The 65488-nt window shown below is 41.2% G+C and overlaps 4 protein-coding genes across 4 annotated transcripts in view; 2 read left to right on the top strand and 2 right to left on the bottom strand.

Annotated features, from left to right (window-relative positions):
- The window catches only part of LOC116730270 (glutathione hydrolase 5 proenzyme-like), a 20971-nt gene extending 15773 nt beyond the window's left edge, over positions 1 to 5198 (top strand). Inside the window, exons 8-12 of the mRNA XM_032579347.1 lie at positions 1609 to 1769; positions 3110 to 3204; positions 4160 to 4266; positions 4398 to 4508; positions 4592 to 5198. Coding sequence (XP_032435238.1) covers positions 1609 to 1769; positions 3110 to 3204; positions 4160 to 4266; positions 4398 to 4508; positions 4592 to 4732 — 615 coding nt within the window. The 3' untranslated portion in view covers positions 4733 to 5198. The remainder of the gene's footprint in view (positions 1 to 1608; positions 1770 to 3109; positions 3205 to 4159; positions 4267 to 4397; positions 4509 to 4591) is intronic.
- A 1879-nt stretch (positions 5199 to 7077) lies between these two features.
- Positions 7078 to 29089, bottom strand: lrrc75ba (leucine rich repeat containing 75Ba). The gene is made up of 4 exons (XM_032579209.1): positions 28220 to 29089; positions 22944 to 23072; positions 16079 to 16191; positions 7078 to 10100 (listed from the first exon to the last, which is right to left on the bottom strand). The coding sequence occupies exons 1-4, from the start codon at positions 28490 to 28492 to the stop codon at positions 9503 to 9505; spliced, it is 1113 nt and encodes a 370-aa protein (XP_032435100.1). The 5' UTR covers positions 28493 to 29089; the 3' UTR covers positions 7078 to 9502.
- A 5753-nt stretch (positions 29090 to 34842) lies between these two features.
- ggt1a (gamma-glutamyltransferase 1a) lies at positions 34843 to 45348 on the top strand. The gene is made up of 12 exons (XM_032579128.1): positions 34843 to 35119; positions 35213 to 35343; positions 35429 to 35518; positions 35834 to 36026; positions 37390 to 37550; positions 38635 to 38784; positions 40253 to 40389; positions 40540 to 40727; positions 40818 to 40945; positions 42230 to 42342; positions 42429 to 42542; positions 43331 to 45348. Exons 1-12 carry the CDS (start codon positions 34926 to 34928, stop codon positions 43475 to 43477), a joined length of 1746 nt encoding a protein of 581 aa, XP_032435019.1. The 5' UTR covers positions 34843 to 34925; the 3' UTR covers positions 43478 to 45348.
- Positions 45349 to 47193: 1845 nt separating this feature from the next.
- anapc5 (anaphase promoting complex subunit 5) lies at positions 47194 to 64784 on the bottom strand. Its single transcript, XM_032579127.1, has 17 exons — positions 64298 to 64784; positions 64123 to 64202; positions 62354 to 62463; positions 62040 to 62283; positions 61078 to 61144; positions 60849 to 60950; positions 59614 to 59804; positions 59446 to 59527; positions 59272 to 59364; positions 57030 to 57211; positions 55892 to 56027; positions 55654 to 55728; positions 55388 to 55509; positions 54344 to 54451; positions 54058 to 54205; positions 48143 to 48305; positions 47194 to 48048 (listed from the first exon to the last, which is right to left on the bottom strand). The coding sequence occupies exons 1-17, from the start codon at positions 64493 to 64495 to the stop codon at positions 47828 to 47830; spliced, it is 2322 nt and encodes a 773-aa protein (XP_032435018.1). The 5' UTR covers positions 64496 to 64784; the 3' UTR covers positions 47194 to 47827.
- Between the last annotated feature and the right edge of the window lie 704 nt (positions 64785 to 65488).

Raw genomic sequence — 65488 nt, 5'->3', positions numbered from 1 at the left:
CGTTTTCATTGGCTGTCTGCTTAGACAGATGATCTCACATCCATCACTGTCCTTCAGACATTATGTCCTAATGTCTGTGCTTCTTTGTCTCGGGGTTGCTCAACCTCCTGTGTCTGCTGCCTGCACAACCTTTTACCTAAATAAGGCGTTGATCATCTCTGCTCTCCTGTTAGTTCCTTGCCTTTCACCTTTCACCTACTCTCTACCTCCAACATATCAGTGATGTTTAATTGCAGTTACACCTTTTACACCATTTCAAGTTCAATGTCAAAATCACATTTATATCACATTTATTTTCTTTAGCTTCTCTGATTTAGCATTCATTTATGATTTTATAACCATAACTTATTAATTATACTTATTATAATCTTAATGTGAGTTATTACAGATGTTCTTCTGAAAAGAAACCAAGAAATAATACATGATTCTAATTATTTGATACCAAAGTTACAGTTACTTGTTTTTCTTGTAAGTGTTCCCACAAATGTACGTGTAAATATTATTACAAGTAAACCAATATTAATATAAGTATTTTACTTTGAATCTTATCAAATTACTCAAAATGTTTAGATTTAATTCTTTAAACTTTCATGCTTTAAAATAAGAAATAGTCTCAGCTATTTTTATAAATCTGCAGGCTGGAAACTTCCTCTTTTTCCAGGAAACCTGCTTTTCCTGTTTCATGACTCTCTCTGTCTGACTATGATTTCTTATGATTAGATAGAAAAAAGTAGAATTAAAGCAAAGTTTGCATGAGACAAAAACAACACACACAACCAGATTTATTTTATTGACACCTAAGTCTACTGCTGGGCCTTGATGTCACTTGAGTGATTCATTTTAAAGATAACTTTATTTATTATTACTGTTAAACTAAATTTATTGACACTTAAGTCTACTGTTGGGCCTTGATGTCACTTGAGTGATTCATTTTAAAGATAACTTTATTTATTATTACTGTTAAACTAAAATCTCCAGCATGGGGAAGTGGGATGAGCTCGGATTTTCTTGACACCCTGTTTTTTGTTTCATTCTTTTTTAATTGCCATGTAGGCAGCAATTTATTCACATATATGTACATTTATTATTATTGATACTTTAATTAAAGATGAGTTGTACAAGTTTATGACATGGGGGCGGCGGGGGACATGCTAGCATACACCTCAGAAAGTATGTAGTTGCGCCCCTGACTAAGAGTAACATTAAAGAACAGACAGTGAAGTTCTAGAATAAGAATGTCTAAACAAATGAATAAAATCAGACAGCAAAAATAAATCCAAAACACCACAGCAAAGTTAAATGAAATCAAAGTAACACACAGGAAATGGGTGCAATGTGATGAAGGATACGTTCAAAAAACCTGACTGAAAGTGGACAAGTTTGCTGTACTGAACCAGAGCAGATCAGAACCTTCTCTATGATCTTAGCAGAGGAAGATTGGAGATGGGTCTGTAACTGCCAAAGAGAGAAAAATGTCTTCTTTTTTCAAAAGAGAATCGGTGAAAGAGTTTTGAAATTAGCGTTTGAAAACTGGTTACGAAATCCCTCTAAAAAAACCCATACTGACAATCTTATTTATTATTACTTTCTTTCCTTTAATTTTTGCAGAAGGCAGACAAAATGGCAAATGTTAACTCAGTTAAGAACATACTGGACAACTGTACACTCAGCAAAAACGACGCCTGTTATGAGAGTGTGGGTACCACACACGTGTCTGTGGTGGACCAATATGGAACATTTGTCGCCGTCACCAGCAGCATCAATGACATGTGAGTATCTGATTTGTTCTGCTTCAACATCTATAGACAGTTTTCAAAGTAACAACCAACTGAGACTCACTGATAATCTTGGGGAGGGAAGAGTTAGAGAAACATCTTCTGATCTAGAACTGGAGTTTATTTTACTCATTGATGATATAACAGGCTGTTTTCATCAAATCAGCTACTAAAGGGAGAACAACTGTGCTCTAAAAAATGTAAACAGTAATGATTTTGTTAACTATGATTTTAAAATGATTTAGGATTCACTGTTGCTCCCATAGAACCAGTTGTGGACAAAACAGTTCAAGCAGCATAATAATAATTCTTACCATCTGCTAGTCATACCTCAGCATGACTAGCATATCACAACTTTTTTTTATAACAGTATATGGCAAATCTCTCTCTCTCTCTCTATATATATATATATATATACAGTATATATACATATATATATATATACAGTATATATACATATATATATGTATATATATATATGTAACTTGTAACTCACTTTTCATTAACAAAAATCTCAAAGTGCTACTCACATGTAATCATGGAGAATAACAATCAAATGTAAAATGTAAAAACAATGTAAAAAAAAAACAGTAAGAAAAATTTTATAAAAAAGTTTTTAAAAAAATAGCGATGTACTAGGAAATAAGAAATAGGATGATTGGCTTATTTTTCTTGACTGGCGTTGAGCAGCTGGAACTCCAAAATTTAGTTTTCTTCCCATCAGTAAGTGAGCCATACTAAACACTACAGAAGCATTGTGGATGATAGAAGAAGACTTAAGCTGCAGTAAAATGTTTCAAATTAAATCAAAGTAACCACAGTGCTGTAAGAAGCAGTTCATTAATTCTCACTCACAGATAACAGGAAGGCTCAACAGATCCCAGCAAAGCTACTCTTTTTCAAATATCAAACTTTTGTCATGGAACTTGTTGAATTTGTAAAGGTTGGGGGGCTTTTAAAACTTTCAGTGTTAAAGGTTTAATGCTTCTTTTTTGAAGAAAGGTTCTGTGAGGTTATAATCAATAATACTTCCCCTATCACTGTGATTAAATAAATCCTCAGAGTGGTGAATTCTAGCGCCTAGTCAGATTTACACCACCTGTTTTAGCTAACCTGATCTATTTGAAACAACTCAAACTAACAATGTTATCATTGGAATAAAATGCTCTGTAAGTTGATATTGACAGTCCGCCGATTCATAACAGGCTGCTCCGTTTAGAGCTGCTGTTTTGTTCAGCCAAATAACATCCATGTTTCTAAATGCTAGCACAGTATTGCTAGCCATGCTAATCCCAAAATATGATACTAAAGTGAGTTAAACATCTTTTTAACAGATTTGGCTCCAAGGTTTACTCTCCAAACACCGGAATCCTCCTCAACAACCAGCTGCGGGACTTTTGTGGTAGAAATATTTCTAATATCGCTAAAGGTAATCACATTAATATGATGTCTTTTTATTAGTTAAGTTAAATCGATAATAATCCAAATACCATTTTTTGCAACAACTTTCAGCCTTGGAATTAAAGGCCTTAAACATTTTCTATAATTCGGCTTTATAACTGCAATGGTAAAGTAAACTTTCTGGCCCAAGTGAAAGTGTCATATTGACTTTTTATTATGTAGTATCAGGATTTCAATCAATTTCCAATGTTTTGGGATGGTTTCTACCCATCTTCAAACATGGGTCGCGCTAACCACTACGCCACCACAGCACGCCCTTGCAAGCATTTTTAATCATCACTTTCTTTGCTGCTGTGTGTTGGGGAAGCAGCATCAGAGCCAGCGACTCTAATAGACTAGACAAAATCATCAGGAAAGCTGGCTCTGTACTGGGACTAAGGCTGGAGTCCCTGGAAACTGTGGTGGAGAGGAGGACACTGAAGAAGGTTCTGTCTATTATGGACAATAAACAGCACCCTCTCCACCACATAGTGGACAGACAGCGGAGCACCTTCTCACATAGACTGCTCCAGCTCTGCTGTCGTAGGGACAGATACAGGAAATCCTTCCTGCCACATGCCATCTCACTGTACAATAAAAGCTAAATCATTGTTCTGCACTAATCAGTCCAATTTTGCACAACTGCACTGTGGCACACTTGCTGTACATATATTTACATATACATTCTGTTCTGCATTTTTTGAATCTTTGCAAGGACTGCTCTAAGCTGCTTTTTATATTGACAGCATGTTATATTTTATTTTTATTTTATCTTGTCTACAATTGCTACTCAGTGGTGGATGTTGTGTGTCTTGTCTCTATGCTGCTGTAACTGCGAAATAATTTCCCTGCTGGGATGAATAAAGTAATTCTATTCTATTCTATTCTATTAATATTGTTCTTGTGATCGGTCTGAACTGCAGTTGTTTGTGTTGTGTTTCTAGGGGAGCAGCCCCCCTCCTCCATGGCCCCTGCTGTGCTGAAGTCAAAGTCGAGGACGCTGGCGATTGGAGCGAGCGGTGGGAGCATGATCACGACTGGAATAGCCTCTGTACGTGTCCATGGCGATCCCACTAAGAGTAGTTAGCATTATCTGCTGCACACTGATGCTCACACCTCTGTGTTCATGATCATCTGTACTGTAACCCACATTCCCATCAGTGTGTTTTCTTTCTCTTCCAGGCTCTCATCAACCACCTTTGGTTTGGGAAGAGCCTCAAGGAGGCGATTGATACTCGCGTTGTCTATGTTGACTGTGAAAACAAAATGAAATTAGAACCCAGCTTTGACAGTGTAATGTATTTGTGACTCTTTCAGCATCAGATAAAACACTGCCTAGCTTTAAACTCATCCTGTTTTTCCTTCTTTCTCCTCAGGCTTTAATTAAAGAACTTGAGGAACGTGGACATAAACTAGGAAACAAATTCTACAATGTGGTTAACGCTGTGGAGAAAAAGGACGGCTACATCTGTGCTGTGTCTGACGACAGGAAACTTGGAAAAGCAGCTGGTTATTGACAAAACCAGTCAGTAATGCTGGTCATGGGGGTTGTTCTGAAAATGAGTGAGATCTTCCTGCAGCAGAAGTTGTTTGTTGTTCTTAAACGTCATTGAACAACAGGCGAAGAAACGGGTTTAGTTTTCTGAGTGTTTGCTGTAACCTGGCTTTATGTTACTGGAATGAGCTGACAGACTGTACCAAGATGTTATCAGGGGAAAAAAACATTTTTATGTAGGAGATGGTCTTAAATATTTTTGCCCTTTTATTAATGGTTTTTTAAAGATGGTGAAGAGAATGTACTAATCCAAATAATCTCCACAGTTACTTCATAAATTTACCTGTAAAGAGGATTCACTAATATATAACAGGGACGGTTTGGTGGAAATACTGCATTTTAAATATTAGCTGTAATTCCTTCTTTTAATTGTACTCCACAGTTTATTGAATTTCTTGTGTTTGTTGCAATAAAATATGAACATTATAGCAATTTTAGTAGGAAATATTTATTTTCACAGGCTTCATGATTTTAAGTTCCCTAAAAAGAGGCGCCAAGGTAGAAAATTATCTATAGAAGATGAACTGAAATTTATTAAGTAAGCAAACAAATCCTGCAAAAGACTTAAACCACATTTGAGATATATGTCCTTCATCTGATCCTCTGAAGGTTAGGATGTCATCTGGTATCTGAACAGTTACTAGCAGTGAATAAGTGGATACATTTCTTAGAACAAAAGTTTGGACTTGATGCATGGATGGGATCAGTGTGTATTAAAAACTATTTTGGTCTCATTCAAACATATAATTTGAATTTGTATCAAAGCCTTAAAAATCGTGTATCTGGGGTTAATTCTCTTTTTTGTCAAGAAACCGGAGCAGTCAATCACACACACACACACACACCCACACACACAGTCATGTTTTCAGGCCTACACCTAAATTTGACCTCTAATCTTAAAACGGCACGTCTTCATATGAAACCTGAGTTTTTAAGTATGGAGCAGTTGGTCTTTACAATATATTTGTTGGAAAAATGGGCCTTACAAGGTGAGAAATGCTAAAACACACACAGAGTTTGCCTGTTCTCCCTGTGCATGACAGATCTCTCACTGGATATTCCAGCTCCCTCTATGCACTGGCCACGGAAGTTAGTATGTGGGTTTGTTGCTGTTCAATATGTTTATCTCCGTGTTAGTAAAAGCAATTATAGACAAACAATGGATGAATATTAAGGGAATTACTCATCGACTGGCAAGGATGTAATAGCATGTTCTAAAGAGAGTTGAGGAGGTCATACACTACATCAGTGCTTCTCAATTCCGGTCCTCAGGCCCCCCTGCCCTGCATGTTTTAGGTGTTTCCCTGCTGCCACACACCTGGATTGAATATATGAGTGATTAACAGGCTTCTGCAGCACTTGGTGGTTGCAGAACAGGTAATGCAATCATTTGGATCAGCTGTTCTGAAATAGGGGTACAGCTAAAACATGCAGAGCAGGGGGGCCTTAGGACTGGACTGGAATTGAGAAGCACTGCACTACATCAACATTATATTCTCTCTTTAAAATAAGAAGCTTTAGCAATGAACTTCTGGAGAGTGATAAACTTTCTCAAGAATAAAGAGAACAATTAAGTTAACAATCTGGGAGCAAATGCTTTGCTAGAATCATGTTGTAAAATGAGTTTTCCACTACATATTGGAGGCTGGTCATACAGTATGGGGTCTTAGACTAAACTCTGAATTTGTTATTCTGGACATCCAGCGGCGGAGAAGTTTCCTCAGTGAATCCGTGAAGCTCCTTCTGTGTCAGCTTAAAGGTCTACAGCTTCAACAGTAGCGCTGAGGAAATTGATATTTCACCGGTAACACAGAAATAAACCAATCCTGCAAAGGAAAGGTCAAACAACACAAACCTGGTGATTTCTTGGGGCGGACTGTGTTGCCTTGTCACACGATATTTGGACCTGGGGAGGGGTTGTGACAGTCACACTGTGCCCTGACCTTATAGGAGCCACCTGTTGCAAATGCCACATTACCATGTCTGGCAGCACGAACAAAAGGTTGCCAGGAGAGGATCACGGTCTGGGCCTCACGCGCAGACCGCCGTGCTCTTCCCCGGCTAACGGCTGCAAGCTGAGGCGTTTCCTCGACAGCACAAACGCGTACAGCGTCCCGGCTGCCGGTCTGAAACAACACGGCCCAAACCCGGCTCCTTTAACAGGCTAATCTGGAGAAATCAATCAGATGCTTGTTATGCTTTTGCCTGTGACCCACTGCATGTTCTGACAGCAACCCAGCTGGTAAAAACAGATCAGTAAATCATTTTAACCTTACCAGAAAAAAAAAAATCACAACAAGACGTCACTTCTCGGTTTGGACAGGTTCTTTTATTGGCAGTCATTGAATGCATGAGACATATGTACACAGACCACAACTAGGAAAAGGTTTGACACTTACTGACACATGAACATAAACTGCAGAACGTTGCAAAATCATCCATATAACTTGAACCTTTTCGTATAATGTTACAACCACAAATTTCAATGCATCTTGCAGGGGTTTCAGGTAATAAACAGGAAGGAAAATTAGACATGGTCTTTCTATTTTAAAATGAAAATCTGACAAATGTGATGTGTGTTTGTATGTAGCTGCCAGTTCTCAATGAGCGATGTAGGAAATGTAGCAAACGTGTTGAGAATGGACAAAAAAATGGATGTGGACGGTCCTGAACACCTCCCTTTCACTGTGAAACATGGCAGTGGCAGTGTCATGATGTGGGAATGGTTTTCTTCTGCAGGAAAAGTGAAAGGAAGGACTTGAAACTGGTGGCAGTGGTTCATCCCTCTGCAGCCAGAGCTGCAATCGAATGGCTCAGATCAAAGCATATTGATGTGAAGTGGCTCAGTGAAAGTCCAGATCCAAATCTATTTCAGAGTCAGTGGGAAAAATTGAATATTGATGCTCATGAACACTCTTCTTCCAATCTGACTGAGTTTTAGCTATTTTGTAGAGAAAAACAGGTCGATGATAAAAGCTGGTGGAGGCACGTCACATCTCCAATGTTCTTGCCAGGTTTCTGTTGGTCTGACTCGCAAACTGAAACAAAATCTAATATAGTTTGTGGATTTAAAGTGACAATATAAGTGAAAAAGGATGAGCTGTATGAACACTTTTGCAAGGTGCTGCACGAACCAAGAGGAAACAAGAGTTTAGTCTGGGAGGATTTAATATTCCACATAAATATCCTCTGCTGGGTAACATTTACAGAGCAACTCTCCGTTTTATTGCATTATCCCATAAAACATCATCCGTTCAGTCCAACAGCAGGACTTCTTTGGGCTAAATGTTATTGTTCTTTGTCATTACGTACAATTAAATACGACTGCTGAATCAGACGAGAGACAAGACAACAGCATTTAGACGTGTTACGGACACAAATTACACAAAAATACACAAATAACACGTATTGAACATTTATTATATATCTGGTGAGCTTGTTTTGCTAACAATCATCAGCTGCGTAGCTCGTACTGTCTGAATGTGGGACACTTTCAACGTCTGCCTTGTAAATACTCAGGTACGAACTATGTGCACAGAGTATACGCTATGGAGGAGGTGAAACGTCGAATAAACGACTGGGCCTTAAAGTGCGCCGCAGTGTTCTGGTCAGCCTAGGTGATCATATAATGCTACTGCAGAAAGACTGGAACTGATAGATAACAGTCAAGGAAGTGCCTCACAACACAGGGCCACTGATATACGGCGACGTTAAGTGGAAAGGACGACACCTGTGGAGACGGACGGCAGTAGGAAGAGCGGCTTGGCCCTCCTTGCTCTGACTCAGAAGCCGCTTCGGCTTCAGGAGCCATAAATGTGTCGAAATACTGTGGCTATGACCCTAAAGAGCGCAGTGATGTCAGCTTTAATGCGAGCACAAAAACAACCAGAGACACCTCTCCGTTGTCGAGTCCTACCCGTTGTCTTCTGAGACCGCTTTGTCCGCTAAGGTGCACAAAAAAAAATATATAAAAATGACCCGTCGAAACGCAACAACTGTTTTGTCTTCTGTTCTCGTTTCCATCTGCACATGGGCTTTCACGGGTAGACACTGGGAAAGAACGTAAAAAGTCGACCAAGCAGTTTTGCCAGCGCCACGTGACGGGTCGCTGGCTGTATAGTCTGTTGAACTTGTGTCATAGCTTTTGTTGAGAGATTAACAGAGAACACAGAATGTGGAGCCTAGGCCCTGTCGGACAGAGAGAGTCTCAGTCCTGGCAGAGAACCCACGGTGGGCCGACGGTTTCCAAACCTCACTCCAGGTGTCCCCCCTCTCTCCTTCGGGATGCGGCCCCTTCGTCCAACCAACTGATTTAAGTCTCCTGGGGATTGGCTCTCGACAGAGACCGAGATGGAGCGATAGACGTGGATAAAAGGATAGAGAGAGAGAGAGAGAGAGAGAGAGAGAACTGGCACCTTGACTCCTCCAGCCACCCTCCAATGAAACCGCACCTTTTTCCCAAGAGCGCCATCCACCAACACAGTAAGTCTGCCATCCAGGCCGTCGGTTTCTTCCTCGCCATCTTACGTGGGTTAACTCAGAGATGGTAAAGATTAGCTTTAGTAGCTGTGTCGGGACAATTAGTTCTCAATGTGGGCACCGGGCTCCCTGATCGCCTGTAAAGGGTGACTTTGTCTCGTGGTGTGAGGGCAAGAGGGTGAAAGAAGTAACAGAGTGCTGCGGGGCGTCATCTCAACCGCAGCCGAAAGCTCTCCGGACGGGAAGCGGCCCATCACCTCTCACAGTAGTGTAGGGTAAAATGTTTAGAGAGCTGTTTCTCCCCCAAGCCCCACGACTCCAGCTCAAACCTATCCCCCATGTCTTCCTCCTCCTCTTCGACTTCCTCCTCCTCCTCCTCGTAGTGGCTGGGCTCCTCGATGGAGGTCTCCAGGTGGTAGGAGTACGGCTGGCCCTCCGTGTACTCGTAGATGGTGGGCAGGCTGCTCTTCAGGCTGCAGCGGCGGCGCAGCGCCACCAGCAGCGGCTGGGGCATGGTGAAAATGTCCACGTTGTTGCCCAGGTCGATCCAGGCCAGGCTGGAGAACATCTTGGGGTCCTTGAGCAGTTCGGTGAGGTCTTTGATGATGGCCAGCGTGAGGCGGTTGCCGTTGAGAGCCAGGGTGCTGAGTTTGGGCAGCAGGGCGAGGGGAGGCAGCAGCAGCCTCAGGTGGTCGTCCGTGAGCTCGGTGAAGCTGATGTCCACGGCCACCACGCTGTCCCTGTTGCTCTGGAGGTAGAAAGCCACTTGTCGGACGTCGCGGGTGGACAGGGGGATTCCAGACAGGTCCACGCTGTCGCTGGACAGCTTCTTCTGTAGAGTCGTCTTGAGACTGTAGAGGAGGAAACAAAAGGGACCCATAAAGCCTTTGAACTTACAGAGCGATCAAAACAGGTTTGGACATAGAAAGGAAAAGGATATTTATTTTGGATTAAGGAAGGATTTTATTGCATATTGTGTTTATTAGTAGTGCTATTTTAACTTTAGAGTTAAAAAAAAAAATGAAGAAAACCAAAAATGTGGTCATTCTTAATGGAGGATTAGATCTGTGTGGGAGTGCATGTATTAGTAAACTAGTATAGTTATAATTTTAGTATGTTAGCTGAATGTGTGAGGATATTTATATAAATCTGGAGCTCGCAATGTTGTTTATGAACATGTGCAGAGGAAAACATGTATTTTTATAATATCTTGATTCATGAATTGTATGTATTTTAATGTGTAGGTTTAATTATATGAATTTGGAGGTTGCGAGGCTGTTTCCATGAAAAAATACAAAAACATATAGTCTTAATGCATTTTGATTTAGAAATGTTATGTATTTTAATACATAGAAATGCCAAACCACTGAAGTTGCGAACAACTTGTAGCTATGTACTCTTGGCATAAACTCAGACTTGTTCTCTTCTAAGTTTTTTATGCATTGTCTAATAAATGAAATGAAACGATAATGGAGGTTTTGACGACACCAGCTCTTAGTGAAATCTGGTAGCGGGTAAAGCAAAGTTACACTGAAACAAGGATTTATTTAACAAAATAATAATCATTTTGCTGAAGTTTAGGGAGCCTTATTCTAATTTGACGACAACTTCTGACTCACACTTCTAAGATTTTTTTCAAAACACTGCGTTAGTGGATTAGGGATGGTAGAGATGTGTGGTAGAGCCTTGAAGAAATTTCTTCAGAGCAAAGAACTGTGTGGAAAGTCGCATTTACTGGCTGTTGTACTCCAAGTGCCATGAACTCATGATTTGCATGCCTGTTATAAATCTAGCGTGGTGGATGGAGTCTTAATGCGGTAAAAGTTCACAGTGAGCGTTGGGAGCATCATAATGACCGATGGGAAATGTTGAATTATCTAAACCAGGGGTCTCAAACTCCAGTCCTCGAGGGCCGCAGTCCTGCAGTTTTTAGATGTGCCACAGGTACAAAACACTGGAATGAAATGATTTAATGACCTCCTTCTTGTGTAGATCAGTTTTCCAGAGCCTTAATGACCTAATTATTCTGTTCAGGTGTGGTGCAGCAGAGGCACATCTAAAGGTTGCAGGACTGCGGCCCTCGAGGACTGGAGTTTGACACCCCTGATCTAAACTGATATCAACATCGACACAATATTACCACAATCACGTGATTTTCTGGGCTTTGTGACCCTGATACGCCATTAATCTCTAAAAATGAGAGTTGGAGAATATGGATGTAGAGTAGAGATACAATGATCCGATATTAATATCTGCATCGGTCCAGATATTGAATAAAAAACTAGACAGGGTATCAGTGACTATGTGCCCAAGCCATAAGGGCAGATCTATTCAGTCTAATTCTATGCTTTTTGCTCTGCTTTTTATTTATTTTACATTATACTTAGAATTAATAATTGCACTTTCTGAATCAGTTGAAAGGTTTGTTGCAGTTTATTTTTGACCAAAGTCATCAACCTGCTGTTCCTGTCAGTTTCTTTACTATTTATTTTACAACCGACTGAACAAATCAAAGCTGTGTTGTTTTTACATGTTTGACCAACCTGTTGTTGCTAAGTGTGCTGTACTGGTGCATAGCTATCAAATGCATTTTTCATTCAGTGAAGTTCTGTCTGGGTTTTTTTTTTTTAAAAAAAGAAACGTTTTACGTCAACTCAGCACTGTTTCTCAGTGTTGGATCGGTATCGACTCATACTAAATCTCAGATATCGGTATCAGAAGGGAGAAAAATGGATTGTGGATAGATGGATCTAACATGAGGCTGAGATTGAATCAGGAAGCACAAATAGTTCTCCACTCACTCACTTATTCAGACCTGGAAAACACCCAAATACATTTCAGGCTGGACAGGAACCCTGGATGAAGATGTGTTTTACTTCTCCCTTGGTGATTTCAACAAAGACATCTTCATCTGTCACCTGAGCAGTATGCTGCGCTGCTACCTCCTTCACTGAAGGCTCAGAATTTCCAGCAGAGGTGTAACACAATAGTTACTGATTAACCTTACAGATGAAATCATATCCATTATTCATAACTCCACCCGGCTCGGCCCTTTGTTCTCCGTCGGGTACATTTTGCAGGAGCCCGTCTCGGCCCACAGAGGACGATGCGGCGTGTCGAACTTGAGCTCTTCCTGAAGCAGGCTGTGATTCTGGTGCGGTGTCAGAGTGAATTAGAGCATCCTCCGCTGCCTGGCGACTTACAGTTTCATCCTCAGCAGTACCTGTCACTTCTGATGCTTTGAAGTGTTTTTTTTCCTCCCCATCATATTGAAAATAGTCACACCCTCAGCAGTTCTTGCTGTGTGGCATAAGGAGCCGGTACGGGTTTATAAAGATGGAGGAAAACCTGGATGTAGAGCAGGCAAGGTGAGAGGGATTCTAACAGCTGTCCATGGTGACATGTTTGTCAGGCTGGCTGTATCTTTTATCAGAGTCTTGATTCGGCCCTTGTTGCCTTTTTATATGACAGAGGCGTAAAACCCTAATAGCCATGGAGACGGGTTTCTCCTGAGGTGTTAATAGCTTGGATCACACAGCTCTCAGATTGATTCCTCTTTCTGCACCCAGGAAGCAGAGAAATGGTTTTCTGAGGCGATCTGTCCAGAAACTTCCATCACCTTCCAGATTCATTTGACACCAGAGAACAAGGGCGACACTGCCGCTGGTTACCAGGATCTGTCAGGTGTTGCATACTTTTCAGCTTTATTTTGGTTTGTTTTTGACATTTTTTCGAAAGATGATCATACCGGAAATCGAGCAATTCCTAGCAAACCCTAATACCAAACAGGACGTTTTATTTTAAGTTAAACCCTCGTGAAGTTTAGACAGATCCAGAGCAAAGTGCACAAACAAAACAACTACCACTAAATCTACAAGGTATCAGCACTGAGATAACATTCATAATTCAAATCCAACTCTATGGTCTAGTAACAGATGTCTGTCAAAACCATGAAATTAATTTACATTTTAAAAGCTTTTTTTTTTGCTAACAGCCTGTGAGCCTCCGGTGGGTCATCAGTCTCCATAAGTTTGAATTCTGTATGAAATTGCTGCAATGAATTATTAAAATATAAATTTTCAAATTGTTTCTGGAAGCAAAGTCAGTATAACTTTATGTGAAAAAGAATTTCAACAAGATCCAATTTTGTAAGAGTTTATTTTTCCCCCCTCGGCTATGTGTGGTGAAAAACTAACACTTTCTACTACAACATCTGCACTGACGCGAGTCCTTTCAACACAGAAACAGACAACTGGAAGACTACGAAGTGGAAAAACGTGAGGTCCATCACATCAGAAACCATCTTATTATGCTCTCATTTTAATTTCACAGTAAACACAAACACTCAGTGACGTATCCAAAACATGACCTGGGGAAACTCATTAATTAAGCTCAGCTGGATAAAGCAAGCGCTTTGGAAGAAAGAGAGAAAAATGCTTCATATCTCTTGTTGTTGCAAAGAATATACAATAATAATAATGATGACAGACAGACAGCTTTAACATCCTGCTGTAAGAAGCTGCAAGCAAATCTCCATCAGCTGTGCCAGCCCGGTGACGTTCCTCTCTGTACGCAGAGGACAGACAAACGGCTCGGCTCTTTGTGGCGCCGCTGGACGGTTCATCAATCTATCATCCAGCAGTAGCTCTGAACATTAGTCGCTCCAAATGCTCAGAATTAAACGAATCCTGTTAATCTATCTAATTAGTTTGCTTGAGTTTGGACTTCCTGTTTTTCCTTTTCTCGATTAATCAAATAGCTTGATTAGAGCAACGACCCAGAGCTGAAGCCAAGTCAGATATTAAAGATGGCAGCTCTAACTTTAACAGGGCCTCCAGTGAGACACCAACACAGAATAGTGGATAGTTGTGTTTCAACAAATCATAATTATGGAAAGTGTGGCAGCCTCTCGTCACAAAACAGCCCAGGTTTGTCTGAGTCATTCTCACACATGGATTTGATCTGAACTTTTGTTGATCCATTTGGATCATTTTCCCCTCTGAAAGGTGAAGCTCCACATCAGTCTCAACTCTTCTGGGCTAAGAGGGTTTTTTTCTCTCTCAGCAGAATAATTAGCTCCATCCATCTTCCTATAAACTCTCTGACTTTTTAGCCCCTGCTAAAGAAAAGCACCTCACAGCATGATGCTGCCATCACCGTGCTTCACAATGGTGATGATGTCTTCAGCGTAATGCAAGGCTGAAATGGTTAACCGTTTTATTCGAAATGACTCTAATTTAATAATAGATCAATTGTTAACTGGAGTACACAGATAAAGAAAAGGCCATTTGTTAAAAAAAACAACCCAGTCAGAGCAGAAATTAAACCAAAACAGTACAAATATATACAGTATGTATATATATATATATATATATATATATATATATATATATATATATATATATATATATATATAAAATAATGAAGATTAAAAAAACACTTCTATAGAGAACTCCTTTAGTGGCCTAGTTCTAGCTTCACCTGGATCAAATTCTGTAAAAACATTTTTAAAAATCTAATATAAGCATTTTTTGTGTCCAATTATTAATTGGTTGATCTAAAAAAAGCTTTTCACATTTTCACGTTGAAAGAATTTCTTTGGTTTGAGATGCGTCCCTTGCTACAGATGATCAAACATACACCAAATAAATTGTATTTAACATGTTCATTTTCTTATTCAAAAAGGAACTAAAATAATCAAACAGAAAAATCGATCACTTTGAAAAGCGTGAGACTGATGTGCAGCGTTAGTTTTATACCACATGATGTTTTCCATGGACACCAATGTGTTTCATTTTGCCACAATCTGACCAGAAAGCAGCTGGAGACACATTTGTTCAGAGTAGCTTTTAATTAGTTTGATTTTGTTTCATGTTTTATCTCTCCTTCAGTTGTACCTTCTGACTTGTAAAAAGTGCTACAGAAATAAAGTTACTTGCTACTTTTGAACTGGTGAACAACGTGGCTTTTGTCTACTTCACATTTTATCACACAATTACGAACTTTGAGTTTGCTGTGTGACAAACTGAGTACGTGTTTCCTCTCAGTAATAACGAACACGGATGTGAAGCCCTCACCCGGGGGTGAGTTGGGGACAAGGCGAACAGCAGGCTGCAATTGTCTCGTCTCTTCAGCTCTGACAGATTTTTGTTGTCAAATGCAGCAGCAGGTGAAGCTGTCAGACCTCCACCCCTGCATCCTCTCTATTAGTATTCTGTTTTAGGGCGGATTTCAGTGTTAATGATTCATGTTGCTGCTGCTGCTGCTGCTGTCTCCACCGGCATCAGCCCATCCCTCTGCAGATTTATGAAGCTCCCAACATGACTAAGTGAAAAAAGAAACAGCTATCAGCTGAAGAATAGTTGCCATCGAATGTATTTACAGTCTCAAAGACGCTGTGGGTGTCAGATTAATCTTTGATCCTTTTAATTTTTTCGGGATGAATTAAACTTCGGCGAGCGCAACAAAGCACAGCTCACGCACATCGACAGCTAGCTCTATGATCCTGTTGATGCTCAAGTGACTCATAATGAACCTGTCGGATACCACAAAGCTCATATTGTCTTCATTTCTGTTTTATGATATGAACGACTACTTTTAGTGTCTGCGAAAGCATCTACAAAAGAACTGCGAAGGGTTTTGTTCCAAACGGGATTGGGAATCACTCTGTAATGAAAATCTACATTTTGTGGAATAACTTAGGTTTGCGTGAGCAGAAGGGGAGAGATTCGAAGAGATATCAGCGCCGGCTGAGGGCACCGAGCGCCGCTCCCTGTTGTGCAGATCTGCAGATTAGTTACAGACTGGATGTCTGGACACGAGGGCTTACCAGGCCTGGGATTTCCGCCTGGACATGCTCTTCCTCAGCCACTTTGAGTGCGGGGTCAGGTGGTAGATCAGCTGCCTGCAAATCTTATCAGAAGACTTTATGGTGTCCGCATCCTGCAAAAAGGAGAGCGAGGAATTAAAAAACAAAATAAAAGTAATAAAAGGAGAAGGTTGAAGCAGTGAGAGGAGAAACAATCGTTGGAGCTATCAATGCAAAACTTCAATTCATTTCCAAAAAACGCGTCGCGCGTTATCTTTCACATGAAAAAGGAACGGGGACAAAATAAGGTCCAGCGTTTCCTCGACGCCTTGAGCGAGTGCACAACAAAACCCAATTTAGCCGCCTCGTTGGAGCAAGAAAATCTAATCACATGCCGGGGGGAGAAACACAAGAAGCGCGGCGAGGAGGAGAAATTAAACACAGCTGCGAGGGAAAACTGCAGAATTTAGGTTAATATCAGTTCAGGAGACACTGGAGGCCACAACCTGGGGAGGATGATGAGAAACAAACTGTGAAATAGATTCATCTTTTACTGCAGAAGCATAATCTCATGCTGCAAAACTTTGAACAATGCAAGCTTTAATTTCAGTGCAATTACTGAGTCAGGAAAAAAAACACATCCCACGTCGAGGAGCTACGGTTTTTAAAATGCGTGGCCCAATAATTGGTAGCTTTAAAATAAATTTAACAGAAACATCTTTTATTTACATCTTATGCTTTGAAGTTGATCATTTTCTAGGAATTGTGAATAAAAAACACGGGACTTTTTGTTTCTGTTGGATAACAGCAGGAAATGTTGGGGTCACCGAGTCTCCATGACAACCGCTGGACTCTATTTACAAGCCAACAGGTTGTTTTGGAGTGATGTCAGAAACGAGCCTTTCCTGTCCAACCGTCAGAAAGGAAAACATGGGGTCATCTGCTTGAGATTTAATCAGCTCAGCTGAGACAAAGGCTGAACCTTTATAGGAACACACACACTGTGTGGGTTTGGTGTGAGACGACTGGAAACTGTTAGGTATGGTGGAGGATCAGTGATGCTGTGGGCCTGTTTGTTAGACTGCATTACTATTACACAAGTGCATCTGATTTTAATCCATTGAAGAGTTCTTATTTTAAAACATAACGTCTTTAACCTAATTCATTAGAGATGGTCTATTTATCTACGTACATGCAGGGAACAATAAATACAGAAATGGCTCTTCAGACATAAAATGGGCCACTAGTTTTGTTTAAAACTATAACTCCTTGTCAGGATATTTTTTTTATTTTAAATAAGAGCAGATGAGAGGGAGTGGCATCTACTGTGGACTCACTGGAGTTTGGATGTTATGAATAATGAAATCCAGGTTATGAATAATGACATAGGATTGTGTTTTAAAGCTGCAGTATGAAACTTTTATACACAACACGTTATAAAATATATTTTTTAGGATTGACTATGTTTTGACAGCATAATATAAATCGGCCAATTTATGAAAAGATTAGCCAATTGTGAAGCCGTGTGAAGAAATGCACTGCTGCCTAACAAAAACATCCAATCAGAGCCAGGAGGCGGGTCTTAGCGCTGTCAATCAACCTTGTGAATATGCTGCTAAACGTATTTAGCAGCATATTGAGAAACGACTCACTGTTAAAGAAAACAGGATGCTAACTAACCTTAGCATTCATGACAGGCTTTGCTGAGGGGGAGAAGTTGTGTCGGGCATGATTGACAACGCTAAGACCCGCCTTTGGACTCTGATTGGTTGTTTCTAGTCAGCACTGGGAGTACTGGCGGAACTCAGTGCATAGGGATTACATCCCTATGCATTGCATGACAGGCCCCTATTGTTCTACACCTCAAAATAACTGCCGCTTCCTACTACCGTTAATGTGGCTCGTACCGCTGCGTGGCCCCTCACAATATATATATCAAAACGTGCAGCTCAATCCCGTGAGGGGAGCTATTACTTTTGTTGGCATTTCGAGTAACTGTGGCGACATAATTAACAAAAAACGAGCCAAATTTAACTCAAAACAAAAGTCTAACTGACACAAAACAGTGTCAGTTAGACTCAAAATAGACATAGAATTTAGTCTGCCTCTCTGAGCTGCTCTTTAGAACCACAGTGATGGCAGAACGTCAGAACTACAGACATGGTGGAACAACTGCTATAAACTCATCGCATCTCTGAATGGTGCTGTTTATGTTATATCTTATATGCATATCATCAAATGGTGGCAAAAGCAACAAAAATCTAGTGTGCTCTGGACTTAAGATGGAGTACATGCACACATATTCATGACATACTTTGATTAAACTAATTTATCTCCAGTGTGATTCCAGTACCAAAAAATTAACTTTATACCAGGTGAGGAAACAGGAACAGGTCTGAAAAACAGCCTGTGTGCTACACTCAAGAGAGAGATTCATTTGATGCATCAAAGAGTGATGTCATCACTGCTGATGTCATTGTTACCAGTAGAACTGAACATTCTACTGATGCATTAACATCAAACACGTTTTGAGCGTCAGGCGAGTCTGGTTTATATTCAAAGTCTATGTGAAGCGTTGGATGCGCTAGATTTGTCAAACGGTTCAAATCGCGCCGCGCTAGAGGCTTGAAGCGCGACGCAGTGGCCCTCGACGCGCCTCCACATAGACTTTGAATGCAAACCAGCTGCGCCTGACGCTCAAAACGCATTTGGTGTGAACGCACCATTATATGTCCAGTGTCACATTAGGTCAGTGCTTCTCAATTCCAGTCCTTAAACCCCCTGCTCTGCATGTTTTAGGTGTGTCTCTGTTTCAGAACAGCTGTTCCAGAACAGCATGACCTCTTCTGCAGTCATCAAGTACTGCAGTAGCATGTTAATCACCCACAGATTCAATCCAGGTGTGTGGCAGAAGGGGAACACCTAAAACATGCAGGGCAGGGGGGCCTGAGGACCGGAATTGAGAAACACTGCATTAGTTCCATCATATTAGGACCAGGTTTTGGTCCTAATATGATGGAACTAATGCAGTGTTTCTCAACTCATTGGTTTGGGTCAGGGGTAACATTTAGAGGTAAGATGCTAATTAGGTTTTAGTTAGGGTTAGGGTTAGGAATAGACTAATATTGTTTGGGGTTAGGGAAAATGTGTGGATTAGGCAAAATCACAGCTACTAAAATGAAGGAAATCAATGCAAAGTTCTAATATGGGTCGAAATAGTTTTGACAAACCTGTACAGCATTTTGTTTTCTAAATCATTATACACAATGATGATATAATATTAGGGTGTTTTTCTGCCAATTGTGTAGCTGCAGTCCACTAGTAGTCTAATGTGTTGAATGTGCTGAGACACATTCAACGCATTAGAAACCAATCAGAACCAAAGGTTTGCCTTTTGGTTCTGATTGGATGTTTCTGGACAGTAGCAGAGCTAGATGCATTTTCGCAGATTCTCTGTTTCATATTCTACTGTCAGACACTTTTAACAAATATTCATCCATCATCTAACACACTTATCCTTGCACACACACATTCACACCTTAGGACAATTTAGAGAGATCAATTAATCAAGCAATTAATGCCGAGTGTTAGCAAAACCTAGGTTTGGATAGTGACCTAGGTTAGTGCCACCTGGGTGTGGGTCGGCGTAAAGGCCGAGCCGGGCATAGATTGGCCTTCACGCCAACGCCAACATGAAGCCCCTTCATGCAACCAGTGGAGGTTGGTCGCATGGACGTATGTCTTTCCTCGGACCTCCATGTTTGTGTGGAGGTTTGGCTTTGCGTGGACTCCTCTGATTGCAACCTGGGTGTGGGTCGGTGCAACGGCCGAGCCAGACTATGCATGGAGACCCCTGGTTGATTGGAGGTCCGTATTTCGTTAGACCTCCCTGATAGATTGGAGGTCTGTCTTTCCTCGTACCTCACTGATAGATTGGAGGTCTGTCTTTCCTCGTACCTCCCTGATAGATTGGAGGTCTGTCTTTCCTCGTACCTCCCTGATTGATTGGAGGTCTGTCTTTCCTCGTACCTCCCTTGTTGATTGGAGGTCTGTCTTTCCTCGCACCTCACTGATAGATTGGAGGTATGTCTTTCCTCGTACCTCCCTGATTGATTGGAGGTCTGTCTTTCCTCGTAACTCCCTGATAGATTGGAGGTCTGTCTTTCCTCGTACCTACCTGGTTGATTGGAGGTCTGTCTTTCCTCGTACCTCACTGATTGATTGGAGGTCTGTCTTTCCTCGTAACTCCCTGATAGATTGGAGGTCTGTCTTTTCTCGTACCTACCTGGTTGATTGGAGGTCTGTCTTTCCTCGTACCTCCCTGGTTGATTGGAGGTCTGTCTTTCCTTGGACTCCTCTGGTCGTAGGGAGCCTTCTATTTGCAGGGGGACCTCTGGTTGGGTGGAGACTCTAGGACGGTTGTTTTCCAGAGCAAGTTTTAACTTCACCTTCAGGTCTGCAACCTGACCCTGCAGAGATTTCACCGTTTCCTCCTGTTCTTTGAATTTTGAAGCTTGCTCTGTGTGACTTTTGAGCTGCTCCTCGTATTTAAGTCTCACTCTGTACTCTTCTACCATGACTTCTATCAGACCTTTGTTGCGGGAGGCGTATTTTTCAGCCTCCCTCTTGAAGTACTCCAGCTGTTGAAGGATGCTCTTGTCGGCTGTAACTTTGGTAGAGCAAGAAACCTTTGATGCAGCTTTAATCTCTGGCACGTTTCTTTCATGTTCACGTTTGACTCGCAGGTGATGTTCTTTTACTACCATAGTTTGCAGTTTCTCAATCTCCTCCTGCTGTGATTTGACTTCAGCCTGATATGCAATCCTTCGGTCTCTTTCCTCATGGAGATCAAAAGTCTTACTCTGCAGTTCTTTTTTGAGATCGTCTACCTGCTTTGTGAGATCGATGACGTGTTGGCTTGTTTCTTCCACAACTTCCACTGAGGGGGTGATCTCGAAGCCAGCAGAGGGAGTTGTTTCCTGCTTGACTTCCAATGATGTTGGACTCTCAAAGTTGCCAGAAGGACCTGATTCCCCCTGGATCTCTACTGATTCATCTTCCGGCTTAATGGGGCTGTCGCTGTCATCTTCAAAAGAAATGACTTCGTCGTAGTCGACTTGGATGTTGAGGTCCATCATGTCGAGCCATGAAAGCTCAGCTGGAAAAGCTTCATGTTCACAAACAATCTGTTGTTGCTTCATGTCTATATTGTGGTAAATTCTTGCTTCTCTGAAAGGCGTGTAATATCTGGAATCGATATCCCGCTTGTTTCAATTAATTTCGAACTTGCTCTGAAGAGTGATCTGTCGCGATAGAACTGTGGAACAGGTCTGAGAAAACTCTGTCTGCGAGCTACATTCAAGAGAGAGACTCCTTTGTGGTATCATAGAGTGACGTCATAACCGCTGATGTCATTGATACCATTGGAATTGAACATTCTATCAACCTTATTCCTGGGAGGCTTACTGGGGAAACGATTAAGGGTGTTACTTCCGTCGCCCACCAGAAGTAGAAGTATTTCATTGTAATTTGGAGGGTTTTTGGCTAATCTATATTCATGATAGAAGTTACATCTCTGTTTTCAGTTATTGTACAATATTTAGTAAACTTGTTTATGGACACCGTCTGCTATCAGAGAGCTATTCAGTACAGAGGGTTGTAATTATGAGCTTAATCACGGGGAGCAACAGTGACACCGCGTTAAGTTTTGTAAAAGAATTTCAAAAGAAAAGCCTAAATATTCCTCTCAGGGTAGTGCTAACTAATATTTACTATCTTTTTTCTCTCAGGTTATTGCACTGCCCTGCTGCACAAGACAGTAAATTAACCTTAGCACAAACCTTTGCATTTTATTGCCCCCATTAGCATTAGCCTTTTCCCTAAAAGAAGCTTTTAGCTATTTTTCTTATTTATTAGCCATGCTTAGTACACTGAATGGAGTGATGCTCCACATGCTACTGACAGCATTTTGGCTAATGTTAGCAGTTTGGCTCATTTTAACTTGTACACTAATTTCAACATACTGAATGGCATAAGTCCATGTTACTCAACATGTTTGTCAATCTCCACATGCTATTAAGTACATTGTAGCTTACTTTAGCATTGATGCTAATTTGTAGCATCAGAACGTCCACGAAGTGTGCCAACCGACAGGCACACTTTGGCAGGCTTCGTTAAAATTTCTTCAGAAATGTTCTAGTATGTTTCTTACTATACTGTCACAACACAGTGGAGTAAAAACAAATATGTAGATTTGTTTTTTTATATAGGTTACATACTCTGAATCTGTGGAAATTAGCACCAGACCTATAGGCTGGTACAGTGCATCTTTCCTTTTAATGTACATTACTCATTGTCCCTGTTTTAAATACATAAAATCTAAAATTGTGAGCAACCTTCGTCCATGGCTGCCCCAGACATCAGACCAAATATGACCTAGCATGATCTAGAGAGACTGTTCAAAGTTCCTCCTCTGTCTCTAATGCAAGCCCGTAAAATATTAAAGCAGATGACTAAGCGCTGTCCTACTGTTAAAATAAGTTTGTACAAACACAGCCAGCAGGGCTATTTTTCATCACTGAGTAAATGCACTCAAATTAAAATGCTGCATTTTTCAAAATGATTAACTGTGAGTTTCATTTTCTTTCCTTGCGGCTTGGTGCTTTCAACTTTCCTTGTGTTCATGGATCGCTCTATTTTTGGGTTTGAAAAAAAAAAAAACCCACACACATCAAAGAGAGTAGCTTGTGGTGCACAGCGAGGAGAAATGCAACATCCGTCTGCAGGAAAAAATACCAGCCTCAGATTGGATTGTTTCTCCAGCCGAAGAACCGATCATTAATAAAAGTAAATGTCTCGCATCACGGCGCACACGGGGCTTACTGACCTTCTTGGGACACTGCATCTCTCGAGCCAAGCTGAGCAGCAGTTCGTGTGAGATGGGGTCCACCAGATTGAGGAAGGCGGCGTTTTTGTACAAGATGTCGTTCAGCGAGGCGCCCTCCAAACCCAGGTCCTAGCGAAGAAGGCGAGATAAGAGAAATGAGGAACAACACAACAACAGCGAAAACGTGACCGGACCAAAGCAGGTCATGACTAACACTCCCAACGCTTGGCCTGGCTACAGGGTGAAAGGAGCGGGATGGAAATAGGTGCCTTCTGTGTCGGGGAAGGGAGAGGAAAAAAGGAGTGCTTTCCTTTAAATATTCATTAAAAGAGACAAAGAGTTTTTCATCTACAGTGGACAGTGAGATCTGGGGCGGCGTGTCAGCGGGAATGTTACCCGAAGACAGCGCTACAAATATTGCTAGTCAGAAGTAGGACTGGGCATTTATCGTATCGTTTATCATTTATCATGATAAGCTTCTTAACAGGATAAGATTTTGATTTATTGGTGTCACAATAAAATCATAGTAATGATGTTTTAAAACCCCTAAAACTGTCAGGATTTTTAAAAATTTTCCCCACGGTTTGTTTAATAAAGCTGTATCAATAAATATCAATGAAATCACATTTCTTTATGTGAGTGGTGACTAAGGCTGGACAATAAATCAATAACAGTAGATACTGAGACAGACACATGATTAATATCAATAGATAATACATCTGATAGAATTTTCAGTAAGTTTACTGAATGTCCAGAAGCGCTCTGCATTCTGGGAGATGTAGGCAGAGGAGAGGATTTAGCTGCTCAGCCTCTCACAGCGAGCTAAGCAAGGTGAAAGCCATCAACTTACTCGCTCTTTGGTTACCTAGCAACAACCTGTTGCTAACTCGCGCAGCAGCAGTTTCAGGTTTCACCACCGTGCCTCATAACTTCTTAAAAACACGAAATGGTGTGGAGTGAAAAGTTTGGCATTGTCTCAGATGTTTAAAACAAAAAAAATGGATCAATAATTATTGATATCGACCAATATGAAACGCTGATGTTGCGATACGTTTTTCAGCCATGTGGTCCAGCCATGCTGGTGTTTGAAATGGGAATGTTTTTCAAGAGTAATATTTGTTCTTGTGGGACTATAATTGAGTCATAGATTTACAGTTACCTAATAAATAAGTAATAAACAGTTCTCATTGTCACTTTTACAGTACCACAAAAAATGGTCATAAAACTAAAAAGTCCATGTCGCCCACCCCTAATCAGAATGCTACGCTCACTCACAATTCGCACTAACTCGTAATAATTTGAGTCTTTCAATGATGAATTCAGACCATTCTTTTTCCAGGTTGGAGTTTTTAAAAAACAACAATGTAACCACCGTAAACCTGACTTTATATCCTCTTTCACGGTTTTATCAACATGTCCACATCGTTGTGCTGCTTTAATGAGAGAATAAAGCCTTCGAGTGCATCCATGCAGCACGCACATGCGTGCTCAAAAGCATCTGCATGGATTTTCTGCCCAGCGCATTCGGCGTGGATTATAACAGACAGTCTGAGTGGGCGGCTGGCAAGCTCCCCTTTTTTAACAAGGGCAACAGTAAACACAGACTGAATCCAAAGCAGAGGAGAAGAAGAAGCTGCTGCCCGTCTGAGAAGGAAGGTATAAAAATATACCCCCCCCCTCCTCCATCTGTCCGTGTTTAGACACGATCAATTGTCATTTGCAAAGCGTGACATGACGGAACAAATCCTTTTTGCATCTGCAGGCGACACTCAGATCTCTGTTTCCTTCCTGGAGCAGAGCGAACACTTCTGAGAGCAGAATCTGTCATAAATCCGCTGAAAAGCATCATAATGTAGAGATAAATAATAATAATAAAGAAGGAACAGATTATGAAGAGAGAACAAGGCTGCACGTGTGTCCCATATGTCGCACGGAGGCCAGCCAGTTTCTCTTCTTCTTGTCTTAATTAAGGAGGTGCCATTTCCCCCCCCTCCCCTGTATGGAGACTTCAGAGTAATTAACACAGTATTGAGCGGCTAAAACGCAGACCCAAACAAATGAGATCCCCAAGGAGATGCTGCTAGATCTGGATGCACCTACTTACATTTTAATGCAACATGTCATAGCAGGTGAGAAAAGCCTTTAAAAACAAACGTCTAATTAAGATCTGCCCATGTTTACTCGGTGTCGCTGGATGCTGCTGCCTATTCCATGTCACAAGTGGAATGGCTGGAATATGCAGCAATTAACATCAAATGTAAAAAGAAAAATTAATAAAAAGAGTGGGGTTATTTTTAAATTGCGTGTATTTTACAGGTTGGTATAATGCGTGCGGCTGTTAAGTGAAAAGGCTGCTTGTTTTCTTTCAAAATAAAAGAGTGTGTTGTGGATTTGGAGCCTGGAAAGCCAGAAAATCAAATGCCAAGAAGATCTCTGAGAATATTAGTGAACACAAAGAACCACAAGGACCAAGAAACACAGCAGACAGCGCCTGGGGGACGTTGTGGAGATGTTTAAAGGCAGCATTATTTCACAGAACAACATCCTTAACTTTGGAGATTTCACCGGAGGTGGAAATCCATCGTCAGAAAGTAGAGAGAGAACAGCACAACAGGAAACTAAAAAACAAGTAATATAGATGTAAAATTGTATTATGAAAACTTTCTGGCCTATATTATGATAAATGTAATGATACATCATCTCTAGAGCAACAACATACGCTGCTCTAAAAATGACCCTATCGTCAAATAACACCAGTACACCAGTTGCACTAAGTAGTGCACTTGTGTCGTTAAGTAATAAATAATAACTGCATTCAATCATGTGTTTCAAATTTATTGACAATTAAAGATGATGGTAAAAAAGACAAAGTTCAAACAGCAAAAGTGCCAAAAGTAGTGTCAGATTTTGGGGGTTGCAAACATCATTAGCTCCATTTTTTCACTCTTACAATTTATATTTTTAGAATTTTCTGCCAATGATAATCAACGATAACATAAATGCCCATTTATATTTCAAAACCTGCCACCTGAGTTGACAGGCTGGGGTAGGAGAGCATTCATCAGAGACGCAAAGTCCTATGGCAACTTTGGAGAAGCTGCAGTGACCCACATGGTGGTGGCTGCATCATGCTGTGGGGATGCTTTTTGCAACAATTTGGGGGGAAAAAAAATGTGATTCTAAATGTTCAAAGCAGGGAGAGCCATACAACACAAGACCTACAGCTTACACAAATGCACACCACACATTTGCAAAAATCTTTCTTTCCACTCACCGATTAAGTGCTAACCTATCAAATAAAATACACTTATGTTTGTATTTGAAACGTCACAAAATGTGAAATAGTTCAAGAAGAGAAAGGAGAAAGTACTTTGCAAAAAAAAAAAAATAGACTCACACAGAACAAAGAAAGTCTATGCTGCAGAGGCAAGGACAGCACTTAATGTTTTTTTTATATATATATTACTTCTGTGACCTTATTCCTTGTAGTAAAGAGTAAATATAACCTTTAAAGAAGCATTTGTTTTTCTGTTGAGGTAAACAAAGCCGCAGGCAGGGCTTAAATTGTCGCAGGGGAGGGAGATAGCCATTAAATGTGGGGAAGCGATAAAGAGGCCATGTAGCTGTAATGGCAGCATTAGAACAGCCTGAGGAGAGACACGAGTCTGCCTATAGAGGAGGAAACAAAGGCACGGACGCACGGGGGTCGGCGTGCGCGTGGAAATATCCAGAGCCCATCAGCCGGGGAGAGAAAAATTAAATTAGAGAAAGCGTAACGACACACACACACACACACACGGCGTGCGGCTTGACCGGCTATCCTTTCGAATCTCATGTCAACGCGCTGTGCATCTTACCGCTCTGAGTCACGAGAAACGGTGTGTCACAGGTACGCTGCTCGGAGAGCGGCCTACTTTACATGCAAACGAAGCAGAGAGGGGAGGGGAACGAAACAGAGTGATGGTCAAAACCGCACAAAGAAAGAGGCCAGGGTGGAGGTGAGTTGGGGTCAAAGGTCAAAGGGATCAGGAATCGAAGCCCAGCCTGGATGACAGCATCATAGTAATTCAAACTAAATATAAAACACGGTCTAATAGGTTTTACAACAGAAAAAAAGATCAAATGTTCCCCCTGCATATTGATCGTGATACTTTTAATACTTTTACTTCTCATATTTTTTTTATGCAACAGAAACGTGGCAAAAATATCGACTAGTTAAATTTAGTCTTAGATGCACAGAAGGTCTTAGTTTTTTGCCATTCTGCTGTTTATGGTGTATCACTAGGAGTAAATGAAGCTGATTAATTGGTTGGCTGTTTCCTCTGGTAACTAGCCTGCAGTCTGCTGCTTTACCAACATGTAGTTGAGAATATTTGTTTTAAAACAGCAATACCACAACTACATGGGTGGATGACTTCCATATAATGGCTGTAAATGTTTTTCCTCACTGGAAATGTTTCCAAACTGCCAAATACTGCTGTATTTTCCAGCAGTAAGGAAAATACAGGAAATAACGACTAAAACGGCTAAAGTAAGATGGATAACAAAGAGAAACGAGGAAAAAGAAAACAACAAATGATCAAAACTACAAATCTAGGAAAAACCAAAACCCAAAACAACCCAAGACTCAGGCAAAAGTAGATCCCACATTACCAATGCAACCAAATCTAGCACCACATTTTCATTGGATTATCGGACAGCTAATTTATTGACCCAGATTTCCTGATACCTGAAACCGATCTTATCCATACAGGTCTGAACATCAGCCACCGTCCTCTTTTGCTCTGTGGTGAAAGCCCGCTGACTGATGCATCCGCCCACCAGGTCGCCTGGTTGACAATAGTCACCCCACTGTTAACAACTTACCAACTCTGTCATTTTATTTACCAGCTTTACAGACCAAAAGTTAGCACTGGTCAAAATTATACAGCAATCGGCATGTCATGTTTTTTAAAAATGGGTGATCGGCCAGAAAACTGCAATCGGTGCGCCCCTAGATTGGACTCTATGAATGAAGATTTTAGAGTAGAGAAAAGTTGAATGTCCTTCATCTACTCCAACCCTCTCACATGAGTGCAGTCTAATAATAATCAATTTGACCAAATCCGTGCCCCCCCAACTGCCCACCCCTTGAAAAAGTTTCTGGCAGCGGCCCTGGCTTGCACGAGACTAAAAGTGTTCAAACATGCCAACATCCGCCCCTCATCTGTTGCTCCTTAACGAGAACAGGATGCGTGGTGGTGATGGGCGCCTGACCTCTCCGTCCCCTCCTTTACCTTCCTCAGCAGCTTGAGCACGTCGGTCGCCTGCTCGATCCTGCGCTCGCGCAGCAGCTTCTGGATCTCCTTGATCCACGCCACCCTCCTCATGTAGGGGCTGTGGTTGGCCCTGCGCAGCATCCCGGGCAGCTTGTCCGACTTCAGCATCAGAGCAAACAGAAAGTCCCCGCCGCCCCGGCCGCCCTCCCCGGCGCCGTCCTGCAGCCTGCGCCGCTTTTTGGAGAAATTCTCGTCGTCCAGGCTGCTCTGTCTGCTCAGTCTGGAGCCCATGGCGAGCCGCGCGAGGTGGTTGTGCGCGCGCAGACGGCGTCTTTCTTTGATCGAGGAAGGGATGCAGCTGCGACAGTGTTACCAGAAGGACAAACGCATGACACGGCCCCGGTTCCGACGCTCCTCGTTGGGTTCCGGTAAACAGCGCCGGGTTCGTCTGGAGCTGCTGCTGCTGCTGCTGCTTGTCCGGGGCTGAGCTTCGACACAACAAAATAAATACAGAGCGGCGTTTTACGCGTCCGGCCCAGGGCTGCTCGCTCGGCTACGTGCGGTACGTGTGATGCCTGGGATGATGAGGAGCTCCGACTGCTTCATCCTCCGCTGCTGTTTGGGTTTGTGTAACGCGGGGCGTCTGACCAATCACAGCGTCTGCAGCCCGCTGAGCATCTCTATAAAAACCCCTCGGTGCTTCACGGCAGAATAAAATGGTCAAACTTCAGTTTGTCAACGCGAGAAACACAACAGTCAACAACGAGCAAATGTTGTACTTGTTTTTAAGATTTAAGATGTTTTTTTTGTTGTTTTTTTTTACATGTTGGCAGCAGAATCTGGGGGGAAACAAACAAAGATTTTAAAAACGTAACGAAAGATACACAGAGAAAGAGAAAAACATAAACAATGACATTCAATAAATAAAAACCCTTTTTGAAGAAATATTGATGGTTCTTTTCATTTGGTGCGGACAGTCCAAAATGCATGGAACTAAATTGCAAACATCTTTTTTCTGTTTTTTAAGGTGTGGTTGCTACGGTGATTCCAGTCTGTTTCTCAGCAGCAGGTTTAAAATCACACAGAATACAAAGATCAGCACCAACAGCTGCTGCTAACCGTAGATCAGGGGTCTCAAACTCCAGTCCTCGAGGGCCTGTGTCCTGCAACTTTTAGATGAGCCTCTGCTGCACCACACCTGAATAGAATAATTAGGTCATTAAGGCTCTGGAGAACTGATCTACACAAGGAGGAGGTAATTAAGCCATTTCATTCCACTGTTTTGTACCTGTGGCACATCTAAAAACTGCAGGGCAGCGGCCCTCGAGGACTGGAGTTTGACACCTGTGCCGTAGATGGTTTCGAATGGCAGAAAAATCTGGTGCTTATTTATTGTGGGTTTTTAAAACAAAAAATAGTACTACTGATGTTTTATGGAAATTACGATTTCCAAAACTTCTCTCAGCTCTCACCAGTGTAGGCTTTTCTCACCTTTCAGTTCTGCTGGACACCAACAGGCAAATACGTCGCAACTTGTTCAGACTTTTTCCATTTTCAATTCAGATGAATAACAGACGTGACACCTGTGTGTAGGCCGCTGAGCTTCCCCCTCCATGCTGTCGCCGATCCAGCCTTCAAAAGGCCTAAAAGTATATATTATTACCAGCTGTTGAAACAAGCTCTGCTCTCTCCCACCGGCCATTAGACAAGTAGGAATTTCTCTTTTGGTCAGTCCAGTTGTCACTTTGCTTTTATACAAGCTGTCAGATCCAATTAGCTTCTGCCAGTGCTCTTTCTTTGAGGAACTTCTATGGCCCAGTTGGATCAGTATCTGTTTCCATGGGCCCACACTGACAGGGGGGAGGAGGAGAGGAGTGGCGCCCCAGGGGGGGGCTTCAAACTACAAAGTAGACAGCTATCAGTAATTTCTCCTGCCTCTCCAGCCTGATTCTATTTGTAGCTCCAATCCTTGTGGCTTAAAGCACTTTGATCCTGGTTTGACCTTATTCTCTTCTATGATTCAAGCTTATCCGTTTTTGGTGTGGGATATACAGATCTGCTCTCCAACACCTGTTTCCTAAATATCCCCTGTTGCTCACTTTCCTCAAAGCTGTATTTCTACAAAGACGTCCTTTTCTATAATGCTACTTATTAGCACCAACAGATCTACAATTCTGCAATATTTATCAGACATCATGTATCGTCATTGCTTTTTCTCATGAGGTTCAGGTTTTGCTTTCTCAATAAACCAGTCCAGATATGGATCACCAGGATATGTGTTAAAAACGATTTTAATCACAAGGCGGTCAGTAAAAACTGTAGGTCTTGTCTTTCAAGGGGAAAACCCTCTAGTGGCAGAATGAAGAATTACAAAAACAATCAATTTGATAAAGAAGCCTCTTCAAGAAACTCGGTTTCCTTCTATCTACAGTTAGAGAATTTCTCTCCTTGTGCAAAAATACTTTCATAATTCACAATATAGTGAAATTGTAATATCTGTAATGTAAACATTATCCAACTGCTCTAGTTCAAAACATAAAGACAGCAACATCCTAATGATATTAATATAATACATGGATTATTGCACTGATAGTTAGTCCATTTACAGTTTCTATTCACTGTTGATTGCTAATTTAGCAATGAAGCTAGGCAAACAGCTACATTAACACAATTTAATAAAAGATTAAGAGCAATTTTCAAGTGAGAAATTACACACTTGCCATTCTGCAATTCATATACTACTAAAAGTTTAAAAAGCTGACACGAGCTGGTTACTTTAGTTGAGCTATCTGCTGATATTTGCATAACTTCTGTCAGAGTGATGGTATTTAAATCTTGCAAGTGAACAGAATATGAGCCTTCATTCAGCCTGCTGACTGGCAGTGATCAGCAGCCGGTAGGAAAAGGAGAGCGCTGCGTCATTCTGCTCAGTCCAACACTTTTGCTATCATTTCTGATAAGAACAGGAGCAAGAACATATGAACAATTTTTTTTTTTTTTTACCCCTCCAGGGAGTCTTTTTTGTGGGCTCTAGCGTCCCTTATATGATAGTGGGCTGACAGGAAACGGGGAAGGAGAGGGGGGAAGACATGCGGCAAATGTCGTCGGGTCCGGGAGTCGAACCCGCGACGGCCGCGTCGAGGACTCAAGGCCTCCAAATGTGGGTCGCGCTAACCACTACGCCACCACGGCACGCCCAACATACGAACAATTTTTAAGAAGAGCTTCATAAGGTTTCCTAAGCGCGTGGCCTGAGACTGGGAACCCTAATGCGTATTCTCCAACACATTTACACAAAATCAATACCTGACAAATGTTTTTAATCAGACAAGTCCACCTGAAGATCCTAATTGCACAGCATTTTGTCAAAAAGAGCTTTGAAGTATATTTTCACAATGCGACCTGATGATGTCTCCTGAGTTATATCGGCTTGAGTTGAACATAAATCTTGCATCGCTGCAGGAACGACACACATTTCTCTCAATAGAGACGTTTTGTGCGTGCTGGCTGACATGTGGCCCCGTTTTCAGCGGTTCTCCTTCGGCTTCGTTACCTAAACCCATTAGGTTGTCGGGTGGAAAACATGAGCATGCGGTAATGACATTTCGAAAGGACAACAGAAGAAATCAGGTTTGTGAAGAGAGCACACAGCTCATGCAGAATAACGGGACAACTGGAGGCAGCAAAGCATTCATGCCTCAGTTGCTGATATGGATTTGGATGCTGATTATGAGCATGATGACCTCAATTTGACTCTTTTGAGTTCTGCACACTCAGCTCTAGCCAACATATAACAGTAAGGCAATATCACTAAAAAAAGACAATATTTCTGTAAGTCGGATCTGTGCTACTGGATTTATGAGTAGTTTTTTAACCCCTTACAGTAAAAGGTGACAACCAGTAAAGAATCTAGAACAACATCTAAAACACTGCAGGGCTCATCTGCCGTGGATAAGGCCAGTGTTCATGATTTCATGACTCAGCAATAACAAAAAAACCCTTCACTTCAGCTCCTACAGCGCTTGCTGTAACTGATGGACGCATGGCCGATGCTTTTATGACCTATAGCTCATGAATGCGTGGGTTAACTAGCAGTAAATCCACCACTGAATGGTTCAGACGACACAAAATAAAGGTTTTGGGGGTGGCCTATTCAAAGTCGGTAGCATGAATCTGACTGTGATGTGGCAGCATGATATTAAACTGGCTGTTGGTTCTCAAAATCAAGCCAGTGTTGCTGTACTAAAACAATTTTGCATTCAGGAATGGGCCACACTTCCTCCACAGCAAGGTGAAAGACTTATTTATTGGTTTTACTCTGACGCCTGGTGAGAGTTTTGGCCATCAGGGACAACCTGTTATTAACTGCAGGAGGCGTTTGCTTTCTCACACAAGTCATGGTTGGTTTGGACAGCTTTTCAAAAGAAATAAATCATCATTTGAAAACTGCATTCAGTGTTTTACTCTGCTTCTCTTTGTCTAATCTTTGGTTTAATGATCTGAAACATCTAAGTAAAAAAAAAATTAAAAAATAGAAGAAATCTGTAACACCTGCTTCACAGCAATATCTGTACATATGTTGCCATCTACAGTATATCCTGATGTGATAATGCGGTTTCAAAACCCAGCCGCTCATCACTGCTGGCACATAAAACACAGCCGAGATAACAACAGAGATCCTGTCATTAACAGCCCAGCAGCTGACCATGAAAACACGTGACATCACCACCTCCCTCCTCCGCCGCCGCCGCCGCCGTGTCCCAGCTGTTCATGTTGCTGCGGCCGGCTCGTGATTAAATTTTGCTGCTGCACGTACAGGAGCAGAAGATCCACCTTTTTGTTGTTGTTGTGCAAAAACAAACTGGGGCAAATCATGGAGGGGAGAGAGACAGAGAGAGAAGGAGCGCATCCTTCCCAGTTAATCCAAAAGAAAACCTACAGCTGTAAGCGTCTGGATCGGGGATAAAAGCATTTAGATGTTCAATCATCCAGAGACAATCACGTGCGAGAATAGTTAAGGAAAGCTTCTGTGGTCTGCTGCTGCAGTGCACAGTAATGTGATTGTCCTCTTTTGAAATAATTCAGCTGTGACTGCTGAATAAACATCGCTGCGTCGGGTGACTTTGAGCCTGAGAGACGCAGAACAAGATAGAAGTGATTCGATTTAGAGCCGATCAGCAGCTGGACAGGAGCGAGTAACGCAGGTCAGCAACAGGAACAGCTGACGGAAACGGGGTGTGGTGACGGTATTCACACCCCTTGTTGTTTTACATTTAGTCAAGCCTTAAACTCTATGATTCCTCGGCACAGTGTTGAAAAGTGCTCATGTGAGGATTGGGAGAAAGAGGACGCAGGGTTCCCCCCAAAAATCTTTACAAATAAAAACTTGAAAAGGGTGGAAAGCATTTTTATTAATCCCCCTTGAGTCAGTAATATGTAGTACTATGCTATTGGTTTTCAATTGGATTTAGTTCTGGACTTTACTGGGCTCTGGCTGTATTTTTGGTTTCATGAGCCTTCACCCCTGTCTTGTATATTTTGCAACCTCTGGCAAGTTTTCTTCCAGGATTGCAGTGATTTATCTTCCCACCAACTCTGGGAGGGGGAAAAAAAGGATCTTATAATCGGGGATGGTATTTTTAGTGTTAGTTTTCTGGTACACATTGTTTTACGTTTAGACCAAAATGTTCAGTTTTCCTCTCTTAATACCAGAGCTTCTTCTTCTTAAAAAGTTTGTGGCATTTCTTACATCACAAACTGAAAACAGGACTTTTTAAGGTTTTCTTCCAGCAACTTTATGCCTAAAACCCAGAAAGGGTTAATTGGAGGAGTGTGTGATTAATAGTTGTCTTGACAAGACAACTTCTCTCAACTGTGAGGATTCAGATTTTTGTAAAAAAAAAAAATAAAAGAAACACACAAGCTAAAAATCTATTTTAGCATTGATCTATGACATAAAATCCCAGTGAAACACAGTGAAGAGTGTGGTTGTAGCATCACAAAGTGCAAACAGGAGGTTTTTGCTTTTGTAAGACTCTGTGTTAGCTGCTGAACGAACACATGAAGATCACCAATCACAGAATGCAGAGTCAGGACTTTAAATAGATCACCCTCACCTTCCCCTTGACAGGCCGTGGCAGACTGATGGCAAAGTGAAATGGAAGGTTATGGATGATTTGGGGGACAAACCCCAAGAGTTTCACTCTATAGAAATGAGAGGAAGGCATCCATCACTTGGAAAACTCGCGTCATTATCTGAGAAATGATAGATTAAACAGTTACTACCTCTGATTTGTGTGAAGATGTGATTCAGCAGTTTAGCTTTTGCAGCACATCTTCAATTACAGGGTCGTATCAAGACAGAAGAAAGTTGCAATAACTGTTATTTTTCCGTATTTTGTTATCCGTAATCTTCTTTCTTGAAGCACCCAGCGGAAACGCAGCACATGTTTAATAAACACAGTATGACAGTGAGCTAACACCTGAAAAACATGGATGACGCACCCAGTGGCTTAAGCCAGACATCTTTAACACCTTACCATTACAGCTGATGCTCATTCAGGATCTGGTCAGCTCTTCAGCTTGATGTTTTTCTCTTTTTATCAGCCTGTGAAACATAACAGCATTTCAAAGGTGACCAAACTTAAAAATTATGGGGGGAAAAAAAAAAATCTGTGGGTGAAACTTTACTCACCTGAGCTGCAGGTCTGATGAAGGCGGTTTGATGATTTTCACGAACAGGAAAATGGTCGGGAAGTCCCTGATTGCTGGTGTGGTGGTCCTTCTGGTGGCCACCGTGAGCCTGTTCTTGGGGGTCTTCATGGGCTTAGGGAGGAAAAACGCGCCTCCCCCCTCAGACTACTTCTACTCAAAGGCCGCCGTGGCTGCTGATGCGGGAAAGTGCTCAGAAGTGGGGAGGTAAGAGCAAAGCCAGAGCGCATATGTTGAGCCGTGTGTGTGTGTGTGTGTGTGTGTGCTTCTCATCCGGTAAGTGCATTCTTGTGTTTCCAGGGACATTTTGAAGAGAAATGGCTCAGCTGTGGATGCTTCCATCGCCGCCCTGCTATGTGTCGGCCTTTTGAATGCTCACAGCATGGGCATCGGGGGAGGGCTCTACTTTATAATATATAATGCTTCCACAGGTGAGTGCGTACAGCAGGTCAAGAGGTCACAAGTGAAGAAAAAGTACGGGCACTTTCCTATCACTCCTCGCTCTCTGCCGAACAGGGATGGTGGAAACGATAGATGCGAGGGAGACGGCGCCCATGAACGCCACCGAAGACATGTTTGGCAACAACACTAAACTCTCTCGCACAGGTACCGACTAGCTGTGTGCTCGCAGAGTGTTTTCCAGCAACAGATTGCATTTTTGCTTCTGTCTCTCCTCTTTAATCCCTAACAGCAGGAGAAGGATTTAGGGTGGACATATTCTAGTCTTAAAGTTGTCCACCCAGCTTCTGAGGAGTACTCTGTCTTCTGCAACATTCCTGTCACATCTCTTGCTCTATTTATAACAGGATCATTCAAATAAAACAGCAACAGCTGTTAAATATAGACTAGCAACAATGCCTTGTGTGCTTTTACTTTAATCAGGAATGTTTGACAAAAACGCAATTTGTTTTTGCACGACAGGTGGATTATCCATAGCGATCCCAGGAGAGATCCGAGGTTACGAGATGGCACACAAACGGCACGGCAGGCTTCCCTGGAAGGAGCTGTTTGAGCCCAGCATCGCTCTGGCTCGGGACGGTTTCCCCATCGGGAAGGCTCTGGCTCACGCCATCTTTAAGAGCAAAGAATCCATTCAAGGAGATGCCAACATGTGGTGAGGGGGAACAGAAAGAGTTGGCTTTGACAATGTGTTCCTAAAAAAAAAAAAGAAGCAACTGCTGCATTGTGTTGTTCAGGTAAATGCTGGGTTCATGCTGTTAAGAGAAGGAGTTGGTTAGTTTTAAACATTGGTTCAAAACCCCCAGCTAGAGAAGATAGTAGAAGGAGCCTCATCATTGTTCACCGACCGCAAATTTGAATTATGCAACAATCTGGTCAGAACCTTTTCCAACAGGAAAAATAAGATGGCAAAATGATTTTGTATAATAATGTAAATGTCAGTGGGTTTGTTGTTTTACTCTGATTAAAACCATAGAGTAAATTTGAACATTTACACTAGCCTTTTAGCTGCTAAATGATTAGCTCAAGTTAGCTGTGTTCCCACTTGCACCAAAGAGTTGGCCATAAATAGAGACGCTTAACCGACCATTCCCTGTGCCGGTGCCCGGCCCGCGGCTCCGTTCCCCCGTCTGGGAGGCGGAGAGAGGGAGAGGCCCCGTCCTGTCCTCCTCCGCCTCCCGGCGGTCGGTCGGGAGACGGAACATGAATTGTCACATCCAAACTGTATAGTGTTTGTCAATAAAAGTCTTATTATTATGAAGTTGTTGAGATGAGCTACACAGTGCAGAGGTAGTTAGCGCTCAGTATAACAGTATAAAATCCTGGTTTCCATCTCAGGTGAACCTTCCAGTGTGAAGTTTGCTTGTTGTGTCTATAGAGCACTTTGTGACTTCTCACTGGGTATCCAGCTTCCTCAAAAACATGCATGCTAGGTTAGCTATCCCCTCTGGACAAGTCACCAGTCCACACTGACTTCATTCAGTCAAAGTCTGAATGTTGAAAATCGTTAGCTATAATGTTAGCAAACAGTTAGCTAGTTAGAAAATAGTTAGCATTTGATAGCTTAATCAAACAAATGTAATGTGTGGTGTGAAGTAAAGCCTTCCACCCAACCCTTAACATCTTTAAACAGCATCATTTTCTCATCTTGCCATTACTTGTTTCATTGTGTCAAATAGGTTCAGTGAAGTCGTTTCAAGTTTTGTTTAAAATGGCGGTCGGTTAGTAACCATCTATTCTACTCTCTAGCCCCACAAACCAGGTCACAATGTTTGAACTAATGTGTTTGTTTGGAATGATCCAACAGACTGAACCCAGCATTTGAGATAAAGAAATAATAACCCAGCAGTATTTTATGGGCAATAATCTGCATACACAGGAGCTTTTTCTCTCCTGAGGCTTTGTGGGCTCAGGGTTCCACATGTTCATTTATGTCTTGCTGTCTTTAATTTCCTCTGTCTTCAGACACTTGTAACATCTTTATTTTGTTGCATTTTTTTTTGTTGTCATTTTCACAGTGAGGTGTTCTGTGATTCTGAAAAGAGAATCCTGAAAGAAAATGATATTGTTAAATTCCCAAAGCTGGCTGAGACGTATCAGAGGATAGCGGACGAGGGGCCTGATGTGTTTTATAACGGGACCATGGCACAGAGCATCGTGGAGGACATCCAGGCGGCAGGTGCTGCTCAGGGTGTTTACTTTTAAAGTGAAAAGAAGTGGTGATTAATCAAAACAGACGTAGAGGAGCCCTGATGAAGTTGCACAAAGTCTTAAAAATAGACCTCTTATTTGAGTAGGATTAATTACATGTAGGTGGCAGAGTTTCGTTTTGTCATCAGGGCAGCACTCGGTCATGTCTTACACAGAGAGAGCCATCTTTCATTTTATTATAAACAATATAAACAACTTCTCTCTTATGTTTTCCTCTGCAAACTTTCTAAAGGTTTCTGGTATGAGAGCAAGACAGCAGCAGAAGGTGGCTGAGTTTATGTCTGTTGAACCATTTCTTTGTTGATGTGGTCATGTTTTAGTACACTTCCCAATTTTGACGAATTTTCATGTAGAGCCCACCTTTATTTTTATTCAAAACATGAGGAGAAACAGATCTACAACGTCACAAACCTTCAACCGTACTTAACGGTTCCCATGAGGCGGTTTTCCACATATTCCTCCTTGGTTTTATGCTAAGTCCATCTTGAGGGGTTTGTCTTCAATTTCCTGAGGGAGTCTTCCCAAAGGATCAATAAAGTACAAGTCTAAGTCTAAGTCTATAAAAAAAACAAAAAAAACAATCTTAATCTTTGAACAAAGCACACTGTTCCACTTAAAATCCCAGTGCAGCTTCGACAACTCCACACTCTTAAATTTATGATAGGACAGAGATAGCTTTTTTCCCAACATTAACGCTATCTGATTGGCAGGTCTGTAGCATGTCATGGCTGTTACAAAGACTTGTTGAACCCAAAATACTACTCTTTGCTGCAATTTTCTAAACAGCAAACTTTACTTCTCCTACTATCTTAATTTGTAACCCCAAAAAAAAAACAGAAGGCAAAGGTTTGCTAACTGCGTGTCCTCAGGAACTCTGATGAACTTAAGTTTTATTTATTTCTAAGAGATGACAAAATGTCCTAATACGAGATAATTTTTTTAAAATAAATGTACTCAGAAAAACAACATTATTCAAGCAAACAATTTACAAGACGTAGAGTAAAACAAAACCAACCTGAAGTGCATTCTCAGCGGTTTCATCTGTGTTCCAGGTGGCATCATCACGCTCGATGACTTGCTGGAGTACCAGCCTGTGCTGAACGAGAACCCTCTGAAGCTGAACGTTGGGGAATACACCATCCACGTTCCAGACGCCCCCTCCAGCGGGCCAGTGCTGGCACTCATTCTCAACATAGTGGACGGTGAGCAGGCCGGCTGAGTGCTTGGGCAGCCATGCGGAAGAAAGGATGTCAGGTTTCCCTAGGTCATCCCGGGAATGTTTCCCCGCCTGCTGTGGAGGCAGAAAACACTTGCGCTTGCCAGACAGAAATGGACCCTCACAGCTCCATCTGTTGTAGCAGGGAAGCTGCGTTCCCAACAACAGAGAGATAACCTTGCAGCATCAATGTTGCATAAGGGAAAACTAGGACATACCTGTAGACTCGCAAGCATTGCAAGTAATGAAACAATTTAAGTAAAATGTGAATATATAATGATATTCATATAGAATAAAAAAGCTAGGATAAGACGTTAAAAATTCTGTTTGTTATTAGGAAATGTTCACAAGTTGATAACTAGTCTGATAACTTTCTTAATTATCCCTCAAAATGAAAGTGAGTCAATCTGGTTTAGAAAATCTATTCGTTGTACTCGTAAACCTAAAACGCATTTTTCAGCAAAGGAAAAAGTTAGGACACCTCTACCTTCCAATAACTAGTGTTGACACCTTTGGATGTAACACCTTTAGTGAGACCCTCCTTGTAGCCATCTACCTGTCTTTGACTTTGGAAAGTTTGTCCCACCCCTCACTCTGAGCTGAGAGACGTTTGAGGGGTTTCTTTCATGTTCAGATTTTAAGTTACTCACAAAAACATCAGGGTTTAAACTTTGACTAGACAAAGAACTTTCAAATTCTGCGTTTTTATCCGATTCTTGGTGGGTTTTGGGCGGCTATTGTGTTACAGGGTACATCTCCAAACCAAGACACTTCAAAATAAGTGTTAGGTCCTTTTCTGGAATGTTGGGCTTAGTTTATACCAAACAAGTCCTCTGTTCTGGTGTCCAACTAATTTTTCTTTAAACTGATTTGTCCAAGAAAAAAACAACAAAAAGAAGTTCTGGTCCTGGTCTATGTTCTCTTCTGCAAGCTGCAGTCTGACCTTTATATCTTTCTTGGAGAGCAAATGTTTTCTCCTCATCTCCCATAAAACTTAAACATCTAAAGTTTCTTCTTTGATCAAATTGACACCCGCTTGCATATGAACGAGAGTCGTCTGTAGATTCTGTAATAACATTTTTAGGATTTTTCTAGACTTCCTTTAGCTTCTTGTGGTCTGCTTTTAAGTGTCTTGGATGGCCAGAACTCAAGGATTTTTGACCATTTAACCTCATTTAGAGCAGCAATCCTCTGATCATGTGTACCTGATGTGATATTAGTGACAGAATTAATCTTTCGGTGTCCTATTTGAACAAATGTAATTTGGGGTTTGCAAAAGAAGGTTTTCCAATGTCTTTTCTTCAGCCTGTCTGGTAATAACGGAATTTGTCAGCATTGTCAAAACTGATCAAAAAGTCATCTGTGTCAAAATATGTTAGAAAACATATGGTTTCTATGTATATTTTATTTAATTTTCACATAACTGCATAACTGTATTGTTTCTGTTTTTGCAGGGTACAACTTCACGGACACAAGTGTCTCAACAGCCGAGAAAAAAACTCTGACCTACCATCGCATCGTCGAGGCTTTTCGCTTCGCCTACGCCAAGAGGAGCAGACTGGGCGACCCCCGGTACCTCAACATTACTGATGTAAGCTCGCCCAATTCATGCTTTTCATTCACGCCCTTCCAATTGAACTGGAACATCTGCGGGCCACAAGCGCTTGAGAGCCTCCCATCATCACGTCCGCTTATTTTCTTCTCGAACACCGACTTGTTTTCCTTTTCTCCACCGTCTCAGCTGATCCACAACATGACCTCAGACTACTTTGCTGACGGCATACGGAGTAAAATTACGGATGACACAACCCACCCAGATAACTACTATGAGCCAGAGTATTTTGTTCCAGAAAACCACGGCACAGCTCACCTGTCTGTCATAGCAGAGGACGGAAGTGCAGTCGCTGCCACCAGCACCATTAATCTATAGTGAGAGTCCTAAATGTTCAACTTTTTAAGACTCTTGATTTAGATAGATAGATAAACAAAACCTTTCTAAGAGTTGCTTTTGTTTCGCAGCTTTGGGTCTAAAGTCATGTCTCGGTCCACGGGAATCATTTTCAACGATGAAATGGACGACTTCAGCTCTCCGTACATGACCAATGGATTTGGGATCCCGCCGTCACCCAACAACTTCATACAGCCAGGTTTGACCAAATCAACCAATCACATTACAACAAACCTCAATGTGTTTTCTCGGCATTGTGTGTGACGTACCAACAGTGCGGCGAATGGTTGTGACCTAGAAGAGAAAACAATCTTTTCACGAAAATTCGAAAAGCCTGGTTTGAATTTGTATACGGCCCCCTCTACCTTCGCACCCTTAAATCAAATCCAGTGACAACAAAAGTCGCCTGATCTCAAACGGAGTCCACCTGTCCGAAATGTAATTTCACTGTAAATACAGCGGTTCTGTGAGGTCGACAGAGAAAACAATGGAGTCAACAGATTCACATGGACTCAGGAACACAGCAGCAGGTCAGGGAAGAACTTGTGCAGAATTTGAAAGCACGGTTTGATGACAAAGTAATTTCCCAGGCATCCGGAGTGTTACGGTCCAACCAGTAAGGCACAAGGACAAAGGTATATATATATAAAAAATATTTTCTATTTATTTTTCAAAATATTCTTCACAAAAGATTTTCAACAAATCTCAAACATATAGTAAAATGTCAACTAAGGCACGCCTAACTCAGGACAGCAAACCAAAACTGACCTCACACATTGTGTGAGGTCAGTATATTGTCAGTATATATGAGATCAGTATATTGTGTATAGGCTAGCCTTTATAAACAAAGGCTGGCCTGCACAAACGAGGAGGGGTGGGAGAGAAGACAAAGACAAACAATGCATAAACGTAAACAAATAATTCAAACCAGCACATTTTGACTACAACACAACTGTAAGAAACAAAACAACCTATCACCAAAAATATTTTAGCAGTTGTGCTATTAGTAGAGAGAAGCAGAAGTCCCCTGCTTCCAGGAGCCTGATGGGTTGTTCCACTTCCTGGTTTGCCTTTCAACCAGTCCTCTCTCCCACAGCCAGTCCTTCAAACTCAGCAAAACAAAATAGTTAAGGATTCAAATAAACATAAGGTGTTTACTAAATGTGTACACCCATAATAGTAAACTACTCATTGCAATAACCACCACAAAAAAGAGTGAAATTCTAAATGTATTGTGTGAAAAATTCTAAATATATTATGTGAAAGCATTTAAATAAATACTGACACTGGGGAAAAGATGGAGGAACCTCTACACGGAGACATCTAAAACAGGCCGTTTCTGACTTTGAGAACTGCAGTTGGACACTCTGGGTTCGGACAAAATCCCAAAAAATATACATAAATGCTCGTCATTGAAACATGACCAAAAATGGCAATTTTGCAAGGCACTGTGGAACCACTTTCTGTTTCTCTGTTGTTGTAGGTAAAAGACCTCTGTCCTCAATGTGTCCAACAATCATCTTTGACAAAGACAACAGAGTGAAGATGGTCGTAGGAGCATCTGGAGGCACAAAGATCACCACGGCTACTGCTCTGGTGAGTATGACTCAGCCGCTCTCGTCTCCTGTGGATTCCCACTCTGCGTCCTGCAAAACTTATGGAGCGTGTTGTGGTGGCAACAGGTTATCCTCAACTCCCTTTTCTTCAACTATGACCTAAAAAAAGCTGTGATGGAGCCGCGAGTTCACAATCAGCTCAACCCCAACATGACGGTGGTGGAGCAGGGCTTCGAAAAGGTGAGCCAGGCATGGATGCAGCGTGCAAAACGACAGGAAAGAAAAGTTAGCAGTGATGATACAAGGTCAAAAGACCTTTCGGTAACTTCTCTACAGTGAATCTGAAACTGGTGTTAGTTTGCTCTAAAACTGTTGCAAAATCTCATTGCAAGTATTGCAAAACTTTTAAAAAGGCAGAAGCCTAAAATGAACTTTCTCCAAAAGTAAATATAACTTTATTCGGTACATTTATGCAGCGCAACAAGTATATATTATATCTAAGCATTTTTACATTGTAAGACTGGTAAGACTTTCCCTCTTGAAATTTGAACTCCAGTCTACCTCAAGAAAGAGTTTGGTTGGATTTGCTCTCAACTGATTTTTTTTTTTTTTTTGTACTTTTGTTTTTGATATTGTTTTGGTTAATCAACTTATTATGTTAAGGTATTTTGTAGATACCTATAAACTTTATCCAAATTTTGTTGTAGAATTGAACAAAAATAGTTTGAAGGTAAAAACACCTAAAGTTCACAAGTTTGATGAAATATCCAAATTAAATAAAAAGTATTGGTATCAGTATCGGCGATACTTGCCCTCGTTTCACTTGATATCAGATCGATATGCCTCTAATCTATAGCAAATATTCACACGCATATTGTGTGTGATACAATATGTATTGTATTCACATACATACAATATGTGAATACAATAAGTATTCACAATATGCTTCATTTTTTCAAAAGCATCATTGAAAAAAAATGTATCGTCTTCAATAGTCGTATGAAATTCATTACTCTGTATCCGCGCAGAGCGTCCTGGAGGGGCTGGAACAGAAGAACCATGTGACCCAAACACTGAGGACTCCGGACTCCGTGGTCCAGGCCGTGGTTCGGCAGGGAGAGCGTCTCTGCGCGGAGTCCGACCCCCGGAAAGGAGGCTATCCAGCCGGATACTGAGCCTGTCCGGTTTCCCTCAGTGATCAGTTTCCACAGAGACTCTGACAGAAACAGGAAAATGAAGCTATGTTTACACTACAGAGACGCCTCTCCTCCGCTGCAGGAACATGGGAACGGACTCAGTCCTAAGACCTGTTTTTCGGCAAAACTTCTCCTTACATAAATTATTTTTGTGTGTGTTTTAAAGTAAAGTAAGACGTCGTGGCCAGTATAACTCTCGGATGCTGGTCAGGAAAAGAAATTTTAGGGATTTAAGCAGAAGCCAAAGGTTCCAAGTGGATCTATTTTTAGCCGGACAACCACTGATGAAACAACGCAGCTGTATTTCCAACGAACGCCTGATGAAACCAATGTCAACTTTTGGCAAGTTGTCAATGCGGCGTTTTAACCTGTTTTGCAATATAATAATAAAAAAGTAATTCTACTGTAACTCATGACACTGGAAAAGAGGACTACAGGTAAAACGCTGCAGCGCCAGCAGGTATGATGAGTTCAGAGCGAGGACTTCTCAGGTGGCTCCGCCTCGAACCAAACCCGGAAGCTCAACTTGTTTTCTACTCCACAGTGAAATTGTTATTTCTTCATGTTTAATATCGTAGAGAGGTTAAGTGAATGTATAGCATCTTCCGAAATAAGAAAACATTTGCAGATATATTTTTCTAAACATGCATTGTTCCTATGCTATGTTTTGTTGCCATGCTTGTTATTAAAACATCGAGAAACAGAAATGTGTGTCTCATGTGAGAGCTGAAGGAAAGCGGAGACTGCATTTCACCCTGAAGGCATCACCAAATCATTTTGACACTATTTTCACTCCATACACCACCACCACGGGGAAGAGAAGTTTGAGACACGCAACACACCAGTAACATCTGCAAAAGGGTTTACAGGGCCTCCATAACGTTTCCATACAAACTTTCAATACTCTTCTGTTTTTAATGTTATTATAAACATTTTCCAAATTGGATTTTATATTTCTTTAAACTACAAGTCAAAAATAACACAGCGTTGAAGTTGGCTTCCGATTCATCATTGTGGTAAAAGGTTATATCAGGTTTGGCACCAGGAAAAGCAGCAAGTTTTATAAAAAAAATAAATAAATAAAAAGACCAGTCTGGAATTTCAAATCGCAGTTTGAAATCTGTAATATCTTCACTTCACAAAAATAAAGAAATAAAAAAAATTGGTAAATTGCTGCTAAATACCCTACTCAAAAACTAGGAATCCGGTTTAAAAGCTTAAAGGCCGGGAGGCAAACAAAAACAAAAAAAACAGCAACGCAATGTTCTTTATTAATGATTGTGTTTCTCTATCAGTGAGCTGGGAAGAAATCTCGAGTTGTGGCGAACCCTTGGTAGTTATCCAAGTAAGAATCAACAGGAAATATTTAGTTATCAGTTTTTTAAAAACCTTTTTGAAACTAGAATTAATTTAGTCTTGGAAACCCATTCTTTTTAGTAGCATTTTCTAGTTACTCAGACTTAGAAAATGATAAAAATCATCTTCCAGCCTGTTAAACACTGTGTTGGAACAGTAGGAGTGGTATTTACCTTTGCATATATTATAGTAATTTGCAATTGTGTTTTGCTTGTTATGTTTTTTTTCCATTGATCTGAGGATTTAGAGCCTTAGGAAGCCTTCAGGTAAAGCCTTGTGTCATAAATTTGAGATACTCCCACTTTTTATTTTAGAAAGTTAATTTCTTACACATTTCCAAGTAAATTGCTTAGTTATAAAGTGGGAGGCTTGTTTCTATAAATCTTTTTGACAAACGCCCAGAGTAAAAAAAAAACAACAAATCAAAAACAATTTACACAAACTAAATGTAATTTCAAAGTCAGTGAACACACACTCCTTTCCCTCCTGTACACCCGAAGCACTGGCAGTGAAATGCATGTTAAAACATGTAAATCCAGGCACTACGGCCACACGAGTTACCAACGTCTCCACTGTTAAAGGCAGCTCTATCCTATATCTCTCTGGGATTTGATTGGTAAACGAGGCTTATTCTACAGCAATGTTATACAATTCAACTGTTAATCCATAGGAAGAGAAGCGAAGCTAGGCCTGTCACGATAGCAAATTTTGCTGAGCGATTAATTGTCTCAAAAAATTATTGCGATAAACGATAATATTGTCTGAAGACCTTTTTACACTGATTTAATGGAAATGACGTAATAATGCATGCGATTTCCTGTCAAAGATAGACACACTTTATTTTCAAAAGAACAGTTAACACTGGAACTGATAAACAAAATAAACAAAACAACCAAAAACAAAATGGATTCTCAGTCTATATTAACAAAAAATGTACTTGATAAAAACTAAACAACATAAAGCCAAAGTGGAAATAAATACTGCATTCAACCAAAAGAGTGCAGATTATGAAGTCTGTATATTATGTTGCCCTTCAGTAATAATTAGATTTAAATAGAGAAGATGGGCACATCGACTACCTGATGCAATAGTTCACACTACATGATTTTTTGCTCCTATTTTTCCCCTTACAACAATCTTAGACCGTTGGTCTTTCTAAGATTATGTGGTGTGTTACGGTAGATCGTCGTTGCCGCTCCGATCTAAATCAGGGATTTTCCCCGACTGGGCGCTTTAACGCAGCCTGTTGAATGTGACAGGCAGCCAATCAGAAAGCGCGGATTCTCCTTCATGCTTTGTGAGGGGAAATTACGTCGGGGAATCCCAAACAGCTGACACGGCGCAACCCGAAGTCCAGCGGACATCGGAGATGATACTGGAAACAACATTAATGTTTATTCAACATGCAAAGAATATAGAAATGACAAGGGGAGGAGTTGGAGCGAAATTGCAGTTGATAAACCCGGTAACTTTTCAGCTGTTCTTCGTTAATGTGACGTAAATGGGTTATAATGATTTTCATTCAGTCAGGACTTTACGCTGACACTAGCCACATGCATTGCAGGTAGATTGTAGTAAAGCATTGATTAATGCCTGGTTTTATAATTAGTTAACTGGACTTGTAGCCATTATTTTGTGCCCATTGTTGGACACCACATGGCAGGAACGAACCCGATCGAACCGTTATACCTAGGATTTCTGTCGACTAATGTGTGATCTGTCAGGTTTTGAAAATGGGCCGACAATCGGCCGACAGATCTAAGATCCTGTAGTGTGCGCTGGGCATTACACTAAGGAAATGAGGAAGGGGGGGTCAGTGGAGAGCACCGGAGTTGAGCCTTTTTTCATTCGGTGTCATCAACAGAAAGAGAAAAAGGCCGGAAGAGACGATAATGCCGATAATTGAAATGACGTCGATAGTTTTAATTTATCGTACGATTAATCAATTTATCGTTTATCGCGACAGGCCTAAGCGAAGCCAACACATTTTAGACAATTCAAGAGAACAAACCAGGGCGTTGAGGATGGAGATTAAGAAACTTCAGCTGAAATATCCATAACAAAACAGTCAAAGTAAAGATTAATACAGGTCCGAGCTGTAGCATCACATCACGGCTTCCTCGGTATTCTGGAGACAGAAATAAATCGGCCAGGCTCCTGAAACACATTCGCCCTGCGTCCCTCGCTCATCAAAACACGGAGGAGGATTGAGCGAGTCCGTGACTGTTCCCGATGAACTTCAAACACCTTCTTCCTCCAGGTAGCAACCCGGCCGGCTGCACATGATTCATCACTCAAACCGGAACCGTGCCACACAAATCAAGACACAAAGTACAGACTCTCGCTTACGTCTCTTTATTCATGACTCCTGTCTCTGTTTTGCTGAAATATAACTAACATTTTGAGCTGCAAGTTCCTCGACAACCTCCTATTCAAACTGAAACGATTAAGAAATGAGATGTTCACTCCAAATACACAAAATCTTATACAATATTTTTGGTATAGTTTCAGTTCACAATATCTTTGTACACTTGGAAAAAGATGAAGCTAACTAGTAACGATTTGGCAAGATGTAGGAGCTTGTTTTAAGTCAATAATTCCTTAATATTGATAAGAACGTACTAGCCCAACTTGTATTATTTTGCTTATAATGTGGATAAAGTGTCATTAAAAGTGAAATCTGCCTGTTAAAATAGTACTTTTTAAAAATTTTTTACCAATATTTAGGGATTACTGACTTAAAACAAGTTGCTCTTTCTAAAAGTTATTTGTAATTTAGTTCTCATTTCAAGTGAACTAAGATATTTATACTAGAAACTAGACCAAAAATACTTGGTGAGACTGTGGTCTTTTTGCTGCGTCTTAGTGCCGAGACAAATCAGGACAGGGCTTCACCCCCACCTAGTGGTGAGCCGCGGTACTGTACGTGTCGTAATGCAACCAGTCTGATGACGCTGCGAGGGGAGCGCTCTGTCAGAGCTGCATGAAGACCGGTGGGGCTGGGGACTGCAGCTCCTGGTCCAGCAGCCTAAAGTTCACGGCGCTTTTGTTGCTCTGCGCCGTCTGTCCCAGCGAGCGGTGGAGCTGCGCCTGGAGGTAGTGGACGTCCCGGAGGCGCTCCTTACAGCTGAGCCTGGAGAAATAAGACTCGGCCTCGTTGAGACCGTCAACAGCCAAAGCTGCCGAATGCTGACCTGCCAGGAGACGAGAAGACGAAGAAGAAGAAGCAAAGAGTCAGATGTAAGATCTTCCACGTGGCTTGATCAGATTCAGGGGGTTAAAGGTCACCTAGATGGCCCTGTTCTTTCAGCCTGAAGCCAGCTACAGCCATGTGACAGCGAGCTGCCAGCAGCATGGCGCGGCCTTTGTCGATGACAGCTCCGTGGGCGAGGATGGGCTCCATGGCTTCATGGAGAACAGTCAGAGCCTGCCCAGGGATGCCCAGCATCAGCTGGAGGAGGAACAAATACAATCACCTGATATGGTCATGGGAATAGAGGAGTCACAGATTATTTCAGTTGTACATCATCTTTAGTCCAATTGATGTTTTCTTTTAGTACTTGGCAGTGGTGGGCACACTTCCGCTAACCTGCTAACAGCCAAGCTAATTTTTCGCTCAGCGCTTTAGCTAACTGAAAATGTTTAGCTTAGCTTCCCCTTTATTCGCTTTCCTGAATATATTCTAAAGCGCTAATTTACTTAAATGTTTTGTAAACTTTCAGCCGAATCTGTGCTGCCGTTTTACTTATCGACATCGATATCCATGCTCTTATTTTGAAGTAGATGAAGAGCAGATCTGCTTCATCTCCTTTGTTTCCCCCCCAATAACTTTAGTTAAAACATGAGACGTACAGGAACAAAAATAAATCGTAGAAAACAAGGCGTAAACATAAACACAACATCAGAGGGCATTACAGAAAATGTAAATTATAATGTTAAAACTAGAACATTTCTGAAGAAATTTTAACGGAGCCTGCCAAAGTGTGCCTGTCGGTTGGCACACTTCGTGGGCGTTCTGATGCTACAAATTAGCATCAATGCTAAAGTAAGCTACAATGTACTCAATAGCATGTGGAGATTGACAAACATGTTGAGTAACATGGACTTATGCCATTCAGTATGTTGAAATTAGTGTACAAGTTAAAATGAGCCAAACTGCTAACATTAGCCAAAATGCTGTCAGTAGCATGTGGAGCATCACTCCATTCAGTGTATTAAGCATGGCTAATAAATAATAAAAATAGCTAAAAGCTTCTTTTAGGGAAAAGGCTAATGCTAATGGGGGCAATAAAATGCAAAGATTTGTGCTAAGGTTAATTTACTGTCTTGTGCAGCAGGGCAGTGCAATAACCTGAGAGAAAAAAGATAGTAAATATTAGTTAGCACTACCCTGAGAGGAATATTTAGGCTTTTATTTTGAAATTCCGTTACAAAACTTAACGCGGTGTCACTGTTGCTCCCCGTGATTAAGCTCATAATTACAACCCTCTGTACTGAATAGCTCTCTGATAGCAGACGGTGTCCATAAACAAGTTTACTAAATATTGTACAATAACTGAAAACAGAGATGTAACTTCTATCATGAATATAGATTAGCCAAAAACCCTCCAAATTACAATGAAATACTTCTACTTCTGGTGGGCGACGGAAGTAACACCCTTAATCGTTTCCCCAGTAAGCCTCCCAGGAAAAAGGTTGATAGAATGTTCAATTCCAATGGTATCAATGACATCAGCGGTTATGACGTCACTCTATGATACCACAAAGGAGTCTCTCTCTTGAATGTAGCTCGCAGACAGAGTTTTCTCAGACCTGTTCCACAGTTCTATCGCGACAGATCACTCTTCAGAGCACGTTCGAAATTAATTGAAACAAGCGGGATATCGATTCCAGATATTACATGCCTTTCAGAGAAGCAAGAATTTACCACAATATAGACATGAAGCAACAACAGATTGTTTGTGAACATGAAGCTTTTCCAGCTGAGCTTTCATGGGTCGACATGATGGACCTCAACATCCAAGTCGACTACGACGCAGTCATTTCTTTTGAAGATGACAGCGACAGCCCCATTAAGCCGGAAGATGAATCAGTAGAGATCCAGGGGGAATCAGGTCCTTCTGGCAACTTTGAGAGTCCAACATCATTGGAAGTCAAGCAGGAAACAACTCCCTCTGCTGGCTTCGAGATCACCCCCTCAGTGGAAGTTGTGGAAGAAACAAGCCAACACGTCATCGATCTCACAAAGCAGGTAGACGATCTTAAAAAAGAGTTGCAGAGTATAACTTTTGATCTCCATGAGGAAAGAGACCGAAGGATTGCATATCAGGCTGAAGTCAAATCACAGCAGGAGGAGATTGAGAAACTGCAAAACATGGTAGTAAAAGAACATCACCTGCGAGTCAAACGTGAACATGAAAGAAACGTGCCAGAGATTAAAGCTGCATCAAAGGTTTCTTGCTCTACCAAAGTTACAGCCGACAAGAGCATCCTTCAACAGCTGGAGTACTTCAAGAGGGAGGCTGAAAAATACGCCTCCCGCAACAAAGGTCTGATAGAAGTCATGGTAGAAGAGTACAGAGTGAGACTTAAATACGAGGAGCAGCTCAAAAGTCACACTGAGCAAGCTTCCAAATTCAAAGCACAGGAGGAAACGGTGAAATCTCTGCAGGGTCAGGTTGCAGACCTGAAGGTGAAGTTAAAACTTGCTCTGGAAAACAACCGTCCTAGAGTCTCCACCCAACCAGAGGTCCCCCTGCAAATAGAAGGCTCCCTACGACCAGAGGAGTCCAAGGAAAGACAGACCTCCAATCAATCAGTGAGGTACGAGGAAAGACAGACCTCCAATCTATCAGGGAGGTACGAGGAAAGACAGACCTCCAATCAACCAGGGAGGTACGAGGAAAGACAGACCTCCAATCAATCAGTGAGGTACGAGGAAAGACAGACCTCCAATCAATCAGGGAGGTACGAGGAAAGACAGACCTCCAATCAATCAGGGAGGTACGAGGAAAGACAGACCTCCAATCAATCAGGGAGGTACGAGGAAAGACAGACCTCCAATCAACCAGGGAGGTACGAGGAAAGACAGACCTCCAATCAACCAGGGAGGTACGAGGAAAGACAGACCTCCAATCTATCAGGGAGGTATGAGGAAAGACAGACCTCCAATCAACCAGGGAGGTACGAGGAAAGACAGACCTCCAATCTATCAGGGAGGTATGAGGAAAGACAGACCTCCAATCAACCAGGGAGGTATGAGGAAAGACAGACCTCCAATCAACCAGGGAGGTACGAGGAAAGACAGACCTCCAATCTATCAGGGAGGTACGAGGAAAGACAGACCTCCAATCTATCAGGGAGGTCTAACGAAATACAGACCTCCAATCAACCAGGGGTCTCCATGCATAGTCTGGCTTGGCCGTTGCACCGACCCACACCCAGGTTGCAATCAGAGGAGTCCACGCAAAGCCAAACCTCCACACAAACATGGAGGTCCGAGGAAAGACATACGTCCATGCGACCAACCTCCACTGGTTGCATGAAGGGGCTTCATGTTGGCGTTGGCGTGAAGGCCAATCTATGCCCGGCTCGGCCTTTACGCCGACCCACACCCAGGTGGCACTAACCTAGGTCACTATCCAAACCTAGGTTTTGCTAACACTCGGCATTAATTGCTTGATTAATTGATCTCTCTAAATTGTCCTAAGGTGTGAATGTGTGTGTGCAAGAATAAGTGTGTTAGATGATGGATGAATATTTGTTAAAAGTGTCTGACAGTAGAATATGAAACAGAGAATCTGCGAAAATGCATCTAGCTCTGCTACTGTCCAGAAACATCCAATCAGAACCAAAAGGCAAACCTTTGGTTCTGATTGGTTTCTAATGTGTTGAATGTGTCTCAGCACATTCAACACATTAGACTACTAGTGTACTGCAGCTACACAATTGGCAGAAAAACACCCTAATATTATATCATCATTGTTTATAATGATTTAGAAAACAAAATGCTGTACAGGTTTGTCAAAACTATTTCGACCCATATTAGAACTTTGCATTGATTTCCTTCATTTTAGTAGCTGTGATTTTGCCTAATCCACACATTTTCCCTAACCCCAAACAATATTAGTCTATTCCTAACCCTAACCCTATCTAAAACTTAATTAGCATCTTACCTCTAAATGTTACCCCTGACCCAAACCAATGAGTCCATCATATTAGGACCAAAGCCTGGTCCTAATATGATGGAACTAATGCAGTGTTTCTCAATTCCGGTCCTCAGGCCCCCCTGCCCTGCATGTTTTAGGTGTTCCCCTTCTGCCACACACCTGGATTGAATCTGTGGGTGATTAACATGCTACTGCAGTACTTGATGACTGCAGAAGAGGTCATGCTGTTCTGGAACAGCTGTTCTGAAACAGAGACACACCTAAAACATGCAGAGCAGGGGGTTTAAGGACTGGAATTGAGAAGCACTGACCTAATGTGACACTGGACATATAATGGTGCGTTCACACCAAATGTGTTTTGAGTGTCAGGCGCAGCTGGTTTGCATTCAAAGTCTATGTGGAGGCGCGTCGAGGGCCGTTGCATCGCGCTTCAAGTCTCTAGCGCGGCGCGATTTGAACCGTTTGACAAATCTAGCGCATCCAACGCTTCACATAGACTTTGAATATAAACCAGACTCGCTTGACGCTCAAAACGTGTTTGATGTTAATGCATCAGTAGAATGTTCAGTTCTACTGGTAACAATGACATCAGCAGTGATGACATCACTCTTTGATGCATCAAATGAATCTCTCTCTTGAGTGTAGCACACACGCTGTTTTTCAGACCTGTTCCTGTTTCATAGTTATAAGTTATGAATCTTTTCCAGGAGTATTGTTAAAATGATTTGAAGGCACAGAATCAGCCCAGTACAGGTTCACATTCTCGGGTTAGAGAGACTCACCTGGTATAAAGTTAATTTTTTGGTACTGGAATCACACTGGAGATAAATTAGTTTAATCAAAGTATGTCATGAATATGTGTTCATGTACTCCATCTTAAGTCCAGAGCACACTAGATTTTTGTTGCTTTTGCCACCATTTGATGATATGTATATAAGATATAACATAAACAGCACCATTCAGAGATGCGATGAGTTTATAGCAGTTGTTCCACCATGTCTGTAGTTCTGACGTTCTGCCATCACTGTGGTTCTAAAGAGCAGCTCAGAGAGGCAGACTAAATTCTGTCTATTTTGAGTCTAACTGACACTGTTTTGTGTCAGTTAGACTTTTGTTTTGAGTTAAATTTGGCTCGTTTTTTGTTAATTATTTTGCCACAGTTACTCGAAATGCCAACAAAAGTAATATCTCCCCTCACGGGATTGAGCCGCACGTTTTGATATATATATTGTGAGGGGCCACGCAGCGGTACGAGCCACATTAACGGTAGTAGGAAGCGGCAGTTATTTTGAGGTGTAGAACAATAGGGGCCTGTCATGCAATGCATAGGGATGTAATCCCTATGCATTGCATGGCAGGCCCCTATTAAATTGGTGCTTGAGTGTTGTAGTCTTTCAAGAGTAGATATCATTTGAAGTGAAGTTAGCGCTTTAGAACTATCTTCCTCTTAATTACCGTGATTTGCTAAAAATGCGCTTTAGCAAATCTTTTGTTTTTCTTCCAAGTTTTTTATTTAACAGTTTAAAGCACAAAATGGTGCTGAATTAATCTTTATGATTAGAGCCTTATGGTTAGTACAACTAATGTTTTAGCTAGTGATGCCCACCACTGGTATTTGAATATTTAGACATTTTTTGAGCACTCATCTATGAACAATTTTTAGCTTTTCTGCTTGTGTAGATTTGATTTACTCTTACAGGTTTATTTTAGTAAATGCCCAATCAGCCATCAAGTCTGTAAACTAAATACAGAATGACCGAATGTCTCCCTATTTATTTTATACATCAACTTGACACTTTTCTGTTCTATATTTTCCAAGCAGATTTATTCTACATGCGTATAAAGCTTGTAATCACGCCAGCGAGTTCTGGAAACATTCGAAAACATTCACTGTGGAGCTTGAAATCTTGCAAACCAATCTGCTTCGGTTGTGAGCCAATGCATGGCAGCTTTCAGCCAGCAGTAACACCTCCCACGCTGCGTGGAAGCTGCTGATGGACGGACACAGCAACAGGCTTTCTTGTTGTGGCTGACCTGAGTGAAGGCCAGATGAAGGACGCCCTCTGAGGCCAGGGACTGCAGGTGGTGCTGCCTGGCCAGAGCCAAGGCCTGCAGGAGGAGAGGAAGAGCCGTGGAGAAGCTGGACGACTCCCAGTGGAGCTCGGCGGTGGACAGCATCACTCTGGAGGGCGCAGGCAGCACGCGGGAGGCAGGCGACAGTTAAAATCCGACTTGCCGGAGTAAAGTTTGGTGCTTTTTCTTCTTCACGCTGCAGATCATTGCAACGAGAAGGTGTGCAAGAACAACATAAGAGCCGAACCTGATGATGATCTCCGTGCACTTGGTCTTCTCGCAGTGAACCTGCAGCTGCTGTAGGATGCTGTAGGCCTCGGTGCTGCGGTTCAGGGCCTTCAGAACTTGGGCTTTCCTGCCAATAAATAAACTCTAAACACCGAAGCAAAGAGAACAATCTCTCCAGGATGGTGTAATGGTGTGTTGTGATAGTAACGGCCTACAATTACCAGCTACGTTTCCATAACAAATGTGCGCAAATCTTTACCTAGATTCTGCTTATGCCGAAAAAATATAAGGTAGCAATGCAACTGTTAAATAAAAATAAGAAATTAAAATCCTGCTTTGATAAAGGTTGTTCATGTGATAAGTCATGGACATAAACAGTTGCATGAAATTACATTCATAATCATATTTCAGTAACGGCGCTAGCGCTCATCATCTATCGTTTGATTTATTTTTAACTGGAGTTTAACCCTTTGTTAACTTTTTTAACGAAGGGTTTTAACAAATAAATTGAAATAATTTCCAATTTTTAACAACATTTGTCCTCCTCTATGCTTTGACCATCACTATGGTTGCAATTGCGGCACATAACCTGTCAAAAAAAAAAAAAAAAAAAAGACAGGATTTTAACATAGTTTGTATTTAAAGTGCAAATAAAATATTCAAGCACCTTCATGAAATGGCGCCCTTAATACATCATGTCCTGAGAAGTGCAAAATAAGAACGCCATTCAAGTTAGCATATACTATACACCGTATAGTATATATACACAAATCCTACAGAAAATCTCAAAAAATGATTCTAAGGAAACAAAAATCTCTTGAAAGATTGGAGTTCAAGAGACGCTGTGAAACAAGAAGTCGACGGGGATTGGTCAAGATTCAGCTGAGTTGCAGTGATTGGTCAGAAAAGAAGGAAGCACAGAAAAAATGGCAATGACTTGTGAAAATGTTAAGTCCATGCAAAATTTGCGATTAGTGTGTGTATTTGAAGTAATAGCTTAATGACACCAGACGTCCTTCCTAGAGGGACTGAAGTAGCACTGTTGTGTGTGCTTTGGCATTACCTGTACAGTCCCTCTGTTTTGTTTAAAGCAGACATGGCCTTTACAAGCGGCTCCGCTAAATGGTACTTCCTGTTGTTCATGTGTCTCTCAAACTGGATTTTCAGATTGCAAAGCATCCAGAGCTGAAGATAGGAGGAATACGAAAGTTAAAGGATCTTAGATTGGACAATTAAACATATAATATGTAAGTAAGTAAGTATTTGAGGTAAATTAAATACACATCTGCCAGGTTGTGAGCTAATGTATTAGAGCAAAAAGAAAAATACCTTTGAATGTTGCGTGTGAGGAGGAAACTGTTCCTTCAGATGCTGAAAAATCTCTGCAGTTGCACTGTACAACCCCTGCATCGAAAACGAGACAGAGACGCAGTCCAGTGTTTACAGTCCGTCCACACGCTGCAAAGTACGGCTGTTTAACATTCACTACCTACAGTATGTTTACAGTGAGATGAAAACGCAGCTTCCCCGTGAGAGTCGGGACAGAGAGCAGGGGCAGCAGCGTTACCTGTTCGGCGTGCAACTCGGCCAGGTGGCACAGAGCCACAGCGAACGCCTCCGTGTTGTTCTGATGGACCCCGAAGTTCACCGGTTCCAGGCTGCTCATGTTGAGAAGGAGCTGGGCCTGCTGCAGAGCCATGGTGCTGCGGGACGTAACGGAGGTCACACTAAAGCAGCAGCATGTAGCGCTGATAAACAGCATGGTTTTTGTTTTTATGCATTTGTTCAAACTGTCACCATGTTGTGGCAGTGAGCTGTGAGACAGACAATCTGTGGAAATATTGATCTCCTCCACCTTTCGCCATCTGCAGAAATGCACCGCTGCCGGTCAGAAACAACCAATCGGAGTCAGGAGGAGGGTCTTAGTGCTGTCAATCACATTTGTGAACACACTGCTCAATGAGCTAATGGCAAAGACACAATTTACCTTTCCTAAAAAACTGCTAATTAGCTTGAACATTCACCACAGATATCTATTTATGAACCAGCTGTATTAGGGGAGTGTGAGCAGCATGTACATGAGGATGACTGACAGATTTATTTATTAGCAGATTGACTGTTTCTGATCAGGCGGTGTATTTCTGCAGATGCCAGTAGGACCGCAAGGAGAAACCAAAGAAGCTTTTTTTTCCACAAACGATCTGTTTCATATTACACTGTCACGAAATAGTGACAGTTTTAATAAATATGAAAAAATATAAATTTTTATAAAAGTTTCATTCTGCAGCTTTAAAATAATTTATATGCTTGTTTGCTTTTGAATAGTATACAGTAGCTCATCATTGGTGTTTAAAATCATGGGTGGATGGACTGATCTTAAAACAAACATCTGTACTGAGTTTTTCAAACAACTGGGTTTGAACTTTATGGTTATGTAAATATTAGAGCCAGTATGTATCATTTGGATATGGAATAAGGGAAATGCATGTAGAATCCAAATCTGTGCGTTGAATTACTGTTTCTTTAAATCGTTGAAGTTTTTGGTTTGATGATCATTCGCCACCAGAAAAAGAACAATGAATCACTAAAAGACCGAAAGTGGTGGAGATTCACGTCCATGAAAACCAGAACTGTAAACACTGTTTTAGTTTAGCAAATACTGAAGAGCGTGTGTGTGTGTGGCGCCGCGTAGCGAAGACCCTCACCTCTTGCCGTACATCCTCCATATGGACGTGGTCTGAGCCAGGCTGATCTCGATCAGCTCCGACAGGCTGTGCTTCCAGTGCAGGATCTCCGTGTCCTTCAGAGCGTCCATCAGCTTGTGCGCAGCCTTACCCTGCATCGCCCCCTGCTGGACCAGCGACTGAATGTCCAGAGATCCCAGGTACTGGAGCGGAGAGGAGAACAAGTCGGACATGTTGGCGACAGATGTTGACCTCAGGTGGGGGAAGTGACCTGGACATAAACAACTGGAATCGATTGTTACTCACAATAAATACTTAATACAAACAAAGGAAGAACCGATTCCACTGGATGTTTACAGAACGCACCTCTGCACTTGAAAGGTTTTCGATGGCTTTGGTTCAGTTATATAAGAGACTCCCAGATGGGAAACTTAAAAGGAAATTATTTATCAATTTAGGTTATGTAAAAGGCTTCAGATCCAGCCAAAACACAACACAAATGTGGGGAAGCATTATTTAAGTGTTGGCACTTTCCTGCTAAAAGAAACTTTCTGACATGTCTGAACTGCATGTGGTTACAATAGTGAAAAAAGTAGCGTGCAAACGTTAATCTAGGTTCCGACTGCAGAGAAAGGCTTCAGACACACAAAGCAATCTGCAAGTTGGAACATGGATCATTTTTCTAGAATTGCTCACAACTGCTGGAAAATCTCAGCTCTAACTTGCACTAATGTCAGATGTTAGACATCAACCTGTACTGAGTATTTTATCAAATGGATGCAACCCTGTTTTATTACAGCGACATTTAAATGTATCCTGAGTTCATTCAGGATAATTTTGATTTACTTTAAATTCTAGTGAGGTCAGAACAAACTCAAATCGCTTTGTGTTCTGTTGTTGATTTTACTTTCATTTTGAGTAAATTTCCTGCATTTTCAACCTGAAATTCCCGTAAAAAAGTTGGAGAAACAAAAATGTTTACCATTAAAATGAAGAATAAACTAAATTGTTTTATTTTATTGGCCCAGGTTGCCAATATTTTTCTTTTGGTGGGAGTGCGGAGGTCACAACCACTGATGTACAGACTACATATAGTGTTGGACACTAAAGCTGGCTCCGGACCGGGGGCCCACATCCTTCTAAATCCGGCCCTGCTGTTTAATGTCCACAATGTAACGTTTGAAAGCCAGAATAAATCAGCACAACTTTATCAATCTGAAAGGACTCAATATTGTACTGTATTTTGTCGAAAATGATTAAAAACAAATACGTTTTTTAGCTTCTTTTTTTAAAAATATTTTTATTCAAGTTTCCTAGATCTAGACCAAGTCTAGTCTCTCAAGGTCAGAGCTTTATCACCCTTCTAATAGAAATAAATTAGCCGCAGGAGCTTCTCCAGACATTCATTATACATATAATCAATCTGCTGAATTCAAATAGCCTCATTAATCCAGAAACAGTGAAAGCACCACTGATGGAAGCAGCAGGCATCAGAGCTCAACTATACCTAGTAAAACATCTCCATGCCTTTCTTAAGGTGTTTTTAAGGTACACAGAGATATAAGGGGCTGGTTGAATTCGAGCAGTTTTTAGTTCAAACAGTTCTGACCGAAAGAAATACCAAAATTGACCTTTTTCTATCCATGCATAAGGGTTTCACTAAAACTGAAGGTTTTCGGTTGGAGGTGAAAATTGCAGGTAAAAGAAATGATAAAGGGTGAAGGACCAAAAATCAATCAATATATAAATAAATAAACGGTAAGAGTCAGAAAACATTTCCATTAATACTGTCAGGGATTCTACACTTTTCCCATCGTAAAATTCAAGCACTTTTCATGTATTTTCAAGATAAGTTTTCAAACTTTTAAAGCACCACACTTTGGAGATAAAAAACAACACAAATGAACTAAAAAAAAAAGATTCACTACTATATAATATAATTGATCACTGTTATTATGCATTTTGATAATCTGCATTCTATAGCAGGGATAAAGTAAACTAAAATATATCAAAACTTCATGTCTCACATAAAATAATTCTGGCGATTCCAGCTGACCTACAACAAGAAAAGTTCAGTCTGATTTAACTTCAGACGGCGAGAAAAAAAAACAAACTTGCACGTTGTTTTACTAAGGTAACCTGGTACAGACATTTTCTCAGTGTAGTCTGGGTTCAAAATCATAAAAATTAATCTACAGCACGTACAACAGCCGACGCCAAACTACCCAGCAGATTCTCCACTGAAAGGTCATGTTGCACTCACCGGCAGGCAGAAATGAGCGGCCATTTTCACCGAATCCTGAGTCAACACCGTGCTTTCCGATCCCTTCATGTGTTCCAGCGTGTAGAGCCAGCTCTGGGAGAGAAATCTTTATGACCATCAAAACATTCTTGGCAACATTACTGCGGCGTCAGAGCATAAAGCTGTTTGTTTTACCAGACAATGCTGTAAGCACACGTGGTCGTTGGACTCCTGGGCAATGCGGATGGCCTCCTGCAGAGCCAGGTCGGCTTGCTGACTGAAAGAACCAAAACAGCACTGAGAAAACATTTCTTCATTCTGTCCAAACAAACTCAAACTGCGGCCCTCCAGCTCCGCACTCACTAGTGGCCGAAGCGGCAGTGCAGGCTGGCCAGGTTCAGCGCGGCGTAGCGGAGGCTTCGGCCGTAGCCCTCGTCTCCGTTGCTCTTTCCCTCGTTGCTGGACAGGATGAGGCGGTCGAAGTAGTGCAGGAGGCTGTGAGCGGAGAGGAAGATGTCCTGGACTCTCATGCTGTTCAGGTAGTTCAGGTAATGCTGTTGACAGCAGGAGGAGCAGAGAGCTGCTGTAGGATACACACCGTCACTCAGGTAGCATAAAACCGCTATGCTGCGGCATCTCGCAGCATAAATAACGCCTTCTCAAAGTATGTAAGCACAACTCTTTCACAAAACTGTCCAACACAATCCAATTTAAAACAATAATGTGGCAACAACTCTGTGCATCGTACATCTGGAGCAAACTGTAAAACACCTGAAACACCGAGTCCCTTTAACTCTAGGCTAAAACCTCTCCAGTTGCTTTGGACCCATAATCACTGAAACACTGAACATTTGTTTTTAAGACGTCTTCTTGTTTTCATTTTGATTTATAGAGACTGTAAGGAGAACGAGAGATTTATGACTTTGCGTCTATTACACGCATTCACAACAATGAATCACAAATTCAATTCAACTAAACACAAAAATACTTTATTTTAAAGGGTAATTAAATGTCATTGTCGTTCCTATCGTCTAAACATCTCGAAAGAGTCACTATGGACGGTGATGAGGGAAGGAATGATATCAAATTTAATGTTAACTAAAACACAGGATGAAGAGGTTTCTCTTCACTGACAGTTTCTTCAGACTGCATAATAAACAGCGGCTACATTTAGCTGCAGTTTTTAAGGGAATGTCCTCTCAGCGCAGAACAGCATGGCCTGCGCTGGGAGAAGAGCAAGGTCATCAAAGCTTGTTAATTAGTTGGACTACTGTAGCGAGTTTACAGCTGGCAGCACTGCTTGCCAAGTTTCTCTTTTAAAACGGCGTGACACAACGACCCGCCACAAGTTTTTAAAGCTGCGTTTCTTCTAAGCGAGGGAAAAGAGTAGCTGTATTTGTTCAGTCAGCTGACTGGCAGTGCGCAGCATAAGGTCAGGGAGGGGCAGAGCTGCATTACTCTAAGTTCACACTTTCTACTGTATCTAATTAAAATGGCTTTAATCCGCATGTTAATATTTTTTTATAAAACCCTGAGATACCATGGAAACGGCGACAAGCACGATTGAGGATGCAGTTAAAAGTTCTGCTGGGCCTCACCGCTTCTGCAAAGTCCGGGTTAAACTTCAGCATGTTGTTGAGCTCCTCTTGCAGCGCCGCCGGCCTCAGGGCTTTGTTCTCGTCGTTCTTCAGAAGGTAAGCCTGCGGAGGGACGTTCCCAGAGTGAGAGGGGGGCCGCTTCGGCGCCGCAAAAAACACATTTGGGCCCCACGGACCCCTCCGAGCGAAATTACAAACAGTACTTCATTTAGACTTCATCCAGACTCACCTGTCTAGAAAGAAAGTATTCGGCCTGTTTTTGAGAGAGGGGGCCCCGGCTCGGCGTGTTGTCACATCTGAAACAGACACACAATCTGATGTCAACTTTTAAAAACGTCAAAGTAGTAGTAGAGCTGATTAATAGATTATTTAATTAACTGTCAACTAATTTAGTAATCGATTAACTGAAGTATACAGACTCAAAAAAAGGCCATCCGTGGAAACCCCCCCCAAACATTAACATTATGTAGTAATTGAGCCAAACCTCAGAAAACTCCCCCAGAAAACTCGCTAAGCCCGGTGGTGGGGCGCTCGGCAGTCACTCATCCAGCGGCCCGTTGAGTTTTTGAGTTAAAAAATGTTTAAAGTTGACAGGAAATGTGAAAATATCAATTGATAATCATGTGTTATTGAAAGATTGGAAGATTAACACCTGAACACCAACTAGAAAGTCATAGAAATAAAAACATTTAGAAAAAGACTTAAATAAATAAGCATTGTTGAGCCTGGTGGGGGCACAAGTAAAGCCTGGTGGCCCGCCAGGCTTAAAATACACTGGGGGAAACCCTGTATGTATTTTACATTTAAGATAAGAATGCCCCTGTCTATAAATACGTCTTATCCAAAATTCCTCAAGTATTATAATTTTAGCTTCACCTGGTTCAAATTCCCTAAAGAAATGCTGTTATTGCAATTTAGGCTACAAAATGATTATTTTCTTACTTTAAAAAAGGTAGTGATTATTTATTTCCATCTTTTAATGTATTTGTAAAATTGCAAAATGAAAAATCAAACCATTCTTTTTCTATATCTGACTAACCATCAGAATAATCAATTCCTAAAACAATCAAAGTGATGCCAAACTGCACGTAGTTCAAGACTGTACTTTTGGCTTGAAGGTGATCACTAGTGGTTAAAGTCAGACTTTAAAAATGAGACGCGCGTCCGGCTGAGAAGAACAGCATCACTAACCGAAGTTCGGACTCATGCAGTGGGGTGTCCAGCTCTTCTTTGTCCGCTCGGTCCCCCACGGTGTCCTCGGTGCTGGTGAGGTCCATGTCCGAGTCATCTGCAGCCAGTGTGGGCACACACACCTGCCCGTCCGTGGGCTTGGCGTAATGGCTGTGATAATAGTGCTGCAGGGACTTGTACAGCTTGTACACCTGACTGAAAGACAGCTTGTTGTACGCCAGCAGCATGTGCCTCATGAAAAGACCTGCAGAGCAGAGAGATTATTGGGAAACGGAGGATTTCCAGAGAAAAATAAAGCACGAGGTTTTGCGTACCTACGACGCTGGTTTTGTAAGCCTCAGAATCGAAAGCGGTGAACGGAGTGGGCAGAGTGGAGAAGAAGTACTCCATGTCTTTCAGCTCTCCGTCTGCCATCTCATGCAGCCTTCAAGGATTAGAAGAGACAAGCTCGGCGACTTCCTGCAAACGCCTTTTCCACACCGCAGAGGATCGACAAACTATAGAGCTACATGTTTTAATAATATTTTCTTTTATAATAAACTACTATGGCTTTTACTATGTGTATGCAGGGATGCAACTAACAATTATTTTAGTAATCGATTGTTCTGACGATAATCAGGTAAAAAAATGTACACAGTCTTCATATTTTTCATTCAACCACTTAGGGTTCTTTTTATACAATATCAGAAAAGACAACTAATTCAGTTCCTTTTTAAATAAGAAAATAAGCATTTTGTTGCCGAAAATGTAATAACACAGCATTCCTTTAGTGGATGCTTTTAAAAAAAAAAAAAAATCTTAAATCCAAAAATGTATATATACAAATATTTTAACAGTTTTGGATGAATTATTGCTCTGACTGTATTGTTCCATCAGGAAATTAAATTTTTTGATTAACCAATTACTAAATTAGGTGACGATTATTTCTGCAACTGATTCATTACAATTAATCATGATTAATCGTTTGTATTTGTATTCATCTGTATGCTTGACAAATCAGACGTCTCGTCTTGTGTCTCCCCCTGCTGGACGAGTGAGTGTATTACAGTTTTTTCTCATTGACTTAAAAAAAATTAGGAAACAAATTAAGTTTTTAGTTTTTTTTTAAAGTGCAGGAGTAGGATTTATTACATGCAGGTAGAAAATCATTATCTTCACTGCTAAACGTAATTATTTTTACATTAAAATGGACAGAATTTAAGGATGTTCTTAAAGTTGAGGGATTTTAATACAAGAAGAATTAAGGAAGAAATTATATTTTAACAGAACAATAGAAAACGCCACCCAGTGTGTTACACTGAGTGGTGTTAAATCTAGTATCTTTGGAAAACACTCAGTGAAAACTACTCAATAACCTGTTGTGAAGGCACCACAGCAGCATAATGTAAAGCCCAGTAACTACTATCCTTGGCCAAAAAAGATTAAAGAAGCAAAAGAAAAGAAAAATCATTTTTGACCATGAAATATTTCTCTGTTGAGGGATATTAATATTTACTTCGATTGTTTGCGTAAACCAGATTAAGAAATTACACATTTTTACTTGTTGGATTACACTGCACTTTCCAACTTTTCTGGAAAAAATACGATTTTAGTTTGAATGTCAAATAACACTTCACATACCCCATTTAACTCTGTGGTGCATTCACATCGTGTTGTAAACTAGATGATCTGATCATGATCTTATTCAACAAATACTAGATTTTATTCACCAAGAGGTTTTGTGGTTGTATGACAGCTTGAACTGAGTGATAATAATCTGACCAAAAATCTCTTTACATTTTAAACTGCTACTGCAGAATAAAATGAAATAAAAATTGTCACAATTGCCAGCTCAACACCTTAAACATGGGATGATTCTTTGCACAACAGGAGTGTCTAATAGGGCCATCATCATTGTTTATCTTTACAACTTAGCATAAATAACTGAACCTGACTGCACACAGATGCAGCTGAAGAATAGACTCAAAACAAACTATTAGTCTTTATTATTAGCTAATCAAGACCATTCTTAATTTTTCTATAATAGTTAAATAATGACCAGTACGTAAGTGACTTGTTTGGATAACTACAGAGTTTGGCAGACCTGAGTTTGACTGCATAGGCGGTCTTAGGACAACACTCCTCCACAGTCTTCAGGAACTGACCAAGACTCAGGTCTGGACCCTGGAAATTACATTAAAAAAAACATAGTGAGCAACACATACGACACTAGGGTAAATATAAGGAAGTTTGAATAGACTCAGCATAAAGACTTGAACCTGTTGGAGGGGCAGGATGAGCTTGTTCAGCCGCCTTCTCTCCGGCAGGGTGATCTTTGAAGAGGTCATCTCATACAGCAGCGCCAGCACGGAGATTTTATATGGACTCACCCAGTCTTTAATGCCGAACACGTTAGCGTGGACCACCCCGTTAGTCATCATGGGGTTAAAATACAAACTTTCATGCACACTCGCCATCCTTAAACGGACTTAGCACTAAGCTAAAGACAGCTCGGTGTCCAACATGCAGCAGAGAGAGTAAGCTAACTACCTCACCGCGTCCCGTTAGCGTCAGGAAAGTCGCCTAAAAAGAGCAAGAATAACTCCGCGTTCATCTTAGGAACCTCTAGCATAAAGGTTTTAGCTCAAAATAAGGATATGTTTTAACCTCGTGACAAAAATATGTACTATCTTCCGAATATTGACACAAGTTGGCTGTTTTGCTTTCAAACCGCCCTCCTTCTGTCGCCTCAAAGAGACGTCATCAAAACGGCAGGGATAGATCAGCGCGTCCGCCATATTGTAAGTGGCAAAACCACTTTGGAAAGTCCATGGCCCCTAGGACTAGCCAGGTAATATGGTTTTCATAATTAAATACCTTCTAGATTTGGCGTTTAGTAATTTCATATATATATATATATATATATATATATATATATATATATATATATATATATATATATATATATATATATATACTTTATGTAAAGTAATGTTGACAAATATAAATAAAGTCTGCATATTGAGTCAATGTGCTCAACATGTCTCTTAGACTGACCTATTTAATCTCCAAAAGTATCAGAAAGATTTAGCTTTACAAATGATAGCTAGACCAGGTTTAGTTGTGCTAATTTGTTTTACAAAAAAAATATTAAGTGTAATATTACTACTACTACTACTACTACTACTACTACTAGTGATAATCATCATAATCTTCTTACAATAATTACAATTATCATATTCTGCCTATCTACTTACCTGCCAACTCACACTTTATAAAGAGACAGAACATTGTCAGCTATAAATCTAACAAAACCTTTCCTATTTTAGGTTAAGATTAATTTGGTAAACTCCAGAACATGAACTAAACACATAAAAGTAACAAAACATTTTAAAATTAACTGCTACTACTCCACCATTTAACAATTAGAAACAATTTGAATACTCCTTAATGATATAAAACAGAAGAAA

This window comes from Xiphophorus hellerii, chromosome 12 (assembly GCF_003331165.1).
Source record: "Xiphophorus hellerii strain 12219 chromosome 12, Xiphophorus_hellerii-4.1, whole genome shotgun sequence".
NCBI classification, from domain to species: Eukaryota; Metazoa; Chordata; class Actinopteri; order Cyprinodontiformes; family Poeciliidae; genus Xiphophorus; species Xiphophorus hellerii.
Note: the sequence above shows the minus strand (reverse complement) of the source record. Positions and strands in the feature narration are given on the sequence as shown.

Bases quoted from the DNA above. Each gene is read 5' to 3' on its own strand.
- anapc5 (XM_032579127.1), bottom strand. From the start codon at position 64,495: ATGGCGAGTGTGCATGAAAGTTTGTATTTTAACCCCATGATGACTAAC. The intron at 62,284-62,353 runs GTACGCAAAACC...TCTGCTCTGCAG, and splicing joins TTACAAAACCAGCGTCGTAG to GTCTTTTCATGAGGCACATG. The intron at 59,805-60,848 runs GTGAGGCCCAGC...TGCTGTCAACAG, and splicing joins ACCCGGACTTTGCAGAAGCG to CATTACCTGAACTACCTGAA.
- lrrc75ba (XM_032579209.1), bottom strand. From the start codon at position 28,492: ATGGGCTCCAGACTGAGCAGACAGAGCAGCCTGGACGACGAGAATTTC. The intron at 23,073-28,219 runs GTAAAGGAGGGG...CTTCTTCGCTAG, and splicing joins TGCTCAAGCTGCTGAGGAAG to GACCTGGGTTTGGAGGGCGC. The intron at 16,192-22,943 runs GTCAGTAAGCCC...TCCTTTTTGCAG, and splicing joins AGATGCAGTGTCCCAAGAAG to GATGCGGACACCATAAAGTC.
- ggt1a (XM_032579128.1), top strand. From the start codon at position 34,926: ATGATTTTCACGAACAGGAAAATGGTCGGGAAGTCCCTGATTGCTGGT. The intron at 38,785-40,252 runs GTGAGCAGGCCG...CTGTTTTTGCAG, and splicing joins CATTCTCAACATAGTGGACG to GGTACAACTTCACGGACACA. The intron at 42,343-42,428 runs GTGAGTATGACT...TGGTGGCAACAG, and splicing joins TCACCACGGCTACTGCTCTG to GTTATCCTCAACTCCCTTTT.